Here is a 72089-nt window from a genome sequence, read left to right as displayed (position 1 = left end):
AACATTAAGGGTTAGAAGCTTACATAATTACCTAAGTACATATTTTTCACAACAAATGGTAGGTACTGGTATAAGTAATTGAAATATTATAAATAGGTACTTTTAGTTAACCAGATTTAGTTATTAAAATTATACAATCACCGCAAGAAAATTTGCACAAATGTCGCCAAAATCTACAAAAATGTTGGTTATACAGTTTTTTTTTACCTTTTCAATTTAGGTTTAGGTAATCTAATCAAGTAGGTTAATGATACCTAACTAACGTTGCTAAATTATTTTCGAGGCACCCTGTATATGTAGTTAGGTGTAGGTTCTATTCTAGGAATACTTTGCTTTTCTTGTTAGGTACTTGTTAAGTAACTTTCATCAATTCTGATAATTTACAAATTGCCTACGAGTTCCCTGAAGCCTAACTGTGGGATAGGTTACGAACATTTTTAGCGTGTTGCTGAAGAGTTAAATCCCATCAAAAACAATAATTGTCAAAAAAACCAAGTCTCGCAACTCAGTTGTTCTACGGTAAAAAGTTGTGAGATCCATGTAATACCAAGTCCAGGCCAGGAAATCTTTAACGTTTTACATAAATTATTGACTTGGCCATCGCACTAAATAATTTAACTTACACGTGTTTTCATGCGATGGCCAAGTCAATATATTTATGTAAAACGTTAAAGATTTCCTGGCCTGGACTTGGTATTACATGGATCTCACAACTTTTTACCGTAGAACAACTGAGTTGCGAGACTTGGTTTTTTTGACAAGTATTGTTTTTGATGGGATCTCATTTCTTTTTGTATTTTGTAGACAGCAGTTATGTATCTAGAAAACTGGACCGAAATTGAAAAATTTTACTCGACTTGGCGGTTGCACTACCGTGCCCCCAAATCTCATTTCTTTTTGTATTTTGTAGACAGCAGTTATGTATCTAGAAAACTGGACCGAAATTGAAAAATTTTACTCGACTTGGCGGTTGCACTACCGTGCCCCCAAATATTTTAGTTTTTCCTTGATTCATACACCAAACACTACTTATATTCCAAATTTGAAGCTTCTAGGTCTGCTAGAAGTGCCTTAGAATTTTGATGATCGGTGAGTCAGTCAGTGAGTCAGTCAGTGAGTGACAAAATTAAGTAACTTTGACCCGTTATAATTCTTAAACTACTGGTTCAAATTGAATGAAATTTTAAATGTACCGTGTCTTTACAATGCCTGCATAGCTAATGAAAATTCAGCCTTCTAGTTTTATCCACAACGAAGTTACAGGCGGTCGAAAATGGCCTGAATTGCTTCGAGAAAAGGATGGTACGGCCGTGCCGCTTTTTTGCTCGACTTGGTGGGGGCACTGCCGTGCCCCCAGATAATAGCAATTTCTTTGTAACACTTCAGGTGTAGAAGAGCGAAACCTATTAAAAGAAGATTATTTCGCGTACTAAAACTTGTTGAGCGTTGGAAATAAAATTAGCACGATTTTATTTTTCCACCGTAAAAGTAAAGGTTAAAAAATTGCTTATCACGTCAGCTTTTCGTCAAAAAACATGAGTCATTTAAGCAAGTATTTTACTTATTATAACGTGAGTTTGTGTTATAAAACAAAAGGTGAGATTTAATCATTTCGTTGTAACCTTATAAGTACACGTTTGACTTTACTATTCGTGACCAAATCGGCGCACCAGTTCCTCGGGTCACTTCAAACTAACTGCGCTCTCTAATAAACCATAAAAACACAGTTAAATGAATTAATGAACTCAGGGGTATTTAACATTCAAAAATGATTTACTTTCGTGGATTGAGGTCGGTTTATGCTCTTTAGTTAGTCTCTTTAGGTTTTATAGAGATGTTTTGTGCTTTACAACTAGTAGAATTAAGCCGATTATCAGTGGAATTTCAATGTAATAGACAATTAAGTCTGAATCGAGTTTTGAGCGTAGTTAAGGATAAGAGCACTCTGCAAAAGACTGACGCCCATATTCACAAACATTACTATGAGGTCTTACAGTGCGCATGGACGCACTGGGTGACACACGAACCAATCACAGAGCTCTATTTAACTCTGTGCGTTCGATTTGCTGCTTCACTTAAGCAAGTATCGTTTGTGAATACGGGCGTAAAACCCTCACCTGACTATTTACGGTATTTACCTAATAACGCGTAGTTTTCAAACTGTATAAACATAATATCACTAACGTTTCAGAGGTCAATTGACCTAGTAAACTTTTGGGAGAGCGTGAATTTTTAGCGATACCATCGGTCCCTCGTAACGGTTTATATCGTTGACGTTATGGGCATAAACATATTTACCATAACATTTTATAAACCCATATGAAAATATGCCCAAATTCCTTACAGATTTGCTTAAACATCTCTTTGAATGTATTATATGGCGAGTAAGACTCTAAGTACCAAACCAAATCATCTCATTCAGAATGTCACGTGATTCTACTTAAAACCGACTTTATTTCTATTCGAATTTATTTTTAAGGAGGTAAAGTTGTAGGCAACTTATATACATAATAATATAATATTTCAAATCATGCTTTTTGTATTGAGCTATTTTTACTAATAATACCCTGAATATACCTACTCGTAACTAGTACAAAACGAACGTTAAATGATTTAGTACTAGATCTTTAACTTTCAACTAACTTATTGAGTGATGCGATTAGTTACTGTAATTCTATTCTAAAATAACCGTCTGTGTAGGCTCAAAATGGTTCTCAACACAATAGATTCCTTCCACTGCGATACAACGTTTAATAAAAGCTCGACTTAACCGAACATGGCGGAGCACAATGGTTATGTATCGGCTATTCACCGGGCCGCATCAATTTTATCGCATCCATCGCAGGAAGCTTATTCAATCTCAATGCACGTTCTTTGCCAGCTCCTCTTTAATATACAGACATCGGATATAAGTATTTTTTTTTTCTTTATTTATTTAGGGACTTTTACATAGATGTACGTCAGTCCCATCATAACCTAACAATTTATAAAGATACAAGAAACAAGATACAAAAAGGATCAGATATTAAAGTATATGTAGTAGTAGCTTAAAAAAACTATTAATTATATTCCTTGATGAGTCATCGAAACCATTTTACATACAAGTTTAGCAGCGTCTGATGTAGGTTGAGCTAAAATAGTTTGAAAAATCCCCACATCAGATGCTGAGATATGTAGTTGACTCATCAAGGATTGGCGCTCCCTTTGATTTTTAACACACTCCGACAGCAAGTGTTGCACATCTTCTACCGTATTACAAATTGAACAGTTTGGAGAGTCAGACTTTTTCATTAGATGTGCAAACTTGTTAGACGGAATGTGCCCAGAACGAAGTCTGAACAGAAGTACCATAACTTTTCTACTTAAATCTACATTTGTGAACCACGGTATACGAGGAGGCTCACTTACTATGGTCCTAAACCAAATGCCCTTAACCAAAGATATTTCATTAAAGTGTTCCTTCCACATATTATGATGTTGTTTTTTGAAATTAGATAGTAATTCAGAGTAATAAGGATCAATTGGAAACTCAATACCATCTAATATTGCTCTTTTGGCCAGTCGATCAGCCTCCTCGTTACCTTTAATACCTATGTGAGAGGGGACCCATTGCAAGTACAGCGGCCTGCCATTAACAACGCTTTCGTGGATTTGCTGCAGTATGTCATATGCTATCGGTACACCTCTTACGCCAGAGGCGCACCGAGCAATATGCTGCAGCGCACTCTTACTATCTGTGCAAACTACAACTTTTTTACGATTTGTGTTCTTAGCGTACTCGAGAGCTTTGTAAATCGCAACCAGCTCTACCGACATAATTGAAACCTGTGAAGTTATTTTAAATATGCCAACATGTTTTCTTTCTAGATCATAAAAAGCTGCACCGTTCCCTCTCTTATCTTTAGAGCCATCCGTAAATATTTTGCAATAGCTTTCGTCATATTTTTCGGAAAGTTCCTTAATAATATTATTTTTTAAAAAGTTAGGCTCTAAAGAATGTTTTGCTTCTTTAACACAATCTAGATAAGCTCTAATGACGTTAATTGCATCGACCCGAGTAACCCAGATGTCAAGACTATACATCTCCAAAGGACATGACGAAACCACTGCAACATTTTTCGTTTCACTAAAAGCAGTACTAAGTAATGGTGTCTTGTTTCTTGCCAAATTTCGTCCTCGATAAGTCGATGCAAGTACCTCAAGTATATCAGCTGTCGGTGCATTTGCCTTTAAACAGTATTTATAAGCCAAGAAACTTCGTCTTAAAAAAAGTGGAGGGATACAGAGTTCTGCCTCCATAACATGTATCGGAGAACTCTTGATGAATCCTCCAATTATACGTAAAGCTTGATTCTGAATCCTATCCATCTTAGACAAATGAGTTTTTGCGCTACTCGCATACAAATAACAGCCAAAGTCAAATCTACTTCTGATAAGTGAAACATAAATTCTCCTTAAATGTCTAGGGTGAACGCCCCAACCGGATCCAGCTAAGATTTTCAAAATATTTAAGAATTTTGATGCCTTTTCAATTGTTTCGTTAATGTGTTTTCTCCAGAGTAATGATCTATCTAGCCAGAGTCCTAGGTATTTGATACATTCCGCAGACATCAATGGCTGATCGTTAATTTTTAGTAATATTTCATTGTTTCTTCGACCTTTACTAAAAACACAGTATTTTGATTTTACCGCGGACAGCTCTAATCCCAGTTTTTCTAATTGTGTAATAATTTCATTTAATGCATGTTGTAGATATTTTTCACAGGTTTTAATATTTTTGTCACTAACATAAAAGACAAAATCATCAGCATATTGACACAAAAATACATTTTTAATTCGTTGGGCTAATTTAGAGGTAATAATGTTAAAAATAAGAGGAGAAATAGGATCTCCTTGAGCCAAGCCTTTATTTGTCCATCTAACCACTACATTATCACCTTTTTGGTTTTTAATTTTTAGGTGCCTTTCATTTAAGAACGACCAAAGATAATCACAAATCTTCTTCCCCACTTGAAGCTCATTTAGGAGAGTAGTAGCTTGTAAGACTGAAACATTGTTATATGCGTTCTCGATGTCTAAAAAACATGCAACAGTAGAAGTATTTTTCATAAAATGAACTTTTATGTACGAAATCAGGCGAACCAAACAATCTAAGCAAGACTGAGACCTCCTAAATCCAGTTGAATAATTTGGAATAATATTATTTTTTTCTACATACCATTCTAGTCTCCGCGCTAACATAGAATGAAATATTTTACATAAACAAGACATTAAGGAGATTGGTCTCAGCTTTGGGATAGAATTAGGGTCACTGCCTGCCTTAGGAATAGGAACAATTATCACATTTCTCCATTGTAGAGGCACATAGTTAAACTTAAAGATTGCATTATATAAACTGAGTAGATATAACTGCCCGTTCTCAGGTAGATTATATATCATAGAGTGGGAAATTTCGTCTTCTCCAGGAGCAGTGTCTTTCTTTTTTAAAACGTGTTTCATTTCTTGAATAGTGAAATCACATTCTAAGAGCTCATTAGAAGAATTGAAGATTGGCGTAGAGTTAGAAACTGAATCAGGAGTTAGAGATAACAAGAGTTCATTCCTTCTCTCGTCCGGTGCATTGAAATATGTTCGCCTAAGACCTTTAGCCCATCTCATTTTCTGCCATGCCTCTCTTACTGATGTCAATTCGTCAATACTGTTACAAAATTTTTGCCAACTTTGTGCTTTTGCTTGACTAATTAGACGTTTGGCTTCATTAATTTTGTCGTCTAGCTTTTTTAGATTTTCGGGTGTTGGATTGCGCCGAAAATACTTCAAATATAACCGGCGTTGTGCAACTACATGAGATAAGGCTGGAGTCCAATATGGTTTGGGCTTAAAATTATTTTCTGGGTTAGGGTTAATTTTAGTAAAAGGTATACTCTGATCGGCAGCATTCATGAGTTGTTCCTGGAAGTGATCATATTTAGATTGAATGGCATCTCTCTCAAAAGTACCAGCTGAAGTGAGTGTTTCGTCTAGAAATTTTCTATATGATGCCCAATCGGTTTTACTATAATTGCGACGCTTAATTAATTGTAAGTTTATATTGTAATTCATATGCAGTTTTATAACAAGGTGATCACTACCTAAATTTTCCTGAGAGACCTGCCATTCAAAGTTAATTGCAATATCAGATGAGGCAAAAGTAATATCGGGGGAACTCTTTTGCATATTGCCACCAACTAATTTAACCCTAGTAAATTGGCCATTATTGAGGTAAATAAAATTATTATCTAATGCTGAGTCCGCCAGCTGCGTACCTCTAGTATCTGTTTTGTATGACCAGTTTGAATGGTGTGCGTTAAAATCCCCCGCAATTAACGATTTCTTTGGGCAAAGTGCAAAAATGTCATCCCAATCTGTTTGAGAGGTTTGTATATTAGACGGACAATAAATAGATACTACGTACTCTAAAAAGCTGCAATTTAGTAATTTAATTTTGACTATGCCTATGTCTGAATTATTTAATCTTATGGGACATACCTGAACTTGAAGAGACTTATGAGTGATAATAGCCACCCCACCATAACCGTCGTACCTGTCGTTCCTATAAAAGTTATAATCGCTAAGATGGATAGGTGATTCGGCTTCCAACCATGTTTCACTTATGATAGCAACATGAATCCGTTCCTGATTTAGCAAAGCACCGAAACTGGTAATCTTAGGTCTTATAGATTGTGCATTCCATTGTAATATATTAATAACAGAGCTTTTAGATGGCCTTTTATCCATCAAAAAAGTTTTTGAATAATACATCTATTGCCTCTCCTTTGCTGACAAAACTAATTATATAATTTTTGATTTCTTCTACTATTAACTTTACAAATGAACTTATTTTATCTTCAAAAGTACTGTCGTTGACAATAATTGATTTAACTTTTAATAAAAACTTTTTAAATTCAAACTTTTGCTTATTTTGTTCTGAATGTTTAGCTTTTTTCACTTCTTCAATGCACTGCACTTCTTCATTTCTTAATATTTCACCTTGTACAAAGTCGTTTTTCTTCTTCTTGAGATATTTCTTCTTATTCCTTTCAGCCCTACCATGTGAGTTCAAAACTTGTGTTTCTTCTTCTATATTATCTAGTGTACTGTCAGAATGCAGTTTTTCTTCATGTACTTGCGCTTGTGTTATAAGTACGCTACTGTATGACCTCTTATTTTTTGTTGTTAAACTGGCGTTGGAATTCACATTTGTAATGCACGAGGCTTTTTCTTTAGCAGTTTGATTTTGCAGGTATAATTGTAGAGCTTTTCTATATGTAGAATTTTGTTGACGCATTATCTTCCTTATTTCTTTTTCTTTGATAAACATAGGGCACTTTTTATCTAATGCCATGTGAGGACCTTTACAATTTAAGCATTGGTAGATTTCTGTTTCGCAATTATCGTGATCCTTGCCACATTTAGGGCAGAATACTTTTTTAGTTGGGCAAAATTTCGCTATGTGGCCAAATCTCCAACAAAGAGAGCATTGTGTTACTGGAAACTCATAAGATTCCACCTTAAACCTGCACCCATACGCGTGAACATACGAGGGCAAGGTAGAACCTTTAAAACTGATTCGGATTGACTCACTATCGATCCACTTTCCATCAAGATCCAGTCGTTTAAGTCGTATTATAGATGTTATCTCGTATGGGCTTTCTAGTGATTTTTTAATCTCTTCAGTATCAATATCCAAATCAACACCTTTAATTACTCCGTATGAAATGTTATTTTCGGTAGTGGATTGGCATCTATATCCATATTCAACCATTTTTGAGCATCCAAGTAATTTATCAGCGCACTCTTTGGTATCGAATTGAACGAGCACCTTATATGGACTTTTATATTTGATTTGGTTAATACCATCAATATTTTCCTTTTTCATTAATTTCGCCAACGCAAATTGTTTTGGAAGTGTCGTTAGAGAAGTAATACATATTTGGAATGTGTTTTCCATTTCTGGCGCCTCTTCTCGGTTGGATATATTACAACTTCCATTCGTTTGTAAGATTAGAGAATTGCTTCTTAGTAGTCTTTTTGCTTTTCTACTTGTAACTGTAACAAACCCTTCTTCGCTATTCTCCTCACTTTCTTCGCGTCCTCTCTTCTCAACATTTCTAGTATTATACTCAATTCCCGAGTTATCCCACTCTAGCATCGCTTCAATTTCACGTTCACACTCGTTAATGATTTCAGAATCACTTCTATTATCCTCATCACTCGCTTCTTCCATTTCTAAAAATTGAGGGTAGAAATAAAAAAGCCGCGCGCTCCGAGTAGCGAAAGTACAATCACTGATACGTGCGCTCCGTTCGCCGTCGCGCGTAGCACTGTATAAGTATTTGCAAGGCGGTTTTTATAAGTAATCTTTTAAAACTTTTTGCAATGCACTTTTTATGGTTAAATTTTAATTTTAAATCATGATTTCGTGCTGTTTAAATATAGCCAGTGTTATGTAATGATATTATAAAAATTCTTTATGTATATTAATGTGATGGCAGCCAGTAGTTTTTAAATATGTGGCAGTTTACTGTGTCCTCGCATAGAGTGCGAAGACTTCTTGAGAGAATTTGAAAATCTCACAGCGTCGAGCATTCGCTAGAATGGAACATTACATGGAAATAATTTAGGAAACTGAGCATTTACCTGTATGGTACTGCTCATAAGGACTTTACATTGCTCTTGGCAAATGCGCTCTAGTCTACTTACTTATCTATAAAAAAAACTGCCAAGCTGAAAATTGAAATAAAATCCTGGCCATTCTTTTATCTAGAATGGAGTAAGATGACTATGCACATAAAATAGAGCACCATTTTCAAACAAAGAACAAAAGTATACCTTTAAAATATAGGTTCTTATTCATAAAGAGAACACAATGTCAACGACCCGTCCTAAAAGTTGGCAGAAACCCAAACACATTTCTACCAAGTTCATAAAGAAACCTCTACATTTTTAGATTTCTGTTTAATTGCAAAAGGCGTACGGCAATCTCAGAATAGAAAATCTGATATTTTATATTCAACTGAAATAACTTTTAACTATTACAGAAATATATACCTACCATCGTCCACTTTTTATAGTTTTACTATACTACTCACTTACCACACAGGTTAAAATAAATGCAACGTTGGTTATAATTGGCCTTTGCAGCTTAATTTGCTGGGCCACGTTTCACGCTGCAGCTCGGCGCTCGAACAGCCAAAATATGTTATACACAGAGTATTCTAATATTCGTTCAGGTAATTGGTATGTTGTAGTTCAGTAATTTTAGCATGAGATCACTATATTTTCGAAGAACGCAAGTGATCTACGTTATTTCTTCTGTATCCAAAGTAATAACTATATTGCACAAAAATTAATCTTTGGGTTAAAGCTTGTAGTATCACTATTGATACGTTGTATCAGAGACTGTTCGATCTATTGTAAATACATTAGTAAAGCTACTAGCATAGATATTAAATGACTTGATATCTGAATACTCGTATTGTGCAGATGCAGCACGATAAACTTTATTATTTTTATTCAGTCAAAGCCTTTTTCTACTCCACTGCATACGACCTCATATCGCAAACTGACACTTATTAAAATTGAAATTGTCTGTGTCGATTAATTATTATTTTTTCCCTTTCCACTCCACGGCGTATATTCCCATCCCATATTTCAAATTGACTCTTTAAGTTGATTGGAATTGATTTCTTTATATTAATTACTTCATAGACTGCTTCGTTTTATAGTTTTTCTTTATGCATAACAAGGCAGGTATTTGACCGCAATCGCACCTGGTGTTAAGTGAGATGCATTCTAATAAGTACTCTGTAGGAATAAAATCCTCATTTATTTGTTGGTCTAAATGCTGATATCCTACTTATAACAGGCCTGAATCAATGCTCTACTTTGAATCGAGTTTCACGTGTCATTTCATAGTACGAGCCACAGCTCTCGCCGTATAAACCGTGCTCATATCAGTCTGAATTGTTTCGTTTATGCAGCTAATATACAGACGTTATAGCACTATAAGTGCTATAGCATAGACGAATAAATAACCGGTTCAGTGGTTGCGGAACAAGCTCGTCAGCAGATGCAACGCGAAGCTTTGTTGTTTAATTCGCTCTTCTGCCACCGACACCTCTTTCCACTCCAATACACTCGTCCTCATATCGTGCTTTGATAGTTATTTAAATTGGAATTGATTTGGTGCAGATTAATTATTTTTCTTTGCTGTCTCTTTTAATAGTTGGATGCTGCTATATTGAGGTTAAAATGAATAGTTCAAACTGATTCAGGAATCTAAGTAAGTAGGTAGGTTAGGTATGAATGAAGCTGAGAAAAATATTTTTGCTAGGATTGCAGACGTGTTTTTTATTGCGCAAAGAATTTTCATTTCATATTTCACTTTTATACCTAGGTCAAACTCAGAAATACGGTGCCTCTTAAATAACGCGACGTCTCTCTGCTAAGGTCAAAAATATGCAGATTTATTAGTATTTGTTTTCTCACTCAGCTTCGGCTTCTGACATGAGTGGAAGAGAAGCACACAGTCAACATATCAAATTCGATTTGCGAGTAGTTGTCCCGCTGGAACCTTCACCATATAAATATTCACCGCAAGCTGTTTCACGCATTCGAAGTGTAGAGATTTCAAAACCGCACATGGTAGTGAAAACGGAGTACTCACGAAAGACGAGTTTGTTATCTTTGATATAAAGTTATAGGCAAATACCTACAACTAAAGAAATTGCTTCACTAAAAAATTGGCACAGGAACACGCAGTAAATAATGACCACGTTTTATCGGTTTTAAAATCACCCATTGACTAAGGCTGAGATGCACCATCTTTGACAAACTTTGACAAACGTCAAAAATCTGTCAAACTATACAAAAATAACCGGTTATTGTTTAAGTTACGGTTAAAGTGAGCTGGTGAACTCAGCCTTATTGGGTTTGGTAAATTGTCACAAACTCATAAACAATAAATAATCATGGTTAAGAACAGCCTGTCTTAGTACGAATGACGCCGGCATAAAACCGCCGGCAGCAAAAATGTGTTCGATATCCTGTCGGCTATACTAGAAGACTTAGATAAAAGCTATCAAACTCAGGTACATTGGCAGGCTTCTTTTTTGTGTTCTGTGGTGTACAGTTATGTACACTTCGGGCCATAAATAAACGTTGGTCTCTGTTGTTTGATTTGGTCCCGTCGCCGCCACCTCGGTTCCAGCTGGCTGCCCGCGGCCGCAACTCATCTCGCGCCGTGCTCACTTCTATTTGAATTGCTGCATATGACCCCACTCGGTTTCCCTTTCTCGTTTTGTGGCACCGTCAGCCTTTGTAGTTTTATCAATTCAGTTTTTTTAGTACAGAATTCCGATATTAGATAATCGGGTCGAAGTAAATGATAGAATAGCTAATCACTTCAGCTTTCAGCAATCTAAAGCGGAACCTAATGAGGACTTGCTCAAGAAACTGCAGGACGTGTTCTTTAATACAAATCTATAAACTATAATATTGAGAACCGAATCTACCGGCATTCAATTCTACTTTACGTTATAACATCTCGATGCCTTTCATTAAAATTGATTCAGTGACTCAAGCGTAAGAAACAGACTAGAGTTTCTTTCGCATTTATAACATTAGTAGGGATTTGCTTTTTATTTGATACCTAATCTATATATATAAAAGAAAGTCGTGTTAGTTACACCACTTATAACTCAAGAACGGCTGAACCGATTTAGCTGAAAATTGTCAGGGAGGTAGTTTAGAGCCAGGAGAAGGACATAGGATACTTTTTATCCCGTTCGACATTTAAAAAAAACGTCTGCTTATTTATTGCCATTAAGGCGGAACAAAGTTCGCGGGGTCAGCTAGTCTATTATAAAATAAAAACTTAATAACTTTAAATCCTCTGTGCTCGTCCAATTTCGGTGGCGGAGCCAACGTGATCACTTTGTTGCGCCGCCAGCGCCGTAATAGGTCACGCGCGCGCAATCAGCGCTGTTCACGGAATAGACACTTCAATCAATTCTGTCCTGTCAGTGGATTTTATGTAACTGTCTTTATGAATAAAGAATTCAATGACACAAATCAACGGTGTTGTATGCATTGTGGAACAGGTTGAAAATGTTCCGTAAGCTGCATTGTTAACTTTAAGAATAAAAGAAAAATACAAACAGCTCAGGCCTCCTCAACCCGTCTGGTCAGCGTGCGGAGTATAAGTGGTTGGTACTTATACCTTTGTTTTGTCTTAACAAAACCTCCATTTGCCTCTGGTCGAGAGTCGTCCTCGTAGTGGAATCTTAAAGATTTTTCCACGTAATATTTGTCTTAACAAATAATTTTGAAGATAATCGAGATAAGGGAGGAAAACAGCAATTATACATTATTTCTTAAAATAGCATTTGTGTGGCCGATATACCTATTAAGCATTTTAATACTGCACCTGCTTTACGCTCGACGCCCACATCCCGCCCACATTTTGCCACAATTTAATATTTTCTGTATATTCGACCTAAAGTTGTGTGAGTGATTCTTCGTAGCAGCCATTTTTAGTCGCGTAGCAACTGCTACGAAATAGGTAGAGTTCATAAAATATGTTCAGAATTTATGGTTACTTTAATTTCCCACCGTAAGATCTTCTATGCAAAAGTAGCGTAGTAACGCCTAACTGCTGAATGGATCGACCATCTCAGGAAGATGGCTCAAACAGCTGAATGAAAAAAGCGGATTATAGCGCATTGTGTCATTCCTTGAAGCAGTAAACTGCAAAAGCTGAATTATGAAGACATATCAAGAGAACTTTTTCATTCTATAGTTATTCTTGGACTAAGTAATATTCCAGGGTCGGCGATCGACATTTATTGTTACCTACATCCGTGTGAAATTCCTCTGATATCGTTTACTGTAAAATTGTGTGTTTATTGTTCTGTGCTAGCAGTCGTAATAGGTCACGCGCGACTGCTCTACTACCCTCGCGGAATTGGCAATCCGCTCGCGGCCGCGGGTTGCGTGCGCCCGATCGAACCGCATCTAGGGGTGGCAACTGCCCAATTGGTTTCTTTTTTAATTTGTTTCATGGCTAAAGCCATAAATGTGGTTTGCACATTTAGCCAGTGTCAAGTAAAAATGTTGATTTATATTACAAGTAATTAGAAAATGATATAATGAATTCAGTAAAGATGTGGCTCTTTACTGAAACCTCACGCGCTGCTGCAATAGATACTCACGCACGTTCATGAATAATTTAATTAATACACATTAATATACGATTAACTAGAAAATAAAACAAAACTGCTAAACATGACTCTTCAATTCCCCGCCCTGATTAGTATTTCAATTAAACGGACACGTGATAATTGGATTGATGATTGATAGTTGTAGTATTAGCACATTTGGTGAAATGTACCGTGTTGATAGTTTATTATTATCCATTTGAACTCTGTGAATTGTGAATTCAAACTGCTATTTACGTAGAATAAAGTTATTTATATTCCAAATAAATTAGACAAATCATATTATAGGTACCTACACTCTTTCAATAAAATGAGTGACCAATAATGTCACTCTAGCAAACCGAACATGTGATTGTGTGTTTCAAAATAGCGAACGTGCGAATAAAAATGTACCGCTGAATAGTTTCAATTCCGGGAAAAATGGCACTGGAGGTAAGGTCTTTATTTACCTTATTTCGCAACCTGTCCCTGCCATCGTGTGTTCTTCAAATTTTTTATAAAACCTATCAACCCTTGACTTCATTCCTACATTTCCATGGGCTGTCATATTCAACAGTCTTGTTACCAACTCTACGCGGAATCGACTCGACTGGTGCACGTCAAATTATAGTTGTCTGACAACCAACCAGTTAGCTGGTAGCTCCCGAACAGACACGGATTATTGAATATTTATTAGGTTGCATAATGTCGCATTAGTTTGAATGGGTCCAGAGGCTTAGCTACATTATAAATGGAAATGTAAAGCACCCTGGACTTTAAATAGCGTAACTATTAAACATTATTAGGTACACAATAGTCAGCAATTTTGGAGTCAAACATAGGTTCAGAAAAAAATATTGTAAAATTATATTCCAAACTTCCCATACATTTTTTACTAATAAATATTTTTCATAGAAACAACATCATTGCGTGTCGCACTTCCGCATCACGCTCTCGTTAGCTCTATGTAACCTACTAGAGGATTTAGTGCGAATATAATCTGGGTTAACCGTTAACGAATAATCGTTACCTAATTTAAAACATAAACCTCACAATTAACTACGACTACCTACTTCCCTTATAATCCATATCCATAATATACAAGTCGATCTGTGGAAGACACGACCGCTAATATTCGAAGACAAGATAGGAATTCGGTAAATATATCAGTTACAATTAGTGTGTTTGCTAGTTGCAAATTGTAAGATAATAGATAACGACGTAACAGTACACGGCGGTGTTTGCCGCTAGTAACGCGACTCCAACTTGTTAAATTAAACCGCAATGTAAATAGGCGGAGAAGGTACGTTAACTGTTGCATATTAAAGTTATGACGTCACAGATGTATAATCGAATCAATATTTTAGCAACACTATCATGCCTTTCAAAAGTAGACCGTACCTACTTCTCATCAATGTTGTCTATGAAACTGTCATCATCATCATCGTCATCATTTCAGCCATAGAACGTCCACTGCTGAACATAGGCCTCTCCCAATGCTTTACACGTTGATCGATTGGTAGCGGCCTGCATCCAGCGCTTCCCTGCTACCTTTACGATACCTGACATAGCCCGACGAATTAGCAAGCTGAAGTGGCAATGGGCAGGGCACATAATACGCAGAACTGACGGCCGATGGGGCAGCAAGGTTCTGGAATGGAGGCCGCGTACCGGAAAACGCGGCGTGGGACGTCCACCTACAAGGTGTACCGACGACATCGCATGAAACTGTAATCCCATTCAAATAAATATTAGAAATACACAAATAACCTGTCTTAATTTTGTTCTTTGTAACAATTATATTAGCGATATGACAAGTCGTTTCTTGATCTTAATTTCCTGCTTCTGATATTAAATTAAGTGCTTTTGATTAGGGGACGCCAGTCAGAAGTATTGGTAAATTAATTAACAAAATTAATCCCGAAATAACGATGAACATTACGAAAAGAGTACAAATCTTAATTGTAGTGATAATCAGGTCCTTTATCTCTTAATTTTACACATCGATTAGTTAAATACAAGACTACTGTTCCTACTTATGTATTATTAAGATAAACCTTCCCGTTTGACGGAACGGTAAACATTTGTGCGGAGATTATTAAATCTGCCTCTAATTGTTTTGAAACTCCTTTAATTTATTAAAACGCGCGAGATTGTTTCCAGTGCACTTTACAATAACAAAGCCGGTATCATTTACTTTACGGGTATTGTCTTACCTGATAACTTCGTTTATTTGTTTCTTCATCTACTCGTACATTTATAAATTTAATAAACTTGTTTATTTTTTGCATCAAAATTACGTAACTCTATCAAATAAAAATTTCACATTAATATGTGAGCCAAGTAAAAATTTTATAGAGAAAATAAAGGTCGAGACACGTGTATCTTCGTCGCCAAAAGAAAAGGTCAATCTCAACTTTCCATGGTTGCTGCAGAACGTTTCAAGGTCGAAAGTTCAGACAATATAGATTTCAGCTTCAGATATCATGTATTTAAGGCTTGCAGTATTTTAAGTCAATATAAGGTGCCTAATTTTGCCGAGTGACTGCTCTAACCACTGAGCACTGAAAGTTTCTTTCACCCTGTTAAAATTTACCTTTGTCATTACAAGGTAAAGCTAGATAAAATATCTCAAAAACAACTTCAAGTATTTTAATACTTAAGATAACATAGGTTTCGGTACTAGAACTTCAATTATACCAATCTGACTCGGATTGTGTGGCATATAATTAGACTACATAAAATAAATGTTATGTATAGCTATGGTTCATGCAGTGTCAATAGTTGCAAACTTATCAAGATATCCGACTGTATATAACCTTCTTTGACAAAGTTAAAAAGCCGCACCTCGCAATAAAATATCGAACGTCTAGCCAAAAAGACCGACGGTGGCGTGAGTCCCCGAAGATAATTTATCTTCGGCTAAATAAAAGCAATTCCGGTAAACTACTGTCACCTTGCCGACCACTTTGAACTTTTAACGACTTAAGTCTTTATTTACTCGAAACTTAGACGCTTCAACTTTGTTTGGATAAACAACCATTAAAATGTTTGGTGAACAGTTTGCTTCAAATCTTTTAGATCTTATAAAGTGATTTGGATTGATGTAAGTAAGTAATGATTGGCTCTGAAAATGTTATAATTGGTAGTAGCATTAGATAAATAACAAATCTAAAAGGAATTATTCTTACATAGTTATAGATAGACATCGTAAACGTCAAATGTAACTACCTAATCCGAAAGTTTGAATTGGTAAAAACAACTTGGTTTAATATTATGGTTTTACATCCCATTCTAATCCGTGCCCACACAATATACGGCAGTAGGGACTGTAAAAAAGTAACCCTACGTCACATTACCTAGCTTACAAAGTGGCAAACTCATTGCAAATTTATTATTCCTACGATACGACCCTTTAAATAACTGAACGCAAACCCCGGATTCTGAGTTTGGCGACAAAAGTTATCTCGCAAAAGCATTGTTAACAGTTTGATGCGGATCTCATTAATCAATAAAGCTTTAACGAACGTGATAGAATACGTTACATATACATTGATACAGTCAGTAATCATCAGAGAGTAATGCCAATGACTTGTTTCTACTACAGTAAAAATGTGTAAGAATTATAGCCCAAATAGATAATACACAAAGCTGTAAACCATATTTCAAAAAATATAAATTAATGACTCTAACATCAATATACATACACGATTTATGTTCATTTGTTTATAAAAACATAAATTCATTCCAAAAAATGCAAGACATCCATAACGTAAACACTCGTCATAAAGAAAAACTATGCCTACCATACTCGAGAATTGAAATGCTGAATAGCAGCCCATACTATATGGCCATCAAGCTATACAATAAATTACCACTGGAAATAAAAAACGAACAAAAGTACACAATTTTTAACAACAAGCTAAAACAATTCTTAATAAATAACTGCTACTACAAACTAGACGAATATTTAAATAACAAACCCTATAAAACAACATATAAATAATACAACAAACTAACTTTTTATACTTTTTAATTTTTTATTAAAATACCTCATTATGGCGCTCTGAGTCTTTAGCAAATATATTATATATAACATAATATATTATATTCAATAGAATATTTGATTTAATATTAATGTAACACTCATACTTACTTATTTATAAAAATAAATAATGTAGCCCTCCCATCAAACCTTTGCAATGCCTTAACTAGGTAACTAAGTAATAAGCACACATGTATTAGTGATAAGACCTTTAATGTACACTTAGTAGGCAAATAAACAATTTGAATTTGAATTAAATATTTATTGCAATATAGCACATATTCTTCTTACAATGCTTGATGGGCATTGGGCAGCTGTACCTCAAAATGTGGAGGATAGAATTTCCCTTGCATTTGCAAGCCCTAATAGTCTCCAAATGGATGAACACTCGATTGAATGGTGCATTTGTCCGGACTCCGGACAGAACGAGCTTACCTGTTGCCGTGGCGCTTCCGTCCGCCTCCGGACATACTCGCAGACCGTCCGATGCTATCAATGCCGTGCATAATCTGACCGGCTTGCAGCTTGAAAGCTTTCCTGCGACTCGCAAAACATTGGCTTTTACCAAGCCGATCATTCCATTTCGTTGGAGCTTTTGTTTGACTCTTTCTCCTATGGTGTATGTAGTTGGTTATGCCTAGCTTAGCCCTAGTCGTGGATTTAATGAAATGCCATAGGCATCATACATGGTTTATAGAATAGACGTCCATATAGTTCCAGTCCTATCGGTTTAAACAAAGTAAAAAGAACGCCAGAATGAAGAGATTTCGGGATTACAATTAACACGTTTGTAACTTGTCTAGGGTGTAGGAAACGTATTTGTTTTCTGACGATTGATTCTAGTGTACACTGCTCAAAAGATGCACAAAGTACCTCATATGACAACGTACATATTTTCTGACTATGAAGTCGATAAAGTATTTTTACTAGACCACGCAGCAATAAACTTTTACTTAAATGTCTTTGAACTAAATAACATACACAGACAGCAGTTTTTGTCACGTCTCTCCCCGACCATGTTAATTATAATTATATTCATTTCAAACTTGAGCAATTTAAACTTCTAACTATACACTTGAAACATGACTTAAATAAACTCGTTTGCAGTTGCAGTAACTTTAGTGTCAAGTTTGTGAGAGTAGTAGAGTCTTATACACTAATTTTATTTCAAGTGTGTAAATCAAATCAAAATCACTTGATTTTAGAATTTTGCCTGTGTATTGCCTACTACAGTTAGATGAATTGTACCTACTATTGAACGTATTGCACTTTTCCTGAGCATTTAATTTAAATAATATCATCTAATGTTGTCATGCAATTTTAAACGCCATGGATATCAAAATTAACACAGTCATTATTCGAGCAAACAAGATAAAAGAGCAACATATTGCAAACTCTTTATTAAAAGAGTAAAATATTTTAATAAAGAGTTATAAAATGTTTTCTTTAATATCTCCCTACATTTAGCCATTACGTTGGTTTGGAACAGACAGTTTCAACAAAATTTTTGCCGGTCCCCGATTTACTGAAGAGGGTCACCTCTGTACCTATTTAATTTCTTTCCAGTCATCTTTTGATTAAATTACGCTCAAAAACATTCATCACGGGTCCATAAATAAGCCACTTAATTATAACAATTAGGGATAAAGCCCAACGTCCAGTGCTATCTCATAAATGAAATGTTTGAAAAATATATAAATGTCGCAGTCAGATTGTATAATCCGCCGTTTTACATTACAGCTAGGCATTTTGCATTACAGCTCTGTTTTGTAATACGGCGGATTAACGTTTAGCCGGATTGAATACGGCTGAATGAAAATCCGCCGGAATGTATTCGGCGCCAAACGTTCTTCAATACGGCTAGCCGTAATGTAAAACAGCGTGTCATTACCCGCCGCTTTGACAGTTTTTAGTTCCTATTTTCAATACCGTGGCGCTACCGGACAAAGTGGCTATGGATTCTGGTGTTCGGCGGAATCCTACACAATATTATTAGTGTAAAAATATGAAATCATGGCTGTGGCCGGTGAAGATAATTTTATCTTAAAGAAAAATAACCCAGAAAAAATGACTAAAACTTTATTGTTTTGAGTTACCTGTTCCCTTTGATCATTTTTAATGTCTAAAAAAGACTAAAGCCAAATATACAATTAATTCTTAAAATGTTTAGAAAAGTCTAACTGTTTTGAGTTACTTTTTTTTAGATGGCTATCCCTTGTGATTTATAAATAAGTGAAAAAAAATACTGCGGCCAAATATATCATTTAGTATACAGTAACGAAGGTAATAATTCTTAAAATCTGTCTTATTAAAATTTATTTTCATTAAACATTGTTTTATTTTGTAAGTATGGTCACCCTACAATCTATAGTAGTAACTACGATGCGGCTAAACGTGGGCCGCCGTATTGAATAACGTATCGCAATGACAATCCGCCTAAACGTTGAACCGCCGTATTACAAAACAGAGCTGTAATGTAAAATGCCTAGTGGTAATGTAAAACGGCGGATTATACAATCCGACTGCGACATAAATACGACATTCAATTTACCCAAAGGATAGGTTATAGGATTTGGGGATTTGCTCCCAGTCGTATTCGTCCCGATATTATATCTGTATGTATAGAATAGGGTGGCTGACACCATATATTAGCCCTAAAAACTCATTTAGTTTTATTATAATTTAAGTTGCATTGTAATTAATGAATTGTTATTCATTATGCTCATGCAAAAAATAGTAGCATAATTTCTAACACAATCCATCATGATATTCATCAATTTTGATAACTCGCAAAATGTCGCTCGTATTTACGTACCTACATAATATCAAATGATGTTACACACCGCCTTTTAAATAAATTTTAAAAAATCTAGGGATTTCGAAGATGGAATCAGTTCTATTCTAGTCAGTTCTATCATATTTATTGCCGTATTCTAGTCTATGTCCAAACAATGGCCGAAGATTCCAAAAAGATAACGTCATTTGCTACATCACAGACCGGCCACATAGTTTTTGCGGAGTCGCGACTATGTTGAACTCTCCGCGGAATTATTCGCCATTAATCACAATCCCGTTTCTTCCAGCCGTGACTCAGCAAATCTGCCTAACTAATAGCCTAAGTTGAGTTGATGCCAGTTTGAATTCTTCGCCGCCACTTATTTATAAAGAGTCACTTTTCAAAGTCACATATTTTCTAAGTTCACGAAGAACAGAATGCTTAATATTGCCCACATGGCCCTTAACGATAATAATTAATTTGGCTTGCTTTCTGTGGCTCACATACCGAAAAAAGGCTCTGTAGTTCACCAACAAATATACACTTACGTTCATTGCTCACCGTGCATATGACCGTGGTGGCGATTGGTGGTTATTTTAAGGTAAATAGATAGTACCAAATAACTTACTCATTTAGTCTACTGCCATTCATCGATTCAAATCTCAAAAAAAAACATCAGAATTGTAGACACTGAAATAATTACCTAAATTGCTTTAAATACATTCGTAGCCACGAGTATTTTAGAAAAGCGCAATCGCATTACATACTTAATAATTTTCCTTTGTTTACTGTCGTCCGATACTGTGCAATATAAACGGTTATGTAAACATTTCAATGCGTTTCCACTTGGCGTGCACGTGTTGGCATCCCTCCAAAATTGACTTACCAGCATTATAAAGTTCGGCGCTGGTGAAAAACTTGCATGTAGGCAACACACGTGCGGCGCGGGCGCGTCATGCACCCAAGTGTTGGTAATTTCACCGAGTTTTGTGGAGTTCCAATTAAGCAGTTGACGTTAATTGCTCATAATTGAGAAGGCACACGTTATGTATTTTTGTGAAATGGTTCGCTTGAAATCTACTGACTGCAGAAAATTAGTAACACTGGTCTAGAAAGATAACAAACTCCTTAGAAAAAAAGAGTAAATTGAAATAGTTAATAATATTTCTATACAAAACGTTTCTTCAAATTGGTCATGGACGTGTTTCTTTTATTAGTAAAAGGACTAGTATCTAAATAAATTTCGATAAAATTACAATATAATTTTTATTTACATATTTAAATAACAATACATTTTACAACCTCAATCGAATATAGGTCGCTGAACGCTGTAGCACCAATTGAATATGCGTGTTTTTCCTTTGCTTCCCAGTGAGTTGTTTTACAAAACGATTTGCTTCTCCAAGTGTAGGCATGCATGCATTAAGTAAATACATATTTTTAAAATTTTTAGTATTAATAAAAAGTTATATGGTGCAGTTCTACACAACATGTCTCATTAGGACGTTATTATATGTGAATTTGAGTGTTATGTATTTGTATAATGAAAGCATGCGATAATAAAATAAGCACGGGCACATTATTCATTTGAAAACAAAAAATCAAAGATGTTTCTTCTAACGAGAACAAATTACAAGGTTGCGAGTTCCATCTAGTTATTTTCTTTCCTTCATTTTCACCGTCTCTAATTCCATCATGAAAAATATATGTGCGAATGTAGAAGTATAATACTATAGTCTAGTCCCCAGTTTTAAAGGGATACTGAAATTAAATGTATATTGAACCATATGCGCAGAACATTTTCTGCTCATTGCGGGCTTTAAATTACGTATTCATTCGGCGTATTTATTTAATGAGTATTGGCCAATTTGGACCGCAATGTCCATGAAGAAATTGTTGTAAATAATTTTATCGAATGCGGTCAGCATGTCACAAAGCACACACAAGTACTTCTGCATTACTGGAAACTTAGAGCGAGCTGTTGTCCCCATTGTCTTGTCGTTTGGTTTAAGACAACTTAGATTTCCCTCGAGTGGCCTGCTAACTTCAATCTTCACCGCCAATATTTGACCACTGTTGTGAGCACTGATGTGAACATTTACCAAGAGACCTACTGGATTACGAGTTACGACATAAATATTATAATTTTCGTTGAGCAAAAAGTATCTACATTTGTAATACTCGCAAAATGAAATAAAATTACTTTGAGAAGTTCGTGAGTAAAAGATAATCATACGTTTCTTATAACAATGACCTACTTTCAGTTTATCTTAGATATAATCCGCCTTTAGAAATGTAATTGAAAACACGGCTGTAGTATTAGGAAAGTACCAAAAATACTGAAACAAGACGCGAGCTTCATTGAACCGTGAACGCGTAATGAAATATTTCTACTTGAATAATGATAAGTACTTAATTCTGTCTAAACGTGAGAAACGAGGCTATTTTCAGACTAACTTTTGTACTGTTAAAATAATTACTAGGTATTCGTTCGTTCGTTTCAGCAAAATGACGTCCACTGCTGGATAAAGGCCTCCGCCAAGGTTTTCCACAAAGCACGGTCCTGTGCTGCCCGCATCCAGGCTCTTCCCGCGACCTTTACCAGATCGTCGGTCCACCTAGTTACTATTAAAACCAACTTACTATGAAGTACCAAGTATCTATCGAATATAGATATGATTTCATTGGATCTAAAAGACCTACTTTGCAGATGTAAGCTCCACATTGACATCGTTTTCTGAATTAAGTTCCCGCTTATTCCCGCTTTTCTCGGAACTCACATAAACTGTTATAAGGATTTTATACTTTCATTCTGGTAACGCATTCGTGTGAAAAATTAAGGGATAACGATAAACATCGTATTTAGTATAGCGGTAACAGATAGGTATCACATCATTAACTCATATTTTAACACATATAAATGTAAAGCCTAACTAGTTTTTAACATGTCCGTCCTATCGAGACCGATGTCAGTATTTAAGGTAATTGTTTGTATTGGCCGCTGCGATACAAGCTTTCTTTATTAGTGCAGAGACCGCCAGTATAAACTGCACATGTGACATCTTTTAGTAATAAATACTTTTTACTTTACTTTTACATTCAACTGGCGACATGACCCATTTGATCTTCCCTTCTGAGGGCTGAGTGTGAGTTTACATCAAGTGAAGTACAGTACTCAGAAGAACTAGTGAGCGCGTAAAAAAATGACATTGAAATGTATGACAGATTGTACAGCGTCCCTTGCGGAAACTTTCAAGAACTAAAATTTTCATTTTTTTTTAATGTAAACTCACACTAAGCCCTCTAAATACAGCCTTAGTCGTAAGTTGTGAATGTGTTCACGTGTGGTAAATGCATGATATCGACACGCTCACGTGACTTTCAACAGGTAGACTATTACAGGGCCATGGAATACTGTGGTATTGCGGTCACAGGGTTGCTTGATCGTAATTGGAATTTAATACACACACATTGAATACATTTCCTTTATGTTCGACTGCATAACATTGTGTAATTTTATTGTAAAACATATTAATATGTAAATACCACAACTGGCAATTCAATAAAATAAATCATTATGTAAATGTTGCATTTTTTAAGCAAATAACATTTGTAGTCGACTTAAAAGTAAAAAGAACACACATGAATGAAAACTCATAAATAAAAATTACCTACCTAAAGTGACCCTTATAAACATTATACATAATTATATTATAATTCAATATCCCCAATTATTTGTAAGGGCAAAGTGACAAAGAATATTAGGCCAGATGAGGCAATAACAAGATACTCAGGTATTATTAACTGTCAGCCCTTATTAGCAAAGAACGCCCCGACCCGCTCGGCTGATTTAGGTGTCAACGCGAGAAGCCTTCTGATGGATGAGGGCGCTCGACACTGGCACTTTTATCTCGGGACACTCGAAGTGAAATGGAAAAAAATGGCCAGTGTTTATATTTGTACGTTGGTATTGCAACTATACCGTGGTTTGTTGACGGCAAGTTCTGCCCTAAGAAAACACAGGTGAAGTACTTTGTCAATCATTAGGGCGGGAGTGCGCGCGGTCGGTGCGGGCGCGCGTTTGCGGCAGTCGAGGGCAGGCGGTCGACTCGTAGACCGCCCCGCGTAGCTTGCTCCGAAACTCTCTCGTAGCTCGTAGCACTACGACTCGTCACCCGTAGTGCTACGAAAAAGCGCGTAGTGGTAAACTCACAAAGCACGCCTAAACTACTGGAAACTCTCAAATAGTAATAGAAGTGTAACTTCTGCATAGAAAAAAGTTTCTTTCAAATATTTTAACGCTTTTAGAAATACGTTTGGGACTGAAAACAAAGTGGAACGATTTCATTTAACTTCGATAATTTTCCTCTCAAATTCGGAGAATTTTATTTAGTGCCCTTGCTGGAAGTCCACTGATTTTATTTTGATAACGCTTATTTACTTCGCAATTTATTTCCAAATATAAAAAGACCGAAATAATATAATTAAAATGTTCGTTTATAATGTACTAGTATTATTTAAAAACTATGTAGATGTAAATTACTTCTCGGTTAAAACTTAGGCTATTGTAAATAAATAGCGCAATATTAATCAATTAATTCAGTTCTTGATCGTCCAATTATCACGCGAGCCATAATATAGGCGCAAATGTTCTGTCAGCAATTAACGTATCCTTTGATCAATTAAATCGTGCGAGGAAGTATATTTTCTGACATTTTAGTGAAGTTTTATAATTTATTACACATTCAGACTGTTGATAATTTTAAAAATACACTTTCATTTAACATTTCAATCTTCAGTTTCATTTTTTTTCCTAAAACTATCACTTATTAACGTAGCATTTTATAGTAGTATATAAACGTAGATACATGCGATTTTATACAAGCAATCTACACCGAATGTAACATTCAGGCACTGGTGATTGCCTCTGGTAGAGTTCCGTACATGAGCCATATAATTTGCAAGGCAGTTTTATTCTGCATAGAACTGTGATAGCCAAGAAGTACCTACTTAAAAATATTATTTAATTCAAAATATTGCCCTCTTCAAGGGTAGTCTGGAAGAGATCACTTCACCCGTGCTGTTTCTATTTATCCTGTATGATTATTATCAGTTGTATATAAAGTACATTAAAGTGTATCTATCTACTTATGCAGCCTTATCATCCAAGAAAAGCAGATCCGAAGTACTTTTGTAAATAATAAACGTCCTTAATTTCCAAAGTTATTCGCCCTCCGTTGAACTTTCTACATTTGTCATAGCGATAACCTTCTTTTTTAACGAACGCGCATTTTTTATTCAAATTTACCTAAGGTCGCTAATTAATTATGCTTTCCCCTTTTCATATTTATAATCAAGTCGCCTTGACGTGCAGGTCCAATTTTTCATATTTCATAGATTCGTATCTTTTGGCATGTTGTGCTTTTATTTACCAGCCAAAATGTTTACTAATTAATTTTTATAAACGTACGAGTATGTAACGTTTTTGAACTTTATAGTCGACTACCTATGTCGCATGTATAGTAGGTTTGTACTCCAACCTACTAATGATATACCTACTCGTACAAAAAAACAGTCCCCTAGAATATCTGTCAAAATAAAAAAAAGGCCGCTGATTCCATCTAATAGATGAAAGGAATACAACAAAATCAGTTAATAATCAGCTTCATACATGTACGTCTTATTACATAGGTACGTAAATTGATATTCTTCATACTATTCTCTATGGCTGCATTAAAAACCGGTCTATCATTTGAAATCTCCGCACGTAGTGCAAGTAAGATAGACTAATCCGCCGAGGGAGTCTTGCAGAGTAATCTCTAACCAACGAGATAGCGTGAGCCTTGTGTAATTGGCTAGTCCTAGTATAGCTCACCTATATGTGTGGGAAATACACCGGACTGCCGATTCGAGAGTCGGTAATTTGATGCCTGTTAATGTAATGTCCACTGTACTAACGTGCCAGATCCACTTCTGAGCTAAGCCGGATAGAATTCAAATACAGTTGTAATTACAAATAATTTAATTTAATCTACTATATAAAAATAAGTCGGGTTTCCTCCCTGACGCTATAACTCCAGAACGCACGAACCGATTTCCACGGTTTTGCATTCGTTGGAAAGGTCTCGGGCTCCATGAGGTTTATAGCAAAGAAAATTCAGGAAAAATTTCAACAGAACAGCGGGAAGGGGGTAAAACGGGATCCACGCGTACGAAGTCGCGGGCGGCCGCTAGTTTATTATAACTGCTCTCTCTCTCCCTAAGTCCTACCAAAATACTTAGTAGGAAAAGTTTAGGCTTTCTCTTTGTGCAATTCAAATGATGGAGATTATTCCTTAAATCTTTTTCGTGTAACAATTATTATCTTCTCCATGCACGATTAACATAATAAGTTATAAGTTCCATGTAGAAAATATAACTCATGATAAGTTTATATATTTAGTTGCATGAGACTTAATCCTTGGTTTGTTTCGTCTTGCTGACCCACGCTACACAATTTATCTCAAAGTAGTCTCGGACTAAAATGTTTGGAAGCGAAAACAGCTTTTTGTAAGCCATTATCATAATAGATATTGTTTTTGTTTATTAATTCACTATGTAATATCCCAGTGAGTAGAGAGTTTAATTGATATTACTAGCTGTTACAAACAGACACACTCCAAACTAGAAGCGGTCCTAAACTGGAGAATTATGCATAATAAATCACACTACTAAAGGCACCCAAACTATGGAGTGCCATTTAAAGTCATTAAAATTAAATTATCCGGTGATTGTAACTCAACACAATAGTCGTAACTATACGTATAGATTTTAAGAAAACGTAGTATTAATTACTTTAGCAACGCTGTCCCAACAGAAACCTCCACATTATTATAATTCTCCAAATCCTTACCAAAATTGATCGCTAAAAGCCTCTACTCGATGTTAATAGATACTATCTGTACGCTAATAAGTTTTAACTAAGTTAAACTAACGGTTCTGTAGTAACTCGGTACTCACGAGTATATGAACAGCAATATCCGTCAATTTTGATACCCCGCTTGTCAGTAATTTCATTTTACATCTTCAAATAATATAATACGGAAAACAAAAAGAACATCACATTAAATCGTGAACAAATAATGTGACGCAATAAAAACACACGCGCAGGAATATCGCATCCTCAAGTTTACTCAGATGATGAAAAATAAACCAGCAAGAAGGCAATCTCTCGTCCCGTATGAACTTACAAAGTATTAAGTTGAAAGCTTTATTTCAGCCGCTTAAACCCGCAATCGCATTTTAAATGGCGAACCGACAATTTTATTTCCTAGGGCCACGTTTTTACGATCAGACGAAAGATTTTAAATATAATAAAAAAGTTTAACAGCAGACTGGGAACTTAATAAAAACTTCAACGTTACGATGAGTCGACGTCTGTGCCGGGGTAATATTGGACCAGGGGACAGCTGGGCTGTGTGGAAGAAGACGTAGCCTGCAACCATGGCTGGGACCATCCGCCATCTCTCCACGTACCACCATGAAACGGAGCCCTCGGCAACCTCGGTAAGTCCATCAATCAAACTAAGTTTGTTGGCAAACGTATAAACCCTGCTTCAACTAAATATGTAACTGAAAACGGGAGACCTACTGAATAGCAAATATATACCATAACTTATTCATTTTAAAGAGCATAACAAACTAATGCGGAACAACTTACGACTGGTTTTGGCAACTATAAATTCAGTCGCTCCGACCAGCATACCTTTTGTTATTTATAGAAAAGTATTTTAATATTGGAAACCCTTTTCAATGTTGATGGACACGTACAATTGAACACAACTATGTATCAAGCTGTCAATTACTTTCTCGTGCTCAAATGGATTTATATTCAGCAGTCGATTTACTGTGGCCGCCATTGACGGCATGCTGGCTCCTGTTCCATATCAATCATTTTAACTGATATTTGACATTTTATCGAAGACAATATTTGTAAAGTAAATAATTTAAAAGGATATTTTAATGACTAATCTATTGCCAAAAAAAGCAATTAAAGCGAAGGACGCTTAAAAATTCGACAGAGACGAATTGATTGTACGACAGCATTGTGCGAAATGGGTAAGTAATTTATTCAGTTATCCAGTTAAAGGAAAATACTCTGTCGAAAAGTTTTGAAGATATTCGTTTTTTACTAATTCCTTTATTGGACATCTACTTACTCAAACGGTCACTAAAAAAAGAAACATCTGAACCCGCTTTCCCTGGAATATTTCGCTTGAACTCTAAAACACTTTCAAACAGATTAATTTGAGGCATAACTTCCATATAAAAAGTAATTTAATAAAAAGTAGGCTTTCAAATGCGGTCCAAATTATAACTTGAAGATTTTAGACACGAGTTGCAAATAAAAAATGGGTTGAATTCCCGGTACAGATAGGTACTTCCGTAATGAAAAACAATCTTTACTTTTACCTGGAACTAAAGGAGTATTGTTAACATTAACTTGAAACTTGTATTCTCGCTACAATCTCCGTAAGGACAATCAATTTGGTTCTTAAACTTTTAATGAAAGACTTGAGGCGAGGCAGCGCCTGCATAGATTGTTGCAGCGCCTTTGGCTCAATTTCTTTATTTAACTTTGTTCTGAATTGAGCAAAACGGAAGCTAAACCATATATTAAGCCACCATATATTAATTCGTTGTGTGACATGTTGTGACACTGAAATTCAAGGATACTTTGTGAGTTGATTTTATAATTTCAATGTTGCCTTTTTCACACAGTTACATTTAGACATAAAAAATTGCAAATTGCTACTATTTTACCCGACTTCAGCGAAGCCAAAAGGAAGGGTTATGTTTTAGCAGTTTGTTTATTTATTTGACCAAATCAAAAGACAGAGGTAGTAAGAAAGGACGATACTCGATTTTAAAAGATTTACATTTCTAGAGTTCAATATGTGTTAGCTTTCATATCGGTTGTGCTTGTAATTCTTAGAACTTGAATAATAAAGAAGAAAGGCTACGTTTTATCTTCAAAAAATCACGTTTCCGAGGAATGCTCGATATTTCTATCATAATTCTAATCCAAGTATAAATGTCTAGTGACCTATAACCATTTAGTTGCCTTGAGAAGTGTTACAATATCAATCAGTCAGGCGCGCTGGTGCGTGCTAGTTTCACTCCAATAAGCCTCTCAGGATAGCCAAGACGACAGTCTCTTGCATCCACGCCTGCCTACACATTGTTCATTTAACTTACATATAATTTTCCATTTATGACGTCTCATTTTCGCCAAGTTGTAGAATATTTTTTTCAGTTTATTAGTTACAAACCTAAAGTGCCTTGCACTACCCAATATTTTTACGTGAGTGTTTGTGTGTTCAATTAGTGCTAGTTTCTCTATTCTATATTGACAACACTAGCTAATTAGAAACATGCAATATATCAAGCGTTGCAATATCGCCTACATCAGTGATTTTACGGTAGGTATTTACCTATATTTTTATCGTTTCTATCAGATATTGAGAAGTCTATTGCAGAATATATGTATTTCACGGCTTCACGGTGTATGTAACTAAATACAAATACAAAAGATGGAATCGCGCACTGATGCGTAAAGTTTCACCCCCGTTGATGAAGGCATCAAAGACGTCAGCCGTTTTCTACTGCACATCCCACACATATTACACGTTCGCAAAGTGCAACTTTAATTTAAAAAACTTTTACAAACATAATTTAATCTTTGTGACAACAAGTTATAAAAGAAATATTAAAAACTGTCGAGAATAGAAACATAATTTTATGTACATACATTTATAGCACAAACAACATATTAAGATGTCTCAGAGTATAGCTTGATGCGCTGTCGTCCGTACTTTGAACAACATTTTCCGTTGATACGTTATTATTTAATCATACTTTTAAGTAAAGTAACCAATTAGATTTAAAAGTTATGCAACTAATTCCGCAGAGAAATCTCGTGTAGCTTAAGTTTTGTGTAACAACTACTGCTGATAATTTAAGTTTGTGGTGAACTAAGTAAGTAAAGTTTGCAAATCTTTAAGGTATTTCCAGTAACCACAGTACCTGCTTGCTTACTAACAAGAGTTTAATAAATTATAAAATTATCACTTCACGGGATTTTTGCAACAAATTTTTTTAAAACGGTAAAAATTTCAACTCAGTTGCACGAGTCAGATAATCGAGTTTAATAAATTAGATAACTATCAATCTATTATATTGTAGAGCCCCTATTCTGAAGCGTGAAAGTTAACAACAACACTTTGCCAGTCGTTTGAAGCTCTCCACGCATTTCCACTCAGACACAGTAGTTGGCAGCAAAGTTTACAAAACTGTTTCTCGAATCTCGCCCCATGCCGCGATGAACGACTGACGCCATCTTCAAACTCAAATACACCAACTTTACAATGCTCTCGAAGTTCATTTGTTTCTGATAGTTTGTTAATGGCCGCTTCGTTCGCTTTATTTTTGCCTGCAACATTTTTTTTTAAAACGAGAAAGCTCTTGAGCACTCTTGGCTTGTATCTCACCTGATGGTAAGTGATGATCAGGCCAAAGGTGGAAGCGAGCTTCACCCGGAATCCCCAACCTCAACATTATCTGTTTATGCTACACTTTGAATATCGGTGTCAGATGTGTAAGTCTCAAAATAAAATTCACACTATCCTTCCTTCTTTAGGTACACTTTATACTTACTCTTATATACAGTTTGTATGCGAAAGTGAGATTATGTATTGAGATTTCCACGTTCTTTTCATTCACAAAGTTGTTGTATTTGAGCTGAAGAATAACCCCTTTCGGATCAGGCTGGGTTATTTTAGATACCTACTGTACCAATCTATAATCACGTTACAATCGCTATTTATATAAATTTTTCTTTGTTTGTTTGTTTTGGCTTACGAACGGAACAACAATAAAACGTAATATTTTTGCAGGCAATGAGACCAATTGGCCCAATAAAAATGTGCTTATTCAGCATTAATACGACCCTTTTTGTTTACTCTTACAGCCGCTATAAAGCTGAAATAAATAATTAAAGAGGTGAGAGTTCCGAACCACGGAGGCGCGTCTTTCCATTCTATACATAGCCAGAACGCAAGGGTGTGAAACTAATCGAGTATAGTTTGGATATGACTTTTTTTACTAAGCTCCTCCAAACTATACACGACCAGTACGCATACGCTGCGTACTGCTCGCGTATACTTTGTAGTGACTTAGGTCAATTATCTTCCTCCAAAATATACATCGCCAGTACGCATACGGACTAATCATGTATGTATTGTAATAAGTGCGTGATTACAATTTATACGCGAGTAGTTGCATGCTAGTCATTTTGACTTATTGACCTCTCTTTCTATTACATACTAGCTTTCCGCCCGCGGCTTCGCTCGCGTGGAATTTTGTCTGTTACAGAAAAACAATATCGCGCGCGTATTTGCTCACCGTTTAGACCTACCCTGGACTACGACAAACATTTTAAAACCAAAATCAGCTCAATCGGCCCAGCCGTTCTCGAGTTTTAATCAGACTAACGAACATCAATTCATTTTTATTTATATAGATAGATTAATTTATATCTGCGTGTCTACTTTAAACATTGAATCATCTTACGACACGTTTCATTGTTTTGATAAAGGATTTTTTGGTGTTTCTTATTCTGCCATAGAAAAGATATTTGTTTTGGGGCTGATATTTCACCAATTGTATGTATGGAAATATGTCAAAATGATTTTGTTCTTGAGATAAAAGTTAATAAATAAAATAAATAATAAATAAATATCCTTAGACATTTTACACTGCGCTTCTAGTCCCAAACTAAGCAAAGCTTGTACTATGGGTACTAGACAACGGATATAAACATAATTAAATACTTTTTTTTGTAAATACATACTTATTATACATAGAAAACACCCAGTCCAATACAAACAAATATGTTCATGCACACAAATGTTTGTACTGTGCGGGAATCGAACCCGCTACCACTTCGAACCACTACACCAAAGTACCAAACGGCCGACAATACAAACCTAGCATTTAAAGTCTCGCATAATATTGTATTTAATGCGCGTTGAACTTTCTTCTCTCACTCTCTCTAATATTAATTAAATTGTTATTTAATTTGAAATCTACCTAATCAATTTAATTTCAAAAACCACTTACAATAGTTTTAAAAATCTAGATTTATTACAGATTCAGTAAAATAATAATATTTTATGTAATAATATCAAATAAATGTAATTTTAAATATAGTTCCATATTTTACTGAATTTTACTAAATCAATATCAACTAAACACACTCTAGTCAAGTGTAAGTGGTGTAGTAGAAACTAATCGAGTATAGTTTGGAGATGACTTTTTTTACTAAGCTCCTCCAAACTATACACGATCAGTACGCAAAATTCGTGTATAGTTTGGAGTCACAGATTTACAAACAGGCACTCCGAAATATACACGAGCAGTTTCCTATGGGTGCGTTCTGGCCATGTATAGAACGGAAAGACGCCACGGAGGCCATCCATTACTTTCCCACTATGATATTCCCTTTCGGGGTCCTGTGCAGGTTGCAATAGGTTGAATTTTAATCAGATTACTTCTCGCACCCCACTCCCTCGTGTGTATAAAAAATGCACGTTCATTAATAAGGAGAGCTGAAAAAATCTGTATCTGCATATTTGTACGCAGAGTGAACTCTACGTTTGCCATGAAAATACGACGGTGCGTACTTGGCTGTAACTTTGCTCTTTAATATTTAATATCAATGCAAGTGTTCTCAAGGAACTTTATTGACCTGGTACCTTATAGGTTTATTAACAGTTGGCATATTCGCATAGTTAACAAAGCATCAATGGTAGTTACGTCTCCCTTATTAATGTATGTGACCTCAAACACTCGTGGTAAGCTTTGTCAACAAGCTAGTGTTCATTGTGTAGATACCACATGGGACATTAGGTACCACGAGTAAGTACATTAATTTGTTTTTTGTTCATTTATAAACTTGCAAATGGAAAATGCATTAACGTGTCTCTTAATTGCAGCATCTGTGTAAGACTACACGATAAATAAAGTTAAAGAAAAGTTTCCGAACAAAATTTCATATTGAAAACTCTGAGCTTTTAGGTGCCGCATATAATGGCATTCAAGCGAAAACATTTCTTATGTTGCAAATTGATATTCATTATTTTGGCAAATGCAAAACTGCGAAGATGACTAAGTTTGTGAAAAATATAACATGATAACTTTACAATATAATTAGCGAAAGCTTGATGCCGTGCTATCTTAATATTTTCAGATTTTTCATTTAAAGTCGCGGCAAATGGCATAAAAAGCGGTGTGTAAGTATATTGCCGAATAAATGAGCAGCTTAATAGGTGTGTATCACGCCATCATTACTAAATAACTCCGTTGAACTCGTCACTTCTCCCACGTCTGTGCCATTGTATCGCTCCCTTTTTTACTTCGAATAAAGAAATTTGAGACAGAAGCTTTCCCAACGCGATAACTTCTCCGACCTCTAGAGAATGCAAAGTGCTATCTTGAGTTTCATTTCAAATAATAAAAGACGAACCAGTCCCATATCATTTTTCAGACTCGTAAATGTTCGGGCGTATTTCACGGACGCGTAAACCGTGTTTTTGATATTACAGCAAAACGACGCGCTGTCTGAGTTGATACAAACTGGCTCGTTTGTCACAGCAAATACATTTCCTGTCCATCTCGTCTTTTAAATTTAGTACAGATTTAAATAGGTATCTATTTCGCACTGGTAAACGCTATTTAAACAAATGGACGGATATATATTTTAATGGAGGGATTGCTGTATATTTAAAAGCAGCTCAGCTTATGTGTTTTCTGTATCGAAATATTACATTGTAAAATAACGATGAAGCCATCGATCGATACGATGGATTAATTGACTGATAGCAGATATACATCCCTCAGCAGCTCACATAGATCCATTAACGTCGAAACCAAATTTGTTTCAATTGCCTGTTTTGAAAATGGGTCACTCGCGTCGTCAAAGTTATGCAAAATAATACCCGATCGAGTAACGTGACAAATGAATTGATCATTTATATGTACGGCACTCTTTCGCCTAGTTACAGCTTGTTATGAACGACAGGCATGTGTTTCTGTCGGCTTTGCGAAGTACGTGTCGAAATATACGACCTTTTGCGATGGGCTGAGGTTTGTTCTACGAGTACTGACTCGATTCACATGTCTACATTTTTTCGATCGTTTAGTCGTTTACTTACTGTACTTTAATAACCTCATTTCATATTCGATACTTTTTGAAAAAATAATGGTTCAGTTAGGAAAAGTATGGCGAAGCTACTACTTATACCCGTAGATAGTAGGTATTAGGTATTTATTTGTAAATTATTAGGTAGGCTAGAATCCTCTACTCACGATCTTTCCTGAATAAGAATCATCGATTTGCCTTATCCACGTCATATCCCCAATATTTGTTGAAACAATCCTAGCACTCGCGCGGTGATTCGTCATGTCACTATCGGGTTGCGTGTAAAATGGCAAATGCCGCATTATAAATCATCGAAGGTGCGTACAGAACAGTTATGTTTCGTACGTAAAATACGGCTCTTGTAAACCAAAAGTTTCGAAAAAGAAAAACAAAAAAAAAACATTTGTTTTCGCCGATTTGCTTATTTTGATTTTGGAGGAAAATTATGATATTACACACCTCACATAATAATAACGTACCTACGGTAATATTGAATCCTTTTCTGTTTAATTTATTTATTTATTTTTTTAGTTAGCATCTGACTTTCCCACCTGAAAGTCGTTATTAACCAAATGTAATTAATACCAGTAACACTCTAATCCCAACAAAGGCATATTATAAAATATTGTATTTAATTCTGATCAAATCACAGGCAGTTATTAGCGGCGTACACACGATTGTCCCTATCAATTTATACAATTGGTTCGTGTTTTTCACGAGCTGACATGCGTCGTTACATTTTTCGGTCGATTAAGCACAGCTTTCCTACACAAAATTGATTACTAACGCAATCCGGTGTAGCGTGAACAGACTGATTATAGCTTGTACGCGTCTAATGCACACCCTTTTATTTGTTTATTATCGTACACATGATTTATAAGGTTGTAATGACAGCTAATTAGGCCATAATCACGCACATGTTTTTAATAATCTTGTACAGAAGACAAATCACTTCAAACTGTACATTTTTGTTCCAAAATGACTCCTATTACAACTGCAGAAGAGGCCACAGTGAGTAGCTTGACGTGCTGTTGGCTGTACATTTAATGGAACCCACCCTTTCTTAGATTTTTTTCGGATTTAGTTGCCCCCATTCGGTAGGTCCAAGTAAACCCATTAACTAAGTAAGTCCTCGTTCGTTTCAATCCTTCGCTTTTGTGCCTTTACATTGCCTAGATTTAGCTTTTTTCATTCGAGTCAAAGAGGATTCTAAAATATTGATCTTTTGTACGAAATTGGAAACGGCTAAAATAAAGAGAGCAAACAATGAATAGGTTAGCCCGGCTTTTCATCTCCCAATACAAATCAAACGGGGAGATACTCGTTGCTCGTATTGCGTTTTGGATATTAAGCCTAGATTTGTACTTTGTGTTGTAAATATTAAAGTAGAAAATAATGTTTGTTGGTTTCTTTTCAAAAATACTAAAATAATCAATAGGAAGGAACTATGTGATAGTAATGTAATAGCCAAGAAAGCTTACATCCAGCTTAAAAATTAGAAATAAATGCTGCTAAGGTGCCGCTGCCGGCATAGTAGAACAGGACGACTCCCATTTTTCATGTGGAAGTCTTAAACAGTTGTTAGACATCACGCTGACCAGCGCGGGAAGTGTAGGCTAATCCTCTATTTACCTCTGAAAATACAATGTATGTATCAAATGCGTTATCGAATAGTAAGAAAATACGTTCTGGTCTCGAAGTCCAAAGTTTTTCGTGCTAGTGGTTACTGGTATTTTAAAACCACTATCACTAGCACTTTGGCGCAATGTAAAATCTCTGGCAATGGCACCTCTCTCTGGCACTCAATGGAAAATGATGATGAAATTATGCTGCAGTAGAGACTAAGGCTTAGTTGCACCAACTTACTTTCACCGTAACTTTAACAATAACCGGTCCTTTTTGTATGGAGTTTGACAGATTTTTAACGTTTGTCAAAGTTAAATTAAGATGTTGCAACCCAGCCTAAATGACTCTATTTATAATCATGACGAAATACTCTATCTTCTTCCTACATCCAACCGTTTTCTGCATAGTAAATAGTTTTTCTTCTTTGTCCCCAGCTAATAACCGAGATCAACGTCCAACTGGCGTTGTTCCGGGACCTGCTGATCCACATCGGGCAGTCGCATGACTGCCCGGAGTTGCGCGAGCGCGTGCGCCGCCTGCGCCGCGCGTGCGTGGAGGCCACGAAGCAGACCAGCCAGCTCGTACTGCCTAACTGTAAGAAGTAAGTGATATAATGAATATTCTAACTTAGAGTGAGGAATTCCCCAACAAATTGTTACAAACGTAACTAAGGCTGGGTTGCACCATCTTACTTTAACTTTGACAAACGTCAAAAATCTGTCAAATTCCATACAAAAAACGCCGGTTATCGTTAAAGACAGTCAAAGTAAGGTGGTGCAACTCAGCCTGAGTATGAATAAAATATTTTACCATTTCTATATTTTTGGTAATTTAGGCAGTGCTCTCTAGTCCCAAACTAAGCAAAGTTTAATGTACTGTTGTAAGCTATACAGCATACTTTAATGGCTCTTAAATACATAAGTAAAAAAATCACCAACACAAATGTGATATGCAATATGTATGCATACGTTGATGCATAAAAATTTAAAATTAAGCGGGGAGTAATTTGTGACGCCACCTAAGTACCTACTGTGCCAAATCATCATATTGGATAAGGTTAAGTACGTAATAAACTTCGCCCGAGTAGATTTTGGTGGCCTTTCCAAAAAAACTTTTCCCAGCGCGCAGCGTCCCATCCCACCCAACACAGTCGTAAAATGTAAGCTCTTCTGAAACACTTTTTTCATACCATTTATATCAATTTTCATTAAGGACTAACTAAACAAAATATAGTGATGGGAACGGAAGGTGAGAATTGTCCCGTATGTCTATGAACACTTGTTGGCAACGACAGTGTCCCCGATCCTCTGACCAGCGATATACGTAGAGAAGCACGTGCCTGGTGAGTTGGAAAAAACGTGACAGAGCACTGTAAATAGCTAAAAAATATCCTACATCGTAGAACTCATTAGTGGAATGACTTATCACCATGGGTGTTAAATACCTATCGAATAAAACATTTGCGGTCTTTAAGAATAACGCGGGCGAGACTTTCTATAAAAGAAAAGAGGCATCGACAACTGTTTTGATGTTGAATTTTGTGTAACCATTTGGATGAGCGTAATTATACGTTAAATCATAGTTAAGGGGGCAAAAGGGGAGCAAAGAACAAGTGGACTGTATCTAAATTATTTTGCGGGGTTTTCAATAAAGCGGAGTCTACAAAGAAGTGATGGCGAAAATGGCGGTCGGTACACCTCGTGCAAAATGCTGGAAGTACCGGGCTGGGCGGGAGAAACAACAATAGGAAACAGCCCGGTGGAAGAAGGAGAGGATTGCACGTACCTTGAGCTCCTGGTTGTCGTAGATGGAGTCGCAAGGGCTTCTTTCCGGTGCCTCGTGGTACCACGCGGTCGAGCAAATGGGCGGCCAGGATAATCCCTCTTCCAAGACGAAAAGACGCACTTTACGTAGCACCTTTAGCAAGTTACACGTTCACAGACACATAGGTTCAAGGTATACCGATTACAAAGTCTAATTAGCGGGAGAAACAATTAAATCAGAGGAGCGGTCACGCAGTCATCACTTCCCGGCGGTGCGTGCGATCCCAAGTAACACAAAACACAATTATAAGAAGCGTACAACGGCATGAACTAACGTGCAGAGCAGTATATGAGCAGCATATGTAGCACTATATCAGCCGTATAAAAGTCTATAAGTGTCTTGTAAGCGCAATTTGGGCCCCAAATAATACGACTTTGAGCATTATTAAATATTATTAGTGCTGCTAACCAGCGCTTATAATGTTATTGAAGACAGACATTAGTAAAGTTGTTAGACAGCATATTCTAATGTAAAAAGCATTTTATTAGATGTTAGTACAGCTTCGAAACAGCTTTTAGAATTACAATGCCAAAGTTACGTTTTATTCTAAGGCTGAACGTTTTATTTTGTTTGTTTGAAAGTATTCGAAAAAACTTATCGCATTTTATTGTCCGATTTGATTATTTTTCGTTTAGAGTATTGCAGTGCAATGGAGTTGTGAGGAGATGTTTTAATGTCTTTATTAAAAATATTTATCATAAGGTAAGTATCATTTTTTTTTTGTTTCAAGAATGAAAATGAGCTGGGAGTATTAGTCTTATGTGAAAATATATATATGTTTGTGGTTTATAATTCACGCGCCTTCACAGAAATGCTTTATTTAATAAAATAGGGACAAATTTAGAATCGACATATGACACTTTTTGTGATTTTTTAACGATTTGATTAATTTCAACTTATAAAATTGCTTCTATCGATACTCCGCTTGTAAGAAAAGGATAATAAGTAGTATTTCATGCATATGTGTATTATAATTTTATTTTCTATGTTAGAGAAAACAGAAAGCAAATGGCGTCAGATAATATTAATGTTTTAAACTTTCAACTAGTGTCTTTTAATGTTGTCAGTCTTATTATAGTAAAAAGATAATGGTTAAGTCATTCAACCTACATATAAAATATCTAAGTGATATCTTTAGCATTACTGTAACACTTTTTAGGTATGTTAAAATGTTCATTAGGTTTAAACGTCATAAAAATGGATTGCTTTAGTGTTAATCAGGGTACCGAAACAATAATTTAGAATCCTTTAATCACGTAATCCCCTTCTCCACGTCTTTCAATTTTATCTGTCTCCAATTGGGTAGGTACCTAGTTTGACAAGTGTTAAGTATAAAATCATTATCACTACAAATGTAATTTGTAATGAAACACGATATAGCTATCTATCTTATTTTTCGCTCATTGTAATAGTAATATTTAAAGGAACTTTTTGTAACTAGTTAGTAGTGTTGCTGTAGTCGTTTTTTTTAAGGGTTTGCGTTATACGGGTAATTATTTAGTTTTCAGGTACCTACTTCTCAGGTATTAAGTCATAAATAAGCTTATTTGTTTTTTTTCAGATGCCTTTTAAAATAGTGCAAACGACCGAAAGGGATGAATGAATGTTCTACGGAACTTCTTGACTTAGTGCTTGGCTCACACAACAACCGATTGTACTGTATTTTGTGTATGAGGAGTATCATTTTTTGGAACACGTTTTGCATTTCTTAAACCAAATATAAATTTTGAATATTCCGTCTTTATCTTTCTCTTTACTCCACCTGTTCTCTTAGGCTGAGTTGCACCACCTAACTTTGACCGTAACTATGACGATAACCGATGTTTTTTTGTATGGAGTTTGACAGATTTTTGACGTTTGTTAAAGTAAGTTGGTGCAACCCGGCCTTAGTCTTTTTCCACTGTTTATTCATGTCAATAACGTGACACGTTCGACATAAATTTTCTAATGAATATACCTACTAACGCACAAATGAATATAATCATACGGCTCGTGGTTTTATGGCCAAATTATGACCTAAAGTAATAAAATAAAATTTTTATTTATCTAAATAGTGCTAAAAGCTTTAAAGTAACAATAAAATAAGAAGATAACAGAGCTAAAACTTTAGTAAATGTTTGGCTAATGCTGAGCAGTAAATAAGCATAAGAAAAGATCATAAAAATGCGTTCAATCTGTAAAATGTGTTAATATATCTGAATGCACTATAGAATATTTCGACAACGTTTATTTAATGCATTAGGTTTTCTTATTTACTAATATACGGTTTTAACCTTTGTGTTAGTGTAAATGCTGTTAAAGGTGCTGTATATTAAAAGTAATTAATGTTTTAGTATGATTATAAGCCAATTAACTTAATTTTTTTAGACCATATAATAGCTTCATGCATTGTAAATTTTACCGCATTCTACTCAAAAGCATTTAAACTAAGTCAAAACTGATTTAAAGTTATAGTCTGACTTTAAAACGTAAATTAATCTTAACTTCAGTGAATATACAGATTACGTGTTACTTGGGATGAAACTCGAAAAAACCAACAGTAGCGACCTCTCGTGGATGACGCGGAAGCCGCCGGTGGCGCCAAATATACTCGTACTCTTCTAGTAATACGTGCGGGATAAGGATGGGAGTAGGAGATGCATTTTGCACGCGGATAACAAACCAACTCTTTAATTTATGGCGCAACCATTCCCCCCCCCTCTTGAAGGATCACCTTCAAACAAAATTCCAATGAGGCATGTAACTAATCTAAACTAAACTAAATTCCTAACCTAACTTGCTTGCGAGAGAAGTCTTACTGATTAGGTAAGGGACAGAGACGTATAACCGGGCGTAGATATGATCCGGTTGTAGTCCTGACGCGGACAATGCGAGTAACCCCATTAGAACCCGGAAAAACTTCCTCAACTATGCCCAAGGGCCAATGAAGCGGTGGTACGTTCTCTGTGGAGAGAACTACAACAGTCCCGACAGTGATAGGGTTAGCAGACGTGTTCCACTTCTGTCGCGACTGCAAAGTATGCAAGTACTCAGACTTCCATCGTTTCCAAAACGATTGAACCAATCTATCTAACAAAGAGTGTCGCGAAAGTAGATGTAATCTATCTTCATCAATATTTCTAGCGGGCAAATACTTAAGCGGCGTCAAAGTAAGAAAATGCGCGGGAGTCAAAGCTAAAGGCTCAGATGGGTCGCTAGAGAGCGTCCTACACAGCGGTCTACTGTTCATTACAGCCTCTACTTGCGCAAGCACTGTACTCAACTCTTCAAAACTAAGAATTTGCTCACCAATTACGCGGTATAAGTGAGACTTAAGGCTCTTTACATTGGTTTCCCAATTGCCACCGAAATGGCTTGCTGCGGGCGTATTCAAAATCCAATTAATGCGGTTTTCAGCTAAAATGTGAGCGAACTCTGTACGAAAATATTTTGAGCTCAAAAACGTATGCAACTCGGAAAGCATCCGTTTAGCTCCAATATAATTTGTGCCATTGTCCGAATAAATGTGACTTACGGGACCCCGGCGAGACAAAAAGCGTTTGAAAGCACCCAAGAAACCACCTGTGCCCAAATCACCAACGAGTTCAATATGAACTGCGCGTGTTGTCATGCAGACAAACAAACAAACATACGCCTTTGTAGAGCGGATTCCACGACCACGAGATACAGTGACCTTGAACGGTCCAGCGTAATCTGTACCTGTGTGTACAAAGGGCTTAGCGGTTTCAACAACACGACAAGAGCGATGATCAGCCATCATTGGAAATGTTGGCTTGGGGCGCAAGCGAAAACAAGGCAGGCATTTATGAAATCTGTTGCGAATAAGGCTACGCGCAGACAATATCCAATATTTCTGGCGCAGAAGCGACATCAATAAATCGGGACCAGCGTGACAATTAACCTTGTGGTAATAGTCAACCAACAACTCAACAATGTGATCCCTACGCGGTAGAATAATAGGGTGTTTCTGATGAGATTCCAACTGTGAATTACTCAGTCGTCCACCTACTCTAATCAAACCGTCACTCAAGAACGGGCAAAGGCGTTGAAGCGAACGACTGCAAGTCTTGCCCGCCTGCAAGTCGGCAAACTCTTTAGCAAAATGAAAGCGTTGTACTTCTCTAAAAATCAACAATTCAGCGTACTCTAAATCAAAGGCGGATATGTGACCACGTCGTGGCAACATCTTAGCGAATCTACAAACATAAATTACGCATCGCAGAAGTTTAGACCAAGAAGACATGCGTTTGGCTAAACCGATAATGATAGAATCCTCGAGCGAACTTGAAGACACTAATGAGTGTTTCTTTTCCTCGGGTGGTTCTACTAGCGTCGCGGGATTGATAGCGGAGACAGGCCACTCAGAGGGGCGTGACTTAGCCCATGGTGGACCACTAAACCAAAGCGGGTGATCAATAATTTGTGCGGGTGTGAGACCAAGCGACAAACAATCTGCGGGGTTTTCACGACCTGCAACGTGGAACAAATCTTGCGGTGATAGCTCCTCCTGAATTTTGGCTACTCTATTAGCCACAAACGTATCCCACCTATGAGGCGAGGAGTGAGCCCAACAAAGAGCGACTGTGGAGTCAGAAAAAGCGAATATTTTATTGATTTGAATGCGGTTTTTACAAGATTCAACTATAAAACCAATAATTTTGGCAAGAAGCAATAATGCACAAAGTTCGAGACGAGCGAGAGACTGAACCTTACGCGGGGCGACCTTTGACTTGGCACAACAAAGGCTGAGCGTTAATTTGTCAGCATTTTCCACGTGAAAATAAACAACACCCCCGTACGCCTTCTCACTAGCGTCTGCGAAGCCCATAATAGACACCACACTACCTGATGTGATACCTACATGGCGCGGAATCTTGATTTGCTCCAGCAGAGGAAGCTCACTTCTAAAGCGGATCCACAAACCAACAACATCTTCTGGCGGGTGATCATCCCAATCACAATCACACAGCCACAGTCGCTTAACAATCAACTTTGCGAACAAAACAACGGGCGCGACAAATCCCATCAAATCCCAAATGCGAGCTATACATGAGAGTATAGTGCGTTTCGTGCAAGCGTCACCAGGCTTGTCGATTTTCAAACAAAACAAATCAGTAACTGGGGACCAACATAAACCCAAAACCTTGTGCGAAGCGGACTCATCAAATTCCTTAACAGATGAAAGGCGATGTGAAAGCGGTATGTGCTCTAGGACCTCTTGTGAGTTGCTCGTCCATTTGACAAGATCAAATTGACCAGACTTCATGAGGCCTATCACTTCATCAGCGGTGGCGATAGCATCCGACTCTGTGTCGACACAGTGGACGTAGTCATCCATATACAATCCAGTCTCAATGGTTTCCCTCGCTTTAGGAAACGCGTCGCCCTTATCAATTGCCAACTGCTTGACAGTGCGCAATGCGTGAAATGGACTAGACTTAAGTCCAAAACAAACTCTATTAAACTGATAAACCTGCAGTGGTTCATCTGGTGAAAAACGGTACAAAATGCGTTGAAATCTACGATCACAAGAGCGGATGCCAATACACAAAAACATCTGACGTATGTCAGCCGAAAGAGCGATGCGGAACAGGCGAAAATTAACAACAATACTAAGCAAGTTACCTTGTAGGTTTTGACCACTATACAAGATATCATTTAGCGAGACAGAAGTGCTAGTCTTAGCACTACCATCGAGAACGACGCGAAGTTTAGAGGTTAACTTGTCTTCTCTAATAACTCCATGATGCGGTATAATATACGAAGGCGGAGCATTAACAATATCCTCCTCGTCTGGAGGCGCGGGTGAGATATACTCTTTCTCCAAGTACTCTTTAATAACGCCGTCATAAGCTTCTCTAAGATTAGAGGACGCCTCTAACTTGCGTTCCAAACAAAAAAAGCGTTTTTCAGCGGTCCGCCTTGAATCTCCGAGGGAGCTAATGTCACCCTTGAAAGGCAAAGCCACGACGTACCTGCCAGTCTCGTCTCGTGTAGTCGTGCTTGTATAAATGTCTTCACAGACCTTATCGTCTGGACTAAATATTGGAGGCATACTTACCTCCTCCAATTCCCAAAACTTGCGGACTACAGACTCGAGGGGCGCGGAAGAATAACAACAAGAAGAAACCGTGGTGTTTATACATTGGGTCATATCAACACTGACGGGAGCGGAACCAACAATAACATATCCCAGCACGGTCTCCAATGCGAGAGGCGCGGATGCGGGCGGCTGATCAGGGCGGCCCTTTATCCTAGTAGGCAACAAAAGGTGCGGGAATATCGAAGCCCCAATCAACATATCAATTTTGCCAGGAATGGCATAAGTATCATCAGCGAGCGGTAAGCTATCAAAGCTTGACAACAAAGAAACATCCACCTCAACAGAGGGCAAGCGGTCGGTCACTTGGTCCACAACCAAAGTGTCCGCATCAAAACAAATACGGCGGTTAAAGCGAGAATAGAATTTGATCTGAGCGATATGTTGGACGGTTTTACTAGAACCTCCAATTCCTTTAACGATAGTGTGTGTCGAACTATAATTCAAAGGCAAATTTAAGCGTTGACAACATTCGCGAGTAACAAAATTACTTTGAGAAGCGCTATCCAACAAAACACGAATACAATGTTCCCTGCCATGCGTATCAAAAACAATAACACGTGCCGTAGCAAGTAGCACGGTCGTAGGCGTGGGAGAAACCGGTTTGCTATTATCCAAACTCGAAGAACACAGCGCGGCGCTCACAGGCGCGGGCGCTTCCACATTCACCGGGCGAGCCGGGGCGGGCGCAACGTTATGCGCAGGAACGACATTTTTAACCAAATTATCAAAATGCAGCATTGAATGATGTTTGACACCACAATGACGACATCTACTATTTGAATTGCAATTTATTGCGCGGTGCTTACTACTCAAACAATTATAACAATAACCATTTGACTTTACAAAATCAAAGCGTTGCTTACAAGACCAATTTTTAAACGTGGAACATTGATACAAATGAGCGTGTTTGTTAGTACACAAACTGCAATCATCGCTCTGCGGCGATGCAACAACATAACTGTGTGTTGACCTTGACGGCCTCGAGGGCGGCGGGCCTCGTTTATTATTCGAACTATTATTACTCGAACTATTTTGCAAAATATTCACATGATCGCGGATGAATTCAACAAAACTAGCGAAAGTAGGTATCTTAGTACCTCGATTGTCTAACTCGAATGATCGGACAGTTTCCGAATCCATTCGCTTTAAAGCTATTGACAAAAACAAATAATCCAGCGGGTCATTCAACTTTAAATTCTTTAGCGCGGCGACTGAAGATGCAAAGTTATCCAGAAAGTACTCCAAGTTACCATAATTAGCGTTAGATATAGCTCTAAAGTCCAAAATCTGATCAATATAAGCGTTTGCCAACAAGCGTGTGTTTTCATATTTTTCCTTTAAAGTTTCTAAGATCAGCAAATAATTATCAGCGCACGGCGTAATGCCTGCACACACTGACTGCGCTTTCCCAACGAGTTTACCAATAAGATAATACAACTTGTCCGAGTCTGACAACGATGAATTGTTGTGTACAGTGTTAGTGAAGCTAGAATAAAACAAAGGCCAATTTTTAATGTCACCATTAAACTCGGGTATTTCAATAGCGGGCAATCTAGGCAAATTAAATTTAGGTTTACTATCTACTTGCGGTGGAGATTGAGTTTTATCGAAATCTGTCAATCCTTTGGCTATTTTCTTTACGCGACAAAACAAATCTTCAAAAGACAGAAGCGACTGATAAGAAACAACATATTTTGGATTACTTTCCAACTTCAAAGCGTTAATTTTGTCCAACAAACATTCAAAATCGGAGCGCAAAGTATCAATAGTTTCAATCTCATATAAAAACAATTCTTTAATACTTTCATTCGAAACATTATTCGCGTGATCGCATATCGTTTGCATACGCGAAAATAAAGTTTCGCTTTTAGCGTACAAAATCTTTAAGTGCGGTTCAATACCTACGGACATTTTATCCGTTGCCATGTTGAATGGGACGGGATGCGAGTTTACAACGATAAACAAACTTATAAGTACAGACGTTTGCCAACGTATCACTGGCGGAGCGGGTTGCAGTATGCAACTATCAATGCGAATAATAATAGAATAAACAGATGATACCTACGCGGGTTCAACGTGCTGTCCTAATCAATAATTTAGCGGCGGATTTATACAATAACAAATACGTAAGATACTTACATGAACTATTGCGGGTTACGACAATAAATAATATACCTAGCTATATAAGTATTTACTTAGCGAATGTAATAACTGCGGGATCGACTATAACAAATAAAATAGTTTTTACACTGATCGTTACGAAGCGGACGAACAATACCTACAAGATTTCAAGCGGTTTTAGCGCGATAACTATGATTGACGTAGGTATATAAGCGGGGTTGCAATAGACTAAATCGTTAAATCCGGCTCGAAGGACCATGAATATGGATGAGCGTAATTATACGTTAAATCATAGTTAAGGGGGCAAAAGGGGAGCAAAGAACAAGTGGACTGTATCTAAATTATTTTGCGGGGTTTTCAATAAAGCGGAGTCTACAAAGAAGTGATGGCGAAAATGGCGGTCGGTACACCTCGTGCAAAATGCTGGAAGTACCGGGCTGGGCGGGAGAAACAACAATAGGAAGCAGCCCGGTGGAAGAAGGAGAGGATTGCACGTACCTTGAGCTCCTGGTTGTCGTAGATGGAGTCGCAAGGGCTTCTTTCCGGTGCCTCGTGGTACCACGCGGTCGAGCAAATGGGCGGCCAGGATAATCCCTCTTCCAAGACGAAAAGACGCACTTTACGTAGCACCTTTAGCAAGTTACACGTTCACAGACACATAGGTTCAAGGTATACCGATTACAAAGTCTAATTAGCGGGAGAAACAATTAAATCAGAGGAGCGGTCACGCAGTCATCACTTCCCGGCGGTGCGTGCGATGAAACTCGAAAAAACCAACAGTAGCGACCTCTCGTGGATGACGCGGAAGCCGCCGGTGGCGCCAAATATACTCGTACTCTTCTAGTAATACGTGCGGGATAAGGATGGGAGTAGGAGATGCATTTTGCACGCGGATAACAAACCAACTCTTTAATTTATGGCGCAACCACCATTCATTATGAGATCTTATAAAATTATGTTTGTGCTTCTTTATAATTTAAAAATGTGACCTCATTTGTTACCACCCTACCGATAGAAGTTTGTGTCTTCCGGTCATATTATCGTAGTAGGTACTTTCAGGAAAATCCTTTTTATTCAACTTCCTTTTTTCTTTCTTTCCTTATTAATTGGTTTCGTGTTCAAGGAAAATATAAAATAAGTAGTAGGCTGAAATATTTACGGGAAAGTTACCTACTTCACTTAAGTACTCGTACAAGCTAAAAAGGACATTGTCAGAAACCGCCTTAGATTCCTGGGCACATCAGTAAAGTATCAAAATTAATCTCTTACTTTTTGAATACTTAAATATTAATTAGATTGTAACGGACACTTGAGGATTAGAAAATGAAATAATAAAAGTCTTTTATATGTATTCCATAATACTATGACGACATCCGGACATTTTAGGGCGTGGCCTGCTCCATATCCTATGAAGTTCCATAATTTGTGTCGATAAAATCTATGTAAAATCGGCACAAGGCAATGCCGTACTTCATTGTTAGGAATCCATGTAATAGTGATGTTGACTGCGGTCATCATAGACAATAAGATACCGATCTTGTAAATAAATTAAATCGTCCAAATTGCTACAGTATGACTAGATTTTAATTAAAAGTTAAAAATATATTGCACGATACTACAAGAAGCTATCTAATGTGTCCAACTGGTCGAAGGTCATGAATAAAATAAAAAGAATTGTGATCATAACACTGATATAGACAATGACAACAATATGGGATCATCTTTAATATATCTGTAACAGTTTCAAAATCCGATGAAAAATCCAATGCCGCTTAACCCTTATTCAAATGCGAGCTGGTATGCATTTTTTTTACAAAGTTGAAGTGGATTTTGGGTAATTGTGGGTCACTTATTTCATATTTTTGATCAAAATTTATAAAAAAATAGGGGAAGGGGTAGTTTTTTGGGTGGTAAATAATTTACCATTATCCATTCATGACTACAAATTATTCAATGTTGGTGGTAAAATAGTTACCATTGTCCGTTTTGGTTTATTTTTGGTTCTTGACTAGTGACTTCCTCTTGGTTCTACCTATATTTTATTAAATATTTTGGGAATGAAATAAATTTATTGTTTTTATAAAAAATATATTTATTAATATTAATTATTATGCTTACAATTATTATGCTCACCTTGAGTCTGAAACTAACAATTCACTAATTACGTAACGCCGAAACGTTACGTAAATTGATATCAAAATAACTTAAAATTTCTCCAAATATTTATTTAGTTTTATTTGTGCACATACAAAAAACAACAGTTTTTTTTATATATCATCAAACTTTTGTCAAGACGGGATCGGACAATGGTAAACTATTTACCACTTCTTTAAAATGTCTAAATTATATGAATAAATCAATTGCAGACGCTGCCTATAAGTGAGATTATAAAATAAATGTTATAGTTTAGGAATTTTAATAGAAAAAACACTTATCAGAATTTTCGTTGAACAAAGTTTCAAAAATACCAAAAACGCGCGCTAAAAACTCGAAATTTTGCACACCAAAACCGTTTGGTTGACTTTGACATTACCTGACAGTGACAAATGACGTTGAAAAGTTGTAAGATGGCTTAGATAAGTAAAAAAATATATTTAAAAATATAAATAAGTGAACACGATATCTTTAAGTATTACCATATCGAAAATTAGGATCCTTTTTTAAAAGTAAACAAAGTGGTAATATATCTACCTTTATTTGAATAAGGGTTAAAGTGAGAGAAATGTCTAAAGTTCTAATAGAATTGAAAGTTTTATTCGCTCAAAATGCTTATAACAATAATTGGTAATACATTTCAAATATTAAGTACCTTTATAATGTATCGATAGAACCAAAATGATGTCCTCTCAGCTTGGAAAGGGAAACCCAGGATTGGGGGAGCGCTCCAGGCAATTTTCAGAACATTTCATAGGTGGTAGTAAATAATATTTATTTTATTATTAAAATTGAATATTTTGATATTGATAAAATTGAATATATCTTTCGATTCAAATACCGAATATTTTTCAATCGATAATAATAATCGAGAATTGTTAATAATATTCAATTAAAAGTTGTTCAATCCCTAGTCATGCATAGACTAAGACGGTAACCATGGAGATAGTTAGTTTGGTAAGTCACGTGTTAAATGTCAAGAGTGGAAAGTAAACATAGGATTCATGTTATTTATTTACGTGCAAAATGTAAGTAAGTAAATCATAAAAGTGGAACGCCGAGCTATTTCCAAAACCCGTCTAATATTATAATACAATTTGGCTGCGACAACTACAATACAGAACATCTCCCAAATCGAAGTGCATAAAATAATATAATACAATACTAGTAAGTAAGAGGTTATGATAACAATATTGCTATCAATAAGTTTATAGAATTGGTCCGCCAGGAATAATTGTTCTTACTTAAAGATTTGTGTCATTTAGAACCTAGAAAGTATTTTTTCGGCACTGTTGATCTAACGGCGAACAATGTATGGAGAACGAACATTGTCCTTTGTGAAAATGCAAAACATAAAGACAAAGACAAAGACATTTATTTGCAAAGAATAGGTTGATACAGATAGTGTTGTAAATACAAAGTGCTCTATTCTGCTAAAATACATTAACATGCAAATTTTTGTCCAGAAATTCCTGAACACTGTAAAAGCAGGAAGTGGTTAGCCATTCCCTAAGCTTTCTGGTCATTACTTTTGCAGGACCTATTTTAAATCTTTCAGGAATTTTGTTATAAACCTTAATGCACATAGAATAACAATTTTTATGACAAAGTGCGATTTTTGGGCAGAAGTCAAATAAATACTAGTCTATTTGCTGACCTTGTGTTTCTCGGGTATACCTCAGCAGCAGTTTTAAACAATTTTGGATGTTGTGTTACAAAGGATGATGGGCACAAATGTATGGAAAGTGGTACCCGCTCCAATAGCCATAACCAATATATATTTTAAAAGGCCTTTAGATGTAGGTAAATGTCTGCTATGGGGCCAGTTCTAATTCACGTTTTGAAAGCAGTAATTCCACAAGTATTATAAATGAAAGTATAACACAATCATCCATGTATACGAGTATGCACCATGACTACATTATATATTAATATAACCAAAAGAAACGTTGAAAGAAAAGGATTATTCCTACGATGAACTACCCAAGCTATTAGCCTTTTATTCGCTTTCATCATCATCATCTTGATCATTTTAGCCATAGGACGTCCAGTTGAACATAGGCCTCCCCCAATGATTTCCACAATGGCCGGTTGTTAGCGGCCTGCATCCAGCGCCTTCCCGCTACCTTTATGAGGTCGTCGGTCTATCTTGTGGGTGGACTTATTGGATCTTGTGGGTTTATTCGCTTTAGCAACCCATAATAAAACCCTTAAGAAGTAATAAAACTTTTTAACCCCTTTATTAATAAAAGTTACACCCTAGTTGACATTTGGTATGAAAATAATAATTATTTCCATACCAAAATTAACTTATAAAAATTACCTTGGATTAATTATTTAATAATTAATCCAAGGTTCTTCCTAGGTGTAACTTTTTATTAATAAGGGGGTTGTAGTTCTTCAAATAAAAATAATTATTTCACAATTATCCCTATTAATAATTATAGAGGTAAGGAAGGATGCTGGAGCAGCAAACACTTCATGCCTCGCATAACCTAAGTAGGTACCATATGATGGACACGTATGATACTTAGGTTATACAAAAAGTATGTTTATCTTCGAACACAACCAGATCTGAGGCTGGTGGCCATAGTAAATGTTGTTCGTCTTGGTAAGATCTTTCGAATGACACTACAAACATAACTATTGGAGCCGGGTACCATTCTGTAAAAAAGTATGTTTATCTTCGAACACAACCACATCTGAGGCTGGTGGCCATAGTAAAAGTTGTTCATCTTGGTAAGACCTTTGAAACGATACTAGACACATATCTATTGGAGCCGGGTACCATTTTGCCCATTGTCCTTTGTAAATTTCAAGTATGTACATCCCGGGAACAGTGAGTATGCCTAGTTTCACAAATAATGGTTTACATGTTTCAAAGGGCCCTTTACAACATAGAGCTCGTATGCATTTTTTCTGAGCTATGAAAACCCTTTGTATATCGGTACCATTTCCCCAAAGTATGAGCCCATAGCTTATAACAGAAGCAACATATCCGTAGTAGGCACTTAACGATACACTCAGAGAAGTAATTCTAGTCAATCTTCGAAGGACGTAAACAAATCTATTAATTTTTTTACACACATTGTCAATATGGCATGAAAAGTTTAAGTTTTTGTCCAATAAGATACCTAAAAATGTCAAATTATTTACGTGGTCCAAGGTTATTTCATTATTATAATTTATGTCCATTTTAATTTCTTTACGTCCTTTTACATTAAATTGTATATATTTAGTTTTAGCTAAATTAGCAGTCAGATTATTAAGGTTTAGCCATTTCATTATGTCATTTATAGTATTGTTAATGTCATATTCATAAAGATTTAATTTGTCAGCGTTACATTTGATTATTACGGAAAGGTCATCTGCAAATAAAATACACCTATGTTTGGTAGCAGATGGTAAGTCGTTTATATAAAGTAAGAAGAGTAGCGGTCCCAAGACGCTGCCTTGGGGTACACCAAATCTGTTAGATTTGTAAGTAGATCGGCATGTGCTATTTTCGTGATTTGATTTGGTTATTTCAACACACTGATGTCTGTTCTCCAGATATGTTTTAAACCACTGTAGCGCGTTTCCACGTACTCCATATACTTCTAACTTATCCAGCAATATGTCATGAACTACCCGGTCAAAGGCTTTAGACATGTCAAAAAAAAGCGCAGTAGCACATTGTTTTGAATTTAGGCCAAGGACAACTTCATGGACCAGGCTGAAGCAAGCTAGAGTAGTGGATTTTCCTTTTTGGAAACCATTTTGTTCTGGATTGATAATGTTAAACTTTAGACAAAATTTCATTAGCCTAGCTTGCATAGCCTTTTCAAATATTTTTGATAGCACGGGTATCAACGTTATAGGGCGATAGTTACCAATTTCAGACGTGTCCCCTTTTTTGTATATGGGCTTAACTATTAGAAAACCTCAATTTTTCAGGAAACTGTCCTGTCTCAAAAGATAAGTTAATGAGATATCTTAATACAGGAGCTAATTCATGGCTACAGTATTTTAAAATTTTTGTAGGAATTTCATCATACCCACATGCATTAGAATTTTTAAGAGACTGGATTAAATGGCAATGCCAGATTTTGTATGGAAGGTGGCGTCTTTTTTTTTTCGCGCGGCCATAGACCAAACTTTGTTTTTTGATTACAAAATAGTGTAATAAACCAAACTTACTATGGCATGTATACCTCCAAACTCAGTCTGAACTGAGTTACGAGCATTAGAAGTTTGATGATTTTCATACTAGATTTGCTTTTTGAGCGCAACTTTTGTAAGAAATTGCAACAAAATATTGCGCTATTTTTTTATTGCGCTGATTCTGCTGCATACTGATGTCTGGAGCCTTTAATGGATGGTATTGTTTGTTTACACATACAATGTCACTATTTTGTTGCAATTTCTTACAAAACTTGCGCGCAAAAAGCAAATCTAGTATGAAAATCATCAAACTTCTGATGCTCGTAACTCAGTTCAGACTGAGTTTAGAGGTATACAAGTCATAGTAAGTTTGGTTTATTACACTATTTTGTAATCAAAAAACAAGGTTTGGTCGATGGCCGCGCGAAAAAAAAAAGACACCAATTTCCGGCATTGTCTTTTATCGTCTCTTTTACATTTAAAGGTTCCAAGAACAGGGAGTTAGGAGTAGATTTTAAATTAGTTAATACTTTTCTTTTTCTTTCATTGTCATAAATAAATTTGTCACCACATAAGAATAAACTTGCTGTTCCATCATTTAGGTTGCATAAGATAGGTAATTCATTCTTGGGGAAATGTATTACCATATTTAACAAAATACCACACAACCTTGTCGAATTGCCAATAAACAAATTTAAGATACATATAAAAAATACCCTTATGTCCAAAGGGTACTACAAGGTTCGAGAATATATTGATGACAAGGATGCGTGGTCAGTTCAGTCTGCACATATTTGAAGTACTTAAATTTGACTATTCTTACCGTTAGATAATTCCTGGCAATAAGTGGTGACTGAGTTTGTTCCGGCGTTTCTTCTCAGCACTTGCCATATGTTTGTCTCGAAGCGCTGGTAGGGCCCAAAAGATAAGGAGACATGTAAAGTGCCCCATAAGGGCTACCTTTTCTTTTTTTATTATTTTCTATTGACGTTCATAAGTGCCACTTGTGGTCTAAACTGAATAAATATTTTTTGATTTTTGATTTGATTTGATTTTTGATTATGTCAGTATAATAGTCGTTAAAAGCTTGAGCTATTTTGTTTGTATTTGTTATTATATTACCATTTAAGTCAATCTTTGAAATACCTAGCTTCAGTTCGCGGTTTTTTGTTTCATTGTTAATGAGAATCCATGAGGCCTTGCATTTATTCTGACTATTTAGTAAAAATTTATTACTACAATTTTTTTGTGCCGTTGAAATACATTTTTTGAGTATTTTACAATATTTTACATAGTTTTCTTTTTTAGTTTTGTCAGTATTTCTATAAGAGGCAAAGCGAAGCAATCTTTTCCTTTTAGTAGATATTTTTAAGCCTCTTGTGATCCATTTTTGTTTTTGAGGTTTATTATTAATTTTTAACTTTACCTTTGGAAAACACAAATTATAAAGCAAACACAAAGTTTCATGAAATATATTAAATGCTTCGTCCATATTTTTCTCTTGGCATACCTCGGAAAATGTCAATGATTTCAGGTAGTTACAAAATTTGTTTTGGTTTTCATTACAGAAATCTCTTTTATATACAATCCGGTGTTGCACTAATGGCACTTTTTGAACGGGTATACTGAGCATTTGAGCAGTGTCATGGTCAGATAGTTGTAGTGGCAATACTCTTCCGACACCATGTTTTATATTACTAAGTATGTGATCTATACAATTTTCGCCTCTGGTAGGTTCGTTTATGTGGAGAGTAAGGTCAAAATTTTTGGCAATATCCATTAAGTAACGAGATTCTTTAGTACATATTAGGGTATTTATATTAAAGTCACCAGTGATAATGATTTTTTTGTTGTTATGTCTCCTAAATATGTCGGTAATTACTGCTTCTAGCTTAGCCAAGAAAGTATTTGCATATTTGTTATGTGAGGAGTATACGCAAAGTATGATTAAGTTATGAGCGAGTACTTCTACCCCACAACATTCAAATATATTTGGTACGACGTATTTACCGAAGCAGGTTAACTCTTTGTAGAGTAGTCCCCGCCTCAGCAGTATACATGTACCTCCTCGTTTTGTTTCTCTACAGTAGGTAGCGGCTAATTCGTAACATTTTAGTGTTAAATTTCTTTCCTCGCCCCTCTTTACAAATGTTTCCGAAAAACAGAGTGCATCCGGTTTAGTTTTATTGTCTTCTAATTCTGACATAGTTATTTGTATTAAATCTTTTTTAGATAAAAAGCTTGCTATATTTTGGTGGAATACAATAAAGGATTCATTTTTTATGGATTTTTGGTCTTTTTGGTTGTTATGAGTCACGAAAAAAGTTATTTCCTAGGTCAGTCTCATGTGTTACAGATTCAAGCTTTTTAGGTTTAAAGAAGTCTAGTATTAATGTTTGTTTGGTCAATTTATTTGGTGGGTTATACGTTGTAGGTTTAGTTTCCCTTGTCGTTCGTCTATTACACGTTGAAGTCATTCTTGTAGCACGTATTTGGCGCCTGATAAAATCATAATTTAGGTATTTTCGATCATAATCAATAGAGTCCATTAGTATATTTAAGTAATAGCATGTGTCATGAATATAGCTCTGATAGTGATTTTTGTTCTTAAAAAAGTAACAATTTGAAAACCTTTTACATAACAAAGTAAGCTCTCTATTCAACAATGTACTATTGACATGCCTGCAATTCATTACATTCATTACAATAATAGTCTGATTTTGCAACGATTTCAACAATGTATATAATTCTAATATGGTAATCATTGGATCGCGGTCATTTTCCCCGACACACAATACAAGTTTATCCAATTTATCAATTCCTAGGTTTTGGCAGGTTTTTAATACTTCTACCGTGGGAGCGTCAGGTTTTATAAATGCTGATATTTGGTATTTGTCGCATTTATACTTATTTCTTGTTTTCGTTAGAGCTGCTGCAAGTCCGGTGCATTGTTGGGTTCCAATAATAATTATTCTTTGAGCTGAATGTTTTTCGTCGGTGTCATCGTCGCTATGGCTTAATTTATTACCATATCTAGAAGATGAAGTCTCGGCGCATTTATTATTATCCAGACATAGCTTGGTTCTAAGTTCATCGACTTGTATTTGTAGTGCAGCTATTTCCCCCTCGGCCATCAGCAATTTTTGTTGCAGTTTTTCAATTTTTTCTTGAAGAGCTGATGTGTATTCAGTAGTTACATTTCTAGTGGCGGTGTCAGTCATGTATTTAGGAGAGAATGATGACGTTGAACGTCTTATTCTGTTTTTCCTCGTCGGTGTTACTGTTGACAGGAGGTCAGATTTATTCGGTGTTGAGGTTTGGCACATTTTCATCAGAACTTCGATTTCCTTACTCAGTTTGCCTATCTGTTTCTTTAATTCGTTGTTCTCTATAATAGTACTTTCCAACTCGTTTTGTGTCGTCATAAGACTTGTTGTGAGGTCATTTATTTGTTCTCTAAGGTCTTCCGTGTCCAAAGGAATGAAGTCCACACTCTTTGAGAATCTTTCCGTTACAGTATCATCGGAAGAATATTCATCCCCGAAGTCTAGAGTGTCATTTGTATAGGAGTCTTTTGGGCTTTGCTGTGATGATTCCAGTGTTAGGTTAGAGTCCTTTGATGTGGTCGGTAATTGTTTCCTCAATGTTACATTTGAGATTTCTTTGACAATACTCGTAGTGTTAGTGGGTTTTATTGGCATAAAACTTTCTGGGTGTGATCTAGACTCTAGAGATGTAAATACTTTTGCTTTATATTTACATTAGGTACTGGTAACAATGATGAACTGAAATCAATATTTGTATTAATCCTTCTTACCGATTATTGCGGACAACGCCCAATTTGCCAGTACTTACATTTTTATGAGTTGGCATTAATGGGTTTTCAATCGCCAAAAATTGTACCTACAAGGTATTGAAAATGTTCAGTTACTGGCTACATGGCTCTGTTAATACAGAATTCGAACAAAAACAAAACCAATATTCGTATTTTAAATATTTTAGTTATTTAGACGCAGAGAAAAGCCGAACACACGCCCAATCGCACCTCTCCCGGGCCCGAATAGATGTCCAGGTTTAGACAAATGCTCTTTCACTACTGATAAATGGCCGCCCGTTTTCACACAAAATAAATAGAAATAAAACTGGGATAAAAAATAAAAGTTCAGTCAATATACTATTGTAGATTTGTGTATGTTTGTTTCGCGGTGTAAAAAAAAAAAATCATGAATACTTTCGAAGTAAAATATGAATGATACATTTTTAGATATCCGATTCGCACTTTTTTTCCACCAGTAGGCCTAAGATGCGCGCCGCGATAAGCGATTATCACGCGGTATCAAACTCCATTTTATCGATTTTGTCCATACATTTTGACGTCGATAAAAGTTATCACGGCGCGCATCTTAGGCCTACTGGTTGGTTTTACTAAATGGAAAAAATATTTCATTGATATAATAGGTAGCAATCGGACCGTTTACATTTACATGAAACTATAAAAGGTATACAATAAAAGTAATAGTTTCCAAACGCAAATAAAATAGCTACGAGTAAGTACCTACTCAGAGGCGTTAGACACAACACGTGAATGTAGATATGAACGAGTAGCCATGAAAGTTATATTTGTTTGGCCAACTCTGGGGTTACCAAAGGTGAACTCGTAAAACTACTAACAGATTAAATTTGGCTTTTGAACTAACTCCTGCCGTGTTTAGTCAAACTTACTATTAATATAGACGTGTAAAATTATTAATATCTCATTACGGTTAACCAGATAGTTTTGATTGGATGCTTATTGAGTTAAAATGTTGAGTTGTTGTCGGGTCGAAGGTTCTTCAGTTTTAATCACTATAGTCCCTTTAACAGCACATCAGATTACACCTTTTGTTGTAAAATAGCACCTATTGTGACTTTATAAAATGCCTCAATGTACAGGTAAAATCTCTATTTAGTTTGGAGATTAGTACCAGTTTGATTACGAAAACCAGGTATTTAAAATGAAGGTTTTAAAAGGTACGTAAAGTTTTTTTGGTGCACCTCAGTCATTAAAAACCCAACTCCATAATCTTTAGAATTCGGATCCGACACACGCAATATTTTTGTATAGGTATACGGCAGACGAATGTGCAGCGAAGTACTCGTACTGTAGCAACGGAAACTGCCGGTTCAATCGACAAATTGTGTTCGTCGCTTTCATGTAACTTGAGTAGATTCCTCGTACCCAATTATTTGCATTTCAAAAGGCAAACCAGTCCTCTCGGAAGTAAATCCGAAAGAGAACTAATTACGGCACGAAAAGTTCCACCTTTCACCGTATCCTGTCGATGTGACGTAATTCAACAAACTAATAAATTCCAGTAACGAAATCGCGGATGACGAGGGCCATTGAGCTCTATTTTAATTCTTTTGCCTTCCGATTTGTTGGACAAACCCTTATCCTTTCAAAAAAATGAAGCAATCATTCATTTTATCGGTTAAATACTTTTCGAGTCATTTTTTCGTTTTACATCTATGTTTTGCCACAAAAGAGCAAGATTGTGTAATTTTCAATTTCAATCTTGCTATTAGTAGCTTATTCAAATAATAGCACCTAAAGTACACACGACAATATAACTTCGTAACTGGTGATGCCCAATTCGATGAAAACTAAATGTTATATTATTATTGTGTTCTATGACAACAGTACTATAACTTTACATAGTTCGCAGGGTTTGACCACATTTCGCCGAAATTCAAGTGGCCAAAACTTAATAGGTCGATGACGAGTGGTCATAGCTGGGCATTAACTCGTTAATCCGTTAATCGTTAATTAACGAAGTTAACATTTCTATTAACGGATTAACTTTTAAGTTAATTTTAAAAAATGTTAACGGACTCGTTAGCTTCCGTTAAATTATCCTAAGTCCGTTAATCGTTAATCCAGTACCTACTATTTACCAAAAAGATACAGCAGGCACGCTGAAAAACGCGTTCTGACAAGTAAGTACGTTCGGGCTTCCAGAACTTCCAGAACCCAAAACAACAGTTTTTGTAACCACATCACCAACGCAACGATGCGTCTTTCCATTCTATACATAGCCAGAACGCAAGGGTGTGAAACTAATCGAGTATAGTTTGTATGTGACTTTTTTTACTAAGCTCCTCCAAACTATACACGACCAGTACGCATACGCTGCGTACTGCTCGCGTATACTTTGTAGTGACTTAGGTCAATTATCTTACTCCAAAATATACATCGTCAGTACGCATACGGACTAATCATGTATGTATTGTAATACGTTCGCGATTACAATGTATACGCGAGTACTTAGTTGCATGCTCGTCATTTTGACTTATTTACCTCTCTTTCTATTACATATTAATTCATAACTGCGTGTCTACTTTAAACATTGAATCAATTTCGACACGTGCCATTGTTTTTGATAAAGAGCTTTTTGGTGTTTCATATTCTGCCATAGAAAAGATATTTGTTTTGGGGCTGAATAACTCTTAAATTAAGAATTATGTATGTCAAAATGATTTTTGTTCTTGAGATAAAAGCATATAAATAAAAATAAATATCCCTGGACATTTTACACTGCGCTTCTAGTCCCAAACTAAGCAAAGCTTGTACTATGGGTACTAGATAACGGATATAAACATACTTAAATACTTTTTTTGTAAATACATACTTATTATACATAGAAGACACCCAGTCCAATACAAACAAATATCAAAATATGTTCATGCACACAAATTAATGTTTGTACTGTGCGGGAATCGAACCCGCTACCTCCGGAACAGTTATCCGTTTCGAACCACTACACCGAACGGTAGACAATTTTAGTTAATAATGCACGTTTAACTTTCTTCATTCACTCTCACTAATAAATAATTGTTATTTAATGAGAAATCTACCTAATCAATTTAATTTCAGAAACCACTTACATTAGTGTTATAAATCTAGATTTATTATAATAATATGTAGATTCAGTAAAATAATAATATTTTATGTAATAATTAATGAATTTAAAAATGGCATCACCGTACGTGATCTACATAGGTAGTTCTTATTTCTAATAATAATAATAATAAGCCCCGCAGGGCAGCTTTGTGGCGAGCTGTTGGTGAGTAGCGACACCACGGGGCCAGTTGTTAATCCGAGTGCTCCCGAGAGTCGGTCAAGACCCTCGTCTTCGGCTTGCCGAAGTGGAATCCGAGAGGGTCTGCAGGACTTTCACCTCTGGCTTGCCTTAACCGGCCGGCCAGAGTGGAGTCGCTAGAGTTATATGCTCCAGGGGTGGAAGTGTTAAAGGGCATAACGCCGCGAGTAACCTCGGAGAAAGCGCAGCACACCTCTCTACACCCCTGAGCTGGCTGACGCCAATGTTGCCCCTCAGTCCGGTCTATACGACTCATGACGTCAGGGGGGCCCATTTAGTCGCTGGCTAGTCACCGCCTGCCATTTTTTCAGTCCGAGACTATGAACCAGGCAGGTGTCCCGTAGTCTCCATCCATAGCCCAGTAACCAGTCCATCCATCCTTCATCCATAACCCTAGTCCATTCTCCAATAACTGCAATAGCTCCTGTGCACAGGCTGGGGATGGTCTCTGGCTACATCCCATGATATAGTCAGAGACTAGATCCAGCATGTGCACCACTTTCACTTTTGTCGATTATTTTGCGCTTAAAACGGCCTCTACGTGTTGGATCTGTATCCCCACGTAAGCCTTATAAAGGACCGGGCCACTTTTGACCCGTGAGCTCCAAAGCGTACAAACATAATAATAATATAATTGATAATTACTACATTGTAAAAAGAAAAAATTAAAAATAAGAAAGAAAATCGAATAAAGGAATAATAATAATAATAATAAAATAACTTTATTAACACACATTATGAATACAATGGTTAAAATAAAACGAAAAAGACAAATGTATGTTAATAGGGCGCCTGCTCAGTTTTAGTTGGGACACCTTGTAGGATGTCCCAACACTGATTTTCAGCAGGAAGCCCTATCAGCTACTGCGCATCCCTACCGGCGAACCTGGTGTTAGAAGAAGAAGTAGAAAAATAAATTAATGTATTAATTTATATTTAAAAATTAGAACAGCACAGAAGGGATACGCAGTAACATTAGTCGCGGGGTACGTGGACACGAATATAAACTACCAATAACCAATACATTAAAACACAGACACAATACACACGAGACAGTTACAAGGAAGAAATTATTTAAAACATTTAACATAATTTTTTAGAATAAAACCCCACTTCTATTAACGTACATAACAATAAAATTGTACCAGTCCTATGCCTTCTCCTCTCTAATCTCGAGGACAAAGCACGAGCATAATATCTAATAAATGTAATAATTTTAAATACAATTCCATATTTTATTAAATCAAATAAACTAAACACACTCTAGTCAACTGTAAGTGGTGTAGTATAGTTTGGAGCGAAGACGGAATCCATCCACGATACAAACTATACACGATCAGTACGCAAAATTCGTGTATAGTTTGTAGTGACCGACTTACAAAGAGACACTCCAAAATATACACGAGCAGTTTCCTATGGGTGCGTTCTGGCCATGTATAGAACGGAAAGACGCCGCAACGATATAAAAAATGCATTTTTTAAATTTATTTACAACTTAATTTAAGTCTTAATTTAATGTTAAGACCAGTTCTCCTCAACCGATTGAGCTGAAATTTGGTATGTAAGTACGATGACAATGCAATGTTATGGTACCATTGAGCTGGTCTGATGATGAAGTCAGGAGGTGGCCATAGAAACTCCTAAATGAATCGGCGGAATCGCATCGAATTTGGGTTCGTTGGATTTGTCTTTTTGAGCACTTTAGTACTAGATGATGTCCATGGTCCTGATGATGGAGTCAGGAGTTGGCCATAGGAAATTCCTAAACGAAAAGGTGGAAACTTATCGAGTTTGGGTTTGTTGGATTTGTCTTTTCGAGCACTTTGGTGCTAAATTGTATTGTAATTGTACCAAGGCTCTGAGATTGAGATACAACTAAAAAGTGTATAATAAAATTATATTTTTTTTTAAACAAGCTTTTATTCTGAAATGCAGTTGTACTAAAAAGGAAAAAAAATGTACTTAATATGAAAGGTTCAAATAATTTCGAAAGCTAAAAGAAACGTAAAAGAGGAATAAATTTCATGCGCAATACAAGCTTTCGAAATTATTTGAACCTTGCATAAAATTTTTTTTTCGTTTTATTATTACGTGTTAACGGCTTAACGATTAACGTTAACTTGCGTTAAATCTTCCGAAATGTAACGTTTTAACGATTAACGAAGTTATTTTTTTTAGTAACGGTTTAACGATTAACGAAATTAACTATTTGATTAACGGTGCCCAGCTATGCGAGTGGTTGACAGTTCAATTCAGCTTCGGTTTGTTTCAGTGGGCGATACATAATTAAGTAGAAAATTATATTAAGAGTACCTATAAAATAGGTATAATATGAGTAGTTATTCATTTATCTAAGTTTAAGTACTGTTTTAGTTCCGCATACAGAACAAAGATCGAAACTCTATACAATTTCAAGCTATTAATCTATACATATAATTGAGGCTATTGATTGATAGAATTTCAATAAAGAGACCAATCACAGGATACAACCTATAACTGAGCTTGAATCGAGTTCTGAGTATTGTTTTGTAATACGGATCTGAGAATACCTGCTAAAATGGTGATATTAATTGTATTGCAATAGATTTATATAATGTAAAAATTGTTTAAGCCACAAACAAGGGCAAACTTAGGAATAAAAAAGCTAAGCCTAAACCATATACCACATAGTTTACTTCATCCACAAAGACGCACTTCAGCTCACACGAGTTGTATCTTTTACTCATGTTTTGTACAGTCGACGGCCCATCAGACTACATACACATTTTTGTTGAAAAATAGTACCTATTGCAACTACATAAGACACCATAGTCTATACCTTGATGTGCTGTCGTCTGTACATAATCTTTGAAGGTAAAACATTGCTGATTTAATATCAACCGCTCGTACCTATATCATCTCGACTCAAATATTTCTATTTACGATATTACTTCGTTGTAAAACACAGGAATGTTTTCAAGCGCCGTTGACACATTTATTGAAAATAATATTATCATGAATTATTCAAATGTGTGTCTACTGTCTATGCTGTGACTATAAGTATTCTGTGATGGGTACAAGAAAAGTGATCACAGAGAGATTCATCCTTACTGACAGCATTCCTCACAACTCTCTTTCTATGAATTAATCACAATCAAGTCAGTTATGTTTAATGTCATAAAATTGGGATAATCCATTGCTTTTTATATCTACTAAGATAATACATACAATCAAATAGGCATATTATAAATACCTATTTATTCAATGATTATTGACTCCGCTATTGAGATCTGTCGACGCGTTCAAGTAACATCCGAATTCCAATTTGTATAGGTACGAAGTTTCGCAAATAAGAGCGGACACGTCTCGTGATACGTGACCGTAACTCGATGTTTGGTAGTTTTTCAAACACAGAATCCATTAACTAAAACTAGATTGCTTAGTGCCCAAATGTGTATAAATATCGACTACCTTGATTTAACTGTCAAAGAAAAACACTAATTAGTTTTTGATTACTCATACTCGTATGTATTGACAGAATGAAACCATAAAGCGTAGATGTATGTCCGAAAATCGATCTTGTAGGCTGATAGTATAGGGCCTGATATCATTTCAAAGAGCTTTGGAAAAGGGAAATCGTTCACGTCTTTGTTGGCAGGTCCACAAGTAATAAGCAGTTATCTTTATTTGTTGGCAGGTCCACGAGCGAAGGGTGCTCCGAGCAGCCACAGATGGTGCTGCTCTATTTTATGGCGCAGCTGCTTCTGAGGGAGCTGGCCAAGTGCCATCGACTGGTTCAACTCGTGCCCATGGATATGACGTCATATTATGGTATGCCCCACAACTGTCACTTTCTACAATGAATTTCATTATCAGCCCAAAATTCACTTATGAGAAATTTCTGCACGAAAGGCCTAGGAATCTTTAGGTGAAGATGATGATGAACATCTTTTATCTAAATTACTACGGTCTCTATAACCAAGACTGTGATTTCCACTAAAAGAAATAATTTAACAATTAGCAGCAGCCATAATACCTATTTTTTCAATTGCATAGGTATCTCTTGAAACATCATTGTGTTACATCTAACAAATATGGGAATTGAAACGTCATAAAGCATTACCTAATCGGCTTTTACAAACGATAGTGTTTAAGTGAACATTATGTTGATGCCAATAACAAATTAATAGCTTAACGAGGAACGTCATTATAATGCTGAATTTCTGACGATGTCGCAACGTGGCAGCGATTGATATGCATATAATACGACGTGGCTAATCAAATTAGGTGCTGTCACAGCGCGTAGGTAGATTGAAGACCCCGAGATAGGTACTTAATATGTCATCTAGTTCGGCCCTGAACATTCAAAGCTACCAAGTAGCTCTTGTTACCCAATTTCACAGGATCCGTTAAATTTTCAACAGCGCCCCCATTTAGAAACGGTTCCAGCTTACATTGTTACAATTTTACTGGTGGCTTGTCTAGATACCTGAATACAAAGGTGATACTGGAGTTTATTCTTTATATCGTGAGCAATTTGTTCCGAAATTAAGGCAACCAAAATACCAGCGAAACGGTCGACACAATTGGTTTTTAATATCGGAAACAAAAATGCACCTGCGTATTGGTTTTGTAATTGTCACGTGCCCTAATACTTTATTCTGGAGCTTTGTATGTGTTCTTCGTAATACAAAAGGCGACGATTCTGTGCAAATACTCCATTTTAATTATACCCATGGTATCTTGAAGGTACATGCATGTTTAATTTCATCCGACGGCTGAAAAATGTTTCTTGTCTGACAAATGGGTTTACTTTGCCCTAGGGAGGTTTTGTGGAGGCCATATAAAAAAATATGGTACTTACGTAAACAGTGGAACAAACATTTTTTGTTGGTAGCTGGCTAAAACAACAGACATGGCATTCCGGCGAGGCAACGTAAACTTTTTGTTTTAACTTGGATATCAGTCATGGTTCATTTTAGCCCATAATCCAGTTAAGCTTTTTGGCTAATACCAACGTTAACTAGCCTGAATCGTTTTATATGGAAAAACTTATAAGAAAGCGATACTAAACCTGTTTAGAAGCCACAAAGGTATTAACTACTTGTTATGTGTTGATAAAAACAATTTCCTAATAATGTATCCATCAGTTTGGCCACCAACAGAAGCTCAACAGTCCGCAGCATAGTTTATTTTACTTCGTATTTACTACGAACGACCGGTGTGAAACGATTTCTTTGTGTTCTTCACACCTGTGCTAACATCTCAATCTTGCCTTCTTCAATTTTATACATGATGAAAAAACCGCATTAATTTTCATATTTTTAAAGACTGGTCCTTAATCATATCATATCACCAAAAATATGGCGAGCAGTGCAGTTTTTATGGATTAAATCATGTGAAAAAATTAAGTTTCACAAGAACTAAAAAGATCTCTTGTCATGACGTCATACAAGAACATTAATTTTAACTAAACATTCTTCTAACAGAAAATCGAGCGGGCCCGTCGAATTTCGGCAACGTCATCAGTCAAATCCTACTGTGCAAGCAGATCACGCCTGACTTCAACCAAGAGGAGCTGTGCAGCATCGCCAAGGACACGCAGGAGATCACCAGGATAGTCAACGACATCCAGGAGTACCTGCCGCAGCATGAAAGCCTCAACCATTTAGGTATTGTATTAATAAGATTCATTTTTATGACAGAATACATACACTGATATATAGAATACTTACACTGTACACCATTTTGCGATCTCTTACAATGTTTATTGTGTAAGTAAGTAGCTTTAAAAGTAAGGTGTATGCGAGCAGCTAATGTCTGAAGATGTCATGAACTTGTATTACACCTTCTGGTGTTATGACTATAAAACGAATTTTATGATAAAACAACAACATAATTTTCATTTACAAACAATGCCAATGCACGCGTAAAATTTTACGCAGAATAAAAATATAATGATTTTATAAGACAGAATAGAGATATCAGTTTAGCAGTAGATAAGTAATAGTGGTTCGTAATAAAGCCACCACTATTTTAACGACTCGCGTTCGCCATAATGCTTGCAATTTCAACGATAATGTTAGTACCGATTAAACGCATCACATATGAGATAACCTAATAAATTAATATGAAATGCAATAAAGATCCCAGTAGGATATTTTCAAACTAGTTTGCAGTTTCAGAATACCTAATCGACATAAAAATACTTGACTCTACAAAATCACAAATTGTTAAATTAAATTAATTTGCAAGCAATGGAAACCTGTAACACCGAAGCTTATATTGATCGTGGGAGGCATTATAAAAGTAATAAATACATGGTTGAAAATGAAGTACCTATTTATTTCATTGGTGGCACGATTTAGGTATTTTTCTTTGTTCTCTATTATTTAAGGACAAGTTCATAAGTACCACACCAATTAGCAATCTTGCAAACTTTGCTCACATAATATGTAATAGCACTAGTCCTCCCTATAGTGATGTGCAAAAAATACTTATGAAGTAAAATAATGTTGAGCCGGTTCAGTCTTCATTGTGTTCCAAGAAATAAATCTTATTTTAAGAATTCCTAGAATCTGTTGACAGTTACTTATACATTTAGGCCATGTTTGTTTGCTTAATAAAATTGATTTTCTATCAGGCATGTGTATCTGTGCTTAGCAACACGTATATCGTATTAATCACGCATAACACGCCTAAATACTTAATTCGGCGAGTTAAACACGCATTACGGGTAACGAGCTGTGACCTGGTTGGTTTAATAGCCTAATTGAAGCAAGGAACTTCGAATTACTTACCTAAATCCTAATGCCGGCTTGAACCCGTTAAATGACTTGAAACCCGACACGCAAGATTAACTCATTCTAGCTGGAACACAATGTGTGTATATGAAATATTCATGATTGTCGTATTCACAGACATTTACTATGATGTCTCACAGTGCACGTGGACGCATACTTAGGGTGACACACGAACTGTGAGTTCCATTTGCTGCTTCACTTAAGCAAGCATCGTTTGTTATTACGAGTGTAAGAGTAACTTTTTTATACATGATCAAGTAACAAACCTGAAATGTTTATTAATTACTTAGATACTTTACATAAATGAAACATTATAGGCCACGTTTCACCCACAGCTATGTATCTGCAGCTGGCGTTTTGATTTTATCATCTTTCGTATGAATGGAAGGGTTTACGTAATTCCTCCGCCAATCTACTATCTCGTGTTTCACACATCAATTCACCCCAGATGTCGCCTATTCTATTTATACGACTTGTATAAACTAATATCCTACCCTCTTGCCCTTGTTTGTATTCCGTTAAGGATATGTGGTTTTCACGGCAAACCTAACCATTATCAGCGTTTTGATCTCTTCATCCGGCTCCTGTGATATTCTACGAGGTATAAATCCGAGTGCTGCCCCGGGATCCTTAATTACTCGTAATTATCAATGCCAGCGCGCGTTACATTACACACATAATAACAAAGGAAGGAGGGCCCATTTACATAAAAGGATTACGGGATTTGCGCCTCGTCCGCGTCTTTCAGCACATTAAGAACACTCTGCGGGGAAAAATACTCTTTATCCGACACACTCGCGTCGACTTTTACAAATGTTTGTAATTATCATTTGCTCAGTTAACAGAATTTTTCAGTAGCTCTTCACACAATTACCCGCGCTGCAGGCACTCAAGCATATAATATTTCGCGCTTTGTTCTCGCTTATTTATAATGCAGTCTGAATTGCCAACTTAATTTCAGACTTTATTGTGGCATTTATTTACTTTTACACAACTGAGCAATTTCTTTGTTAGTTCATTGTGTTAAGAAAAACTTTAGTGTAGGTTTAATTACTGTAAAACTGTATTTTCCTGTTAGCATAACTTATTTCATGCCTGTATAAATCACACATAGCCTGCGTGACTCCGAAATGAACCCAAACTAAAATTATCCGTGATAACATCTATGTCATACTTTGACACAAAACGTGTTTTATTTCACGTGATATTTTAATTCTGACACAAACTGTTCCATTGTTTCGTAGTCACGTTATACGGCTAGGCTTGTGTCCTGATGACAAAATGTGCTACCAATTTTAAAATAAATAAAATGGTACTTGCAAATGCCTATGATACCAGGTGGAATTGTGTATCGCAAACTAAATATTTATAACAGTAAAAATAAATTCACTGTTCAAAATTGACTGCTCTACAATAGCTTTTATGAAGGTAACTCATACGTTTAATGTATGTATGTATATGCTAAGGTAACCAATAAATATCATTTTCTTTTCCGTCTCAATGTTATACATCCCGCTCCTTCGAAGGCAGCATCAAGTTAACTAAATGTTATCCGGACAAATCGTGTTAACCCCTGATCTTGTTTCAGAGACGAACGTTGCGCTGAAAGGTGACGACGTTAGCGGCCTATGGAGGAACAAAAGGCGGGGCTCCATGTACAAAGGCATGGGAGTGCTTTGTTGTGTTTCGAGGCCCAACTACCTCTGAGGGTGACGAGGCTCGCCGACGCGGCGGCCCAGCGTGCACACGGACTGATCCCCATCTGTGAACGTGCTTACCTATTCCGAAAACTAAAAACGTGTTCAGTGAAGTTTAGGCCATGAGAACTCTATGACTACAGAATCAGTATTCCTAGGTAGTGAGTCCGCAGTGAACACTGCACGTATTTGTGTATAATACACATAAATTAGCCGAGTTAAGGTTAAAGTTACTTAATTACGACAATTTGTCACGGGATTGGACACCAACTAAGTTAGAAGATATAAATTAAACAATCGAATAGAGATGCACCGAATGTAGATTGAACCGAATACGAATGTTCGGCCGAATATTCGGTTCAAAATGTACCGAACCGAATATTCGGCCGAATCATTCGGTTCTTTGATTAAAACTTAAATTACCGACTAACATTGACTCTTATAGTTTCTATAAATTTGTTTTTTTTTTTCATTTGTGAACGCATGATATAATTTGTTTATTGTTTATTTTAAAGAATTTTATTTGACTTACATTGAATTAAAACTACAAATAGTTAAACAATTCCTAGTTCACCATTCACTAGCATACCTACATACCTACCTAGTTAAATATTTATTTAAAAAAAAAACTTATTTGATTTTATTAACATATTTGAATACGTCTTGTGTTGGTTCCATAAGATAGTAGTTATTACGTTATAACTGTTCTAAAAAAAGTTTTCTGAAAATAGTTGTTAGTTACTCAAAGCAGTGTCCTTAAAATTTTCAATTACATAAAAATTAAATTTATCGTCTGTAAAGCATCAGTTTCTTTGATATTTTATAATAATTATTTATTGATTGTTAATCTTTTTATTTCACAATAAATAATTGGTACAAGTAGTGTCTGTTTAATTTTCAAAAACTATAAAATACTTTCGCAATAAACCACACTTATTTAGTACCTAATTAGTTATCCAAACTGTTTATTTAAATATCATTTTTTTAATTGTTAACAATACTTTTAATATTCGGTAATTATTCGGCAATTCAACCGAACATTCGGCCGAATACGAACATGTAAAAATATGCCGAATGTACCGAATACGAATATTCAACCGAACATTCGGTGCATCTCTACAATCGAATGTTCAAACTACCATCAGGCATATTTTTTGTAATCAACGCCAATGAAAGTTTGGAATATTGGAAAATTTGATTTACAATGCGTGAGAGTATAAATGAAAACAGATTACATGAATATTTATATCAGAGTAGTGGAACGCGCTCGTGATTCGGGCGTACTAGTACTTAGTACATTATATACGCCCAAGTATAGTACATTTAAGTGATATAATAGTGGATGTATGCATGTTTGTACGAGTACGCTGTACAGAATAGTAAATGAAAGGGTCCATTGTTTAAATTAGACGATAAATATCTAACGATGGTGGAGATTCAAGTATGTACAGTAATCGCCAACTGCGCGTAGTTCAATTGATATGTAGCTATTAATTATAATGAGTATACTAAAATCAATAATTAATTATACACCTAATTAGAAAGATTTATTGTGAATTGCCTGGAATGGGATCAATTGCGTTTAAGTAGAATTAAATTGAAATTTTTAGATTTCTTTGCACAATATCTCGTAATTCCTTTATTTTAACACCATTTGGCTCCAATTACTTTAAGATATTAATAACGGCCATTGTTAGTCGTAGATCTTCTTGAATACGTTTTTATACTTCTGTATCTATATGCCTTATCTTTATTATTTTAGCTCAAAATTTTTAAACTGATAATTATTAACTATAACACATATAAAATAATAAATTTAAAAAGACTTAGGTTAAATTAAAAACATAATGATCTTCATCACATTATTATCAGCACATAAATAATTTTAATTATACTGAAAATTATTGTTAAACTTGTTGAACACGAGGTATACCATGCAAGTTTTCATCAAACTACATGCATTATTATGTTAAACATATGTGTTTATTATACCATTTGACAGATAGTTTTTTTTATACATAAAATATACCAGCATCTAAATACACCCGAACAAAGCTAGTAGGCAAGTAGGTAATATTTCTTAATCAACCCTGCAGCGAAAGCCTCGTAGAGAGCGTCCATTGCCGCAGTTAACGTGTGGGGTGTAAAAATAACCTCGTAAAGGTCAATTCAATTAATTTATTGTTTAAAAACAATAATGCTATGCTTTATTGTTGCAATTCTGATAATAAACAATAAACTATTAGGCTGAGTTGCACCATCTTACTTTAACCAGGCCTGTTCATCTCCGCGAGTTTACATCGAAAACAAAACACTAGAGATGGGTTATACTAGGTAAATTTGATACTAGGTGCACCTATTCCAAGTATTTATTAATACGTGATCCAAATACCTGTTCCACTTAGTACGTAGTAATTTACCATACTTGACGCGACTAGTGCGGACTAATCCACGTATTATGACTTTAAAATACAATTTTCCTGATTCCTTGGAACTATGTTCAGTAGCGGGTGCTTTAATTTTAAATGTTTCGTCAAGTTTGACACCGAAGATTTGAAACTAAGTTTTTTGTTGCATAATTTACACTCCGCTATATAACTTCCTTTATCGGTAAAGTGGTCCCATGCCTCACTACTGCCTTTTGGCTCCATAACTTGTACTCACAGTTCACAGTTTCAATAACACTCACTAAAGTCACAAATAAGTTGGTAACTTCTCAGAAACAGGAGTTAAATTCTATCTAATCAACACTCGAAAACTATTCCAATTTAATCTAATTATCAAATTACTATTTCAATACAAATTATGCAATTATCACGGACGCGTGACAACAAACCAAAACAAACCTGTCGGAAGAATAAAAACTGGGTTTTTACCGGCTAGTCAACAAGGAGTGAGCTGGATGAGAGAGAACAAAAATTAAAATATTCAAAACCTTACCTGTGTACAAATAGAGTTTAAATTACGTAATACATCAAACACCTATTCCTATCTCACACCTGCCTGCGCTCAAATTTGTTTGTCAGACAGAGACGGAGTGAATCTCTACGTTCGCACATAAGCTTAGCGAGAAATACGCGGTGCGCGTAATACACGACTACGGATTATGCAATAATAACCTCTATTACTTTGAAGGTAGGGTCGGAAATCGTGTAATTTAAAAAATACTTAGCGAGAAATACGCGGTGCGCGTAATACACGACTACGGATTATGCAATAATAACCTCTATTACTTTGATGGTAGGGTCGGAAATCGTGTAATTTAAAAAATACTAGGTGGATCAAGTATTTTAAAAATTGGAATAGGTGCCACTTAGTACTGTAAAATACCTAGTGTGTGGATCTGTTCTAGTAAATACGTCTCATCTCTACAAAACACGCACGATGGCCCACCTACAGGATACTATTCGACAAGGCCTCACATACGAGCGAACATTGACTCACGCACGCGTATTCTTGTGTATGATGGAAGAAAATAAAGAAAATGGTGTTCTAAATACTGTGCAGTATTTAACTGCCTAAATAATAATAAAAACACAGAATGTACTTTTTTAATTTGCCTCAAGACACTGAGAGGTAAATAAGTAGTTAATATTATTCATGATAATTCATGATAAATCATGTATTTCCTCCGCCATTTTCCGCAGTTTGGCACCTCACGTCACATCATTTTACCGAAGTCAGCCCTATAGCTTCGGCGCAGTGCCGATCACTGACGTTTGTCAACAAAATGGTGCTTGACTCTTGAGACAGGCTAAATTACACCATATTGTTACTGACATAGAGCATACATTTTTTTAAATACCTTCGCGAAGTAAAACTTCTGTACGTAGTACTTATTATTATTCTGTGCTTTAACTTTGATATAATCGTCAAAAATCTGTCAAACTCTATACAAAAAGCACCGATTATTTGTTAGTGTTACAGTTAAAATAAGGTGATGCAACTCAGCCTTAGAAATACAAAGTCTAGACCGATGGTAATACCTATTCAAAATCCCCAATTTTCGACTTTGATCTGATAGAAGTGAAAAAATGCGAGTTAGGATATATGCACATTGAACTCTACGATAGAGGCATGTATTTTCGTTTATTAATTACTTCTGTATTATCAATAACTACCTAAACAAACAAAAATAATTCGCAACACAATCTAAAAACCGAAACCTGTTTTAATTATTCGTTTTTTATAAAAAAAAAACA

The 72089-nt window shown here is 36.0% G+C and overlaps 1 protein-coding gene and 1 long non-coding RNA gene across 2 annotated transcripts; both read left to right on the top strand.

Annotated features, from left to right (window-relative positions):
* The first annotated feature begins 29431 nt into the window (after positions 1-29431).
* LOC135071076 (uncharacterized) lies at positions 29432-67897 on the top strand. Its single transcript, XM_063964832.1, has 5 exons — positions 29432-29520; positions 36359-36525; positions 63085-63218; positions 64877-65059; positions 67779-67897. Exons 1-5 carry the CDS (start codon positions 29473-29475, stop codon positions 67895-67897), a joined length of 651 nt encoding a protein of 216 aa, XP_063820902.1. The 5' UTR covers positions 29432-29472.
* On the top strand, positions 38020-39484 carry LOC135071133 (uncharacterized). The gene is made up of 2 exons (XR_010257216.1): positions 38020-38450; positions 39310-39484. It is a non-coding gene; the product is annotated as an uncharacterized LOC135071133 (long non-coding RNA).
* Positions 67898-72089: the final 4192 nt, after the last annotated feature.

Source organism: Ostrinia nubilalis, chromosome 1 (assembly GCF_963855985.1).
Source record: "Ostrinia nubilalis chromosome 1, ilOstNubi1.1, whole genome shotgun sequence".
Classification (NCBI taxonomy): Eukaryota; Metazoa; Arthropoda; class Insecta; order Lepidoptera; family Crambidae; genus Ostrinia; species Ostrinia nubilalis.
This window is presented reverse-complemented; position numbering and strand designations above follow the sequence as displayed.

Coding starts and splice junctions, on each gene's coding strand:
- LOC135071076 (XM_063964832.1), top strand. CDS start 29,473: ATGCAATATATCAAGCGTTGCAATATCGCCTACATCAGTGATTTTACG. Junction 29,521..36,358: donor CCTACATCAGTGATTTTACG/GTAGGTATTTAC, acceptor CTTTGTCCCCAG/CTAATAACCGAGATCAACGT. Junction 63,219..64,876: donor GGATATGACGTCATATTATG/GTATGCCCCACA, acceptor TTCTTCTAACAG/AAAATCGAGCGGGCCCGTCG.